Source organism: Triticum aestivum, chromosome 2D (assembly GCF_018294505.1).
Source record: "Triticum aestivum cultivar Chinese Spring chromosome 2D, IWGSC CS RefSeq v2.1, whole genome shotgun sequence".
NCBI classification, from domain to species: Eukaryota; Viridiplantae; Streptophyta; class Magnoliopsida; order Poales; family Poaceae; genus Triticum; species Triticum aestivum.
The window spans coordinates 479,036,553-479,108,641 of NC_057799.1; the positions used below are offsets into that span (position 1 = coordinate 479,036,553).

At 45.3% G+C, this 72,089-nt stretch overlaps 3 protein-coding genes across 3 annotated transcripts; 2 read left to right on the forward strand and 1 right to left on the reverse strand.

Annotated features, from left to right (window-relative positions):
* Positions 1–35,484: 35,484 nt before the first annotated feature.
* Positions 35,485–37,237, forward strand: LOC123049635 (large ribosomal RNA subunit accumulation protein YCED homolog 2, chloroplastic). The gene is made up of 7 exons (XM_044472535.1): positions 35,485–35,837; positions 35,936–36,124; positions 36,219–36,308; positions 36,421–36,507; positions 36,584–36,664; positions 36,732–36,777; positions 36,864–37,237. The coding sequence occupies exons 1-7, from the start codon at positions 35,523–35,525 to the stop codon at positions 36,947–36,949; spliced, it is 894 nt and encodes a 297-aa protein (XP_044328470.1). The 5' UTR covers positions 35,485–35,522; the 3' UTR covers positions 36,950–37,237.
* Positions 37,238–44,339: 7,102 nt separating this feature from the next.
* Positions 44,340–48,028, reverse strand: LOC123053951 (probable metal-nicotianamine transporter YSL11). The gene is made up of 6 exons (XM_044477579.1): positions 47,500–48,028; positions 46,500–46,663; positions 46,307–46,404; positions 45,993–46,127; positions 45,709–45,898; positions 44,340–45,621 (listed from the first exon to the last, which is right to left on the reverse strand). Exons 1-6 carry the CDS (start codon positions 47,924–47,926, stop codon positions 44,515–44,517), a joined length of 2,121 nt encoding a protein of 706 aa, XP_044333514.1. The 5' UTR covers positions 47,927–48,028; the 3' UTR covers positions 44,340–44,514.
* Positions 48,029–56,341: 8,313 nt separating this feature from the next.
* Positions 56,342–57,047, forward strand: LOC123049636 (putative serpin-Z8). The gene has a single exon (XM_044472536.1). The coding sequence runs from the start codon at positions 56,421–56,423 to the stop codon at positions 57,045–57,047; it is 627 nt and encodes a 208-aa protein (XP_044328471.1). The 5' UTR covers positions 56,342–56,420.
* Positions 57,048–72,089: the final 15,042 nt, after the last annotated feature.

Below are 72,089 nucleotides of genomic sequence, written 5' to 3' on the forward strand. Positions count from 1 at the left end.
CATGTAACCGGATGAAGCCATGCCAAATTTATCATGAACTATGTAGTACTAAGGCAAGAAGCCATGTGTCGTGAACTTGTCGTGAATGAATTTGCCATTTGTTCTGCCCCTTCTATCGAATGTTAGAATGATATACCACTTCTATCCACTTCTATCAAATATTAGAATGATCATCTCGCAAGCACATACATAACTCAACTCAACATAGTTCATTACATCCACAAATAACACATGTTCAAACTAATTAAAACATGACCCGGTTCGGATGACATCGGTTGAAACTAATAGCTCAAGCTCAACGACACATTTTCTAAACAGGTAACATATTTCTCATACTTATCAGACGTTCAATTTGATCGTTACGCGCTTGATTACGCTTCAGTTGAAAGGCGGTGGATCCTGCCCAATGACCCAACACACCATTCGTTTCACGGAACCAGGCCCATGCAGCACGGCAGGCTGGATTCTCTGACACGCCTTGTTTGATTGCCCATCCTATGACCTGGCCGGGTTTCCTCAAAACCATCTCACGGAATTCTTCTTTGCTTGCAGTGAACGGAATCTCAATTGCCAAAGCGTGTCTGCAAGCATATTCCCGGTCTTGCAGCTCATCAAGCATCCTCTCTTTCTCGTTCACAAGCTTTCAGAAAGCTTTTTTCTCCTTAGCATTAGAAGGTTCCTCGATAATGTGATACTTGCTGAAATCCTTCATGGCCGCATTTGCCTCATCACAACTCTTCAACCATGCTTCACATTCCCTCTTCAAGCAATGGTGTCGCTCTGACATGACCTTCTCACACGCTATGTTCATAGTCATGGATCGAATTTCCATCCTACATGAATATACGGGTTTAAGATGACATAGACCAAAACACAAAATAAATTCAGTAGAGTATAACACTTGGTTACTTGATATGAAATACAACACCAAGTTCTTAATGAGTTCAAATGTTAAGGGTACACGTCATAGTAGTTCAAATGACGACCAAGCAAAGGGTACATGTCATTACAGTCCAAATGACAAAGATTACATAGCCTCATGCAATTCTATGTGGCGTACGGTCCCGGGTTGCAACAAATAACATCATTTCTTTCTTTGACCCATGCCCAACGAGAAGCCCGCTTCTCGTCCGACGAGAATGGTTGGCGAACTAACCAATCAATGACCTGGCCATGATTTCCCATGTCTATCTCAGCATATTCTCCCCTTGTCGCACACAATGCAATTTGCATTGCAAGATCACGCCTACAATTTTTTTCCGCCGTCTTGAGCTTTGTCATCTGCCTCTGCTTTTTTTGATAAAATTTTCGGAACGGTCATTATTGAAATAATAATGTGAAAAGGCCCTACACTCCGCATTCAATGCATCAATGGCTTCCATCCACAAGTTCATATTTTCCTCAATCAATTCGCGTTCATGGTTTGCCGCTGCCTCAGCAGAAGCTTCAAAGAAAACGAACGTGCCACCCTGCATTTCCAGAAGTTGCTATTAAAGTAAACTTAGGTTTAATTGCTTTCTTAAGCCTAACCCAACCCCAATTATCTACACTAATACTAGCACTAGATCTATGTACACAAACTATTCTATAAGCAATTCTAAGCACATCATACATAAGGAAATCACAAACATAACCCTAAATGGATCATATGAATTGATTTGACCACATGAGCTAGGGTTTGCAACCAAATGAGCAAATGCAAACTAAACAAAGATATCAACCAATCAAAATGAGGGGAAATGAGAGAGCTACCTTGGGTGATGAAAATGGTAAGAATCCACCGGAGAAATCTCAAACAAATCAGAGAGATTTGGGAGGCTCTTGTGCTTCAAAGAGAGAGGGGGGAGACTTGAGCTTGGTGGAGATGTGAGTAGTGTGTGGCCTGAATGAGTGGTTGAGGAGGGGGGGAGGAAATATCCAGCCCCTCCCCACCTTATCCACCACCCAGGACCCTACCGCCAGAGGAGCTGGCGATAGGCTTCAGTACCCTACCGCCAGAGCCCATGCCGATAGGCCCTTTTCCACGTCAGCATGTGCTGATGGCCGTCAGTCGCCGTCAAGGGGCCTACCGCCAGAACCAATGGCGGTAGGACATGCATACCTACCGCCACCCCCCTGCCTGTAGGCAAAAGGGTCAGATCCCGAAATATTTTCAAGCGGGGGTCAGATCCTGAATTTGTTAGCAAAAAGGATCAAAGCATGAAATTTTGCCGTAAAGGCATGAAGAAAAAAAAACATGACGGAAGGTGGTACGGTATTTTGTTCAGTTTCATTCACCACTCTGCAACAATGTTAAGTAGCGACTTGAACACTGGCCGAACTTCCTGTTTGCTTCATTCAGTTATATTTTGATTAAAATGTATTTGACCGGAACTTTCCATTCACCCATGGCGGTGCGCCTTTGACTCGCTCCAGTGCTTGTAGTCGTCGCTAGGTGATCTACGAACCTGGATGTAATTTTTATTTCTGTCGTTCTTTGTGCTATCTTGACTGTTGATGAATAGATTGAAAGTTTTTCCCCCAAAAAACTTATTGTGACTTTTATTGATATTGTGTTTAATTGTGCATATAGCTTCTCGCCAAAGTAAAGTGTGCATATAGATATAGGTGGACTTTGAATATGTCAAGAGTTAGAGCAACTCTAGCAGACCCCGCATCCCACCGGCCCGCAAAACGCGTTTGCAGTTCGTGCAAAACCGCTTTTGCGGGCCGGCACAGACGGCCATAGATGCAGACCCCTCAAACGGACCCGCTTAAAAGTATATTCGTGGAATATGCTTTTTTACGGGTCGGCTTCTGCGGGTTCTGCTCGGGCACCACCGCGACGACCCGCAAACAGAAAAACCGCAATTCTTGAATTTGACATAGGGTTTCACAAACAAGTTCAAATTCAAACAACATAACACAGTTTTACGCGCAAATAAAAGCCAAGTTCAGTACGGCAAACACAAAAGAGGCCGTGCAAAATTTTGCGCCCATGTGCGGCACCATCTTGGTCGATCTTTACTCCGCGCCATCGAGTCCATCTTGAAGTTCATCGCCACCACCGAATCCACCTCCGGCGCTTGTTCCAACTCCCGCACCGAAATCATCAACATTGCCACCATATGGAGCAGAGAAAACATCTCCTAAACTGTAGCACGCACCGGCCGACGCAACCATTCTCCTCTTCAAGATTTCTCTCCTTGCCATATCATGCCATGTTTTGGTGAGATCGTCCATGTCATTGCGGTTCATTGACATGATCTTGTTCTCTTCGGCGAGCAGCTTGGACATGGCTTTGTTTTCTGCAGCGCGTGCTCTTCTCTCCTCAATGGCAGCTTTGCGCAGCCCCTCTTCCTTGAGCAATTGCCACTTTTCTTGCTTCTCCTTTGCCTTCTTCTCGGCCAACTCTTTCTTGATCTCCAACAACTTCAACAACATCGACTCATTTGATTGCACCATGGCATCAATCTTCTCCCTCAAGCTTGATGCTTCTTGCTCTCTCTTCATGTTCTCCTTAGTCTTCTTGTCGCCATCGGGCTTGTGCAAATTTCTTGGGCCATCATCATCCTCATCTTCATCCATGTTTGTAAGTGAGACTCTCTTTGGTGGGGATTCTTTGTCGATCAACTTCCACTTCTCGCACTTTTGGAGCAACTCCCAACAATGCTCTAGTTTGAAGAATTTGCCTTCCGAAGCTTCCATGTCCTTATATCTATGTTGAGCAATCTTGTCCTACAAAATGTGAACAAAGTGACGCAATCATTTCCCATGATCATTTCCCATGATGCAAATATGATGATGCACAACTTGAACAAAGGCAAAACAAACTCACATAGTTGGACTCCACGGTGCCACTTGGAGGTGCATTGCGTACTTGCTCCAAGCAAGCTGCCCAACGACTGCACATTGGCTTGATATTCTCCCAACGCCCTTGAAGCGACCGAAATGTGCGTGGAGTCTATTGGGATGCTTTGCCATAATGCGGAAGTATTGATCTTCGATCCTTTGCCAATATCTCTTGGCGGTTTGAGAAGTACCCATGCATACATCAAGAGAGACCGCACTCCATGCTTTGATCAAAGCTTGATCTTCCAAGATCGTGTAATTCTTCGATCTTATGCTTTTCCCAGTTTTTGTTTGCGATTGCTCATACGCTTCCGCTTCGATCTCCTCCAATTCATCCTCACAACCATGATCATCCACGCCGCCCTCCGTTTCATTGTAGTCGAATGAGGCGAACGGGGCTTGATCAATGTCAACCGCGTTCGTGTCCAACAAGTTCACGAACTCGGTAGTTGCATTGTTTGAACCACCGCTATAGTGAACGATAACAAGTCGCGAGCTATCGAGAATAATGGCGAAAATGAGAGGAAATTGCCATGCCCGAAGACGCATACCTTCCGGCCATTTCGTCGAGCACCTCGCTTGCGGGGGGGGGGGCACCGTTGAACGGCATCGCCGGAGCACCTCTTTCTGGGATGGAGTGAGCGGATGAAGGAGGCGGATTCTTTGTAGCCGGAATCCTCTTCCTCTTGCCGCCGCCGGCCTTGGTGACCTTCTCCGCCGCCGTCCGAGATCGCGCAGCAGCCTTGGCGCCCGGAGCGCGGGCCCTAGCGGCGGGGGCAGCCGGATTCCCGCCCTGCACGACCATGTTGCCCTGCCACTTGCGGGCAGGCACAACATTTTCTTGGGCGACGGCGGCGGGGCCAGCATGGCCGGCGACGAGCTCCGCCTGAGGGGAAGGAGCGTGCGCGACCTCGAGGTGATGGGGGGCAGCAGGGGGTCGTCCATGGCGGCGAGGGATGGCCGGGGAGGAAGCACCGGAGCGTGCGGAGGTGGGGCAATGGTGGCGGAGGGTGGGGGAGCGGGAAAGGGCGCGCGGAAATGTCCCGCCCGCCAAATCTTGCTGCGGATAGGGGTTAAGCTCGGGTCGGCCTCCCAACCCATGAAACTAGAGGTTGGGGGAGAAGATTTGCCGCGCCCCGCAAAAATCTTTGCGGGCCGGGGCGGGATGCGGGGTCTGATCGGGCAGGTTTTCCCGCCCCGACCCTCACTTTGGCGGTTATTTTGCGGGCCGAGGCGGGATGCGGGGTTTGCTAGAGTTGCTCTTAGGCAATTGAAGTTGGAAGCATGTAGCCCAGTTATCTTCTACTATACTCCCTCTATATCAAAATATAAGACATTTTCGAGGACATGGGCGTTTGGTTCCTAGGTGTATCTACCCGCAATACGAAAAAATAGTAATTAAATAAAAATCAAAAAATTCAGAAAATATTTTTGAAATAAACTTGACATTCCATTGTACTTGTGAAACAGATTCCACAAAAAGAAATAAAACTCTTTGACTTCTTTAAAAAACAAATTTTCGACCAAAATAATGTGAATGGTGACCTAAAATAGCAAATATATTTTGTTCTTTTTGCCCTAAAGTGAACGTTGGTTTTTTATTCGTGAAAAATTATATACTAGTGCAAAAGAAATTCAAGTTTATTCTAAAAAACTTCTACATTTTTGTAATTATTAACTTTTTCCCATATGGGGTGTAGATACAACCAGGAATCAAAGTGTATTTCCCACTTTTTTTAGCTTAGAGTGAGCCTAAAAACGTTTTATATTTGATACAGAGTGAGTATATCTAAATAGTTAGACCCCACTACTGGATTTCTTTGTACGTGCATGCTTCGAACATCACCTCAATTATTAAAAATCATTCGAACGAAATTGTGTGACAGCAATAACTCGTGCATGTTCTCATAAGCCACTCTTTTGCATTAATTCATCCATGCAAACCATGTCATCCATCAAGTCATGCATACACTCATAATTTACTATTTTGGATTAACCTATCCATGCAAACCATGGCAATTCATCAAGCATGTATATCTTTTTTCCCCGTAGAGTCAACTCATGCATGTGAGTCCTAAGTTAAAAAACAATTGCCCTTTTTTGTGCGGTCACGGTGGTATATGTGTTGGTCGCTTAGAGAGAAAACCAATATCGTTCATGCTTCACATTTTTGTTGAAAGATGGCATTGCATAAAGTTTAATTATAAATTATTCTCTTTTTATAATAAAAAATTTCGCGTGCTTCCCAGATTTTAGTGTTTTCAAATATAAAGTGGGAACACTCATACATTTGTTATTTCATTAGTTTTAGTGGTTTTCAAGCATCTATTTATGCATCTTTTAACATGGTTTTTGTGGCAACGCCCGCGAGCCAATCTTGAAGGGGATTATATCTATACTTTAGCTATATGGGTAAGTCAATTTTCTAACTGTTCATTCTTTTATCAAGATCTGTGTTGGTCTTTTTCTTGTGTTGTTTCATGTCTTCTTAGGCTTATCTTTAAATTGCGCCTGTTTGTGATAAGTCCATTTTTTCTTAGGATCAATTTTTGACATGCCCCTGTTTGGGGTAAGTTGATTTTCCTTCTGGTCTTGAAGCCCGTTACACATTGCCTAATTTTTTGTTTGTATGTCTTTCTGTTTTTTCTTTTTTCTTTTTAGTTGCTTTCTCTTTTATATACATGGTTATTTTTGGCATGTTGGATGAGTAAAAATGTACACACACGACGTGAGTACTGTACAATATTTGTGTAAATTATATTAGAGTGTGAAAATTACACTATTATATGCTTATTCTTTGCATATTTCAAAGTGTAATTTTAATGCAAAGTTGTGTGCAAGTTTTTTAAGTATTTATTTTAATTTCACTTCTTCTTAAAGGGTACCAATGCCACTAGTTCATCCATTCTTAGAAAACATCACTATTTTATTTTATTTTAGATTTTATTTCATTTTCCTTCTTCTTCAAGGTAATACCAATGTCACTAATTCATTCATTCTTAATAAACTTTCTTTTGTGAAATTTCAGTATTATATTATATGTTTATTCTTGCATACTATAAAAACACAATTTCTATGTAAATTATATGCAAATTTTCTCATTATTCTATTTTTTATTTTCTTTTTTCTTAAAGGGTAATACCAATGCCATTAATTCATTCTACCTTAAAAACTTCATCATTTTGATTTTTTTTAATTTTTATGTGTTTTTATTTATTTATTACTTAAAGAGTAATGACAATGCCACTAATTCATTCCTTCTTATGAAAGTTCTTTGTGTGAAAATTACACTATAATATGCTTGCACGTTCCTATGATAAAAAGGGTGCAGTTTCTATGTAAATTATGTGTTAATTTTGTCATTATTTGTTTTATTTTTATTATCATTTTACTTAAAGAGAAATACCAATGCCACTAATTCATTCTTCATTAAAAACTTTATCTATTCTGATTTTATTTTATATTTCATTTCCTTTCTTCCTTTAGGGGCAATGCCACTGTCACTAATTCATTTATTCTTAGGAAACTTCGTTCTGCGAAAATTTACTATTATATGTGTATTTGAATATTACAAAAAAAATATGTATAAATTATGCAAATTTCAACATTATTTATTTTATTTTTCTTCTTAAATGGTAATACCAATCCTATTAATACATTCTTCCTTAGGTAATATCATTATTTTGATTTTGTTTTAGTTGTTGTTTTATTTTCTTTCTTCTTTAAGGATAATGCCAATGCCACTAGTTATTTACTTCTTCGAAACTTATTTTTTGAATTTTTTTCCCTATTAGATGTTGATTCTTGCATTTTTTAAAAAGCACAATTTTTGTGTATTGTGTGCAAATTTTTAAATTTCCATTTTAGATTTTTTTTCCAAGATCTTTTTTCTTCTAGGGAAATACCAATGCCACTAATTCATTCTTCCTTCAAAAATCTTTAGGTTTTAAAAATTTCCTTCCTTCTTAAAGGGTAATAATAAAACCACTAATTCTTTCTTTCTTCGAAAATTTCATTATTTTGATTGTTTTCGTTTTTATTTCAGTTCCTTTCTTCTTTAATGGTAATTGCAATGTCACTAGTCCATTACTTCTTTGAAAACTCCTTATTTGTGAAATTTTCACTATTATATGCTTGTTCTTGCATATGATAAGAAGGCAAGTTCTGTGTAAATTGTGTGCATATTTGTCATTATTAGTTTTATTATTTTCCAGTTTTTTTTCTTTAATGGTAATACTAATGATATTAATTCATTCTTTTTCATAAACTTCATTTTTAGTTTTTTTCTTTCTTCTTAAATGGTAATACAAAAACCACTAATTCATTTTTTTCTAGAAAACTTCATTATTTTAATTTTTTAAATGGTGGTACCAATGCCACTAATTCATTCCTTTTTACAAAACTTTATTTTGCAAAAACTCCACTATTATATGTTTATTTGTGCATACCATGAGAAAACGCAATTTAGGTGCAAACAGTGTGCAATTGTTTCACTATTATACGCTTATTTTTGTATATATTATAAAAAGGCACAATTTCTGTATAGAATATGTGCTAATTTTTTATTAGGAAAAAGTCCATTTTAAACCTTGAATTCGTAGACGTCCGACGAATCAAACCCCGAAGTCGAAATCACCGTCGTTCGGGCCCCAAACTAATTAATCCCGGTCCAAATCAAACCTAAGTGTTGTTTTAGCCCCAAAAACGCTGCGTGGCTAGGATTGCTAGGTAGGTGGGCCATGTTATAACTGGAACGCGCGAGGGGTGAATAGCAAATTGATTGGGGAATTGGGGGAGAAACTAGGGTTAGGTAGCGTCGGCGGCGATTCCTGAGCGGGGCGGCAGCGGAGGAGATTTCGCAGGGGCAGCGGCTGCGTCGAGGGCAATGTTGTGGTCTTCGGGTGGTTCGAGTGCTCCCAGCTTCCGTCAAGCCGCCGGAAGGAGAGGGGAGGAATCAAGGTTCCCGGTGCCGTACCAGGAGAACCCGATGGCGTATGAGCCAGAGAAGCTCTGCTGGTGCAGCCCGCATCGGAAGGCGCCAAGGTGGAACTCGTGGAGCCTTCAGAACCCAGGCAGGAGGTACTACGCCTGCGTGGATGCCATGGTGAGCTTCATGTTGGGGTTTATTTTATGTTCATTTGTTCTTCTCCCCTCTCATTGATTTCTGTTGTTACAATTGACCAGCATGGTGGTTGTGAATTTGTGCAATGGCATGATGATCCTTTGCCAAAGTTTTGGAGTGATTTGATTGGAGATTTGTGAGATGAAGTGCATAGGCTGAGAGGTCAAGGAAGTGCTGCTGTGTTTGAAGATCCCACTGCAGTTGTGGCTCTGCCTAAAGCTGAAACAGGAGGAATGGGCATGTCTATGTCTCTGCAACATCAGTTGAAGCAGAAAAATGCAGAGATAGATGCACTGAAGGGGAAATATCAGAATGTTGTCATGCTTTTTGTTCTCTTTGTGGTAGGTTTAGTTGCAGGGAAGATGCTACTGCATTAAGATTTGCAAGTGTTAGTTGTATGCAATGTAGTACTGGTTTAGGATTTAGAATGGAGTGATCTTTTGGGCACTGAAGATGCAAGTTGTATGCTTTGTTTAAAGTGGAAGTTGTATGCATGCACTATTTGGAATCAATAAAAGTGGAAGTGCAAGTTGTGTTCTGCCATCATTTTGTACCTCTGAAATGGAAGATGATGAAGATTGTAAGATAATGCATATATGTTTGCAATCTTTACTGGCAATTTAATACAACAAAACTGTAGCACTAAAATCTTTGCTTGCTGGCAATTTAATACCACTAAAGTGGAAGATGATGCAAGTTATAAGATAATTCCAATGCAGATTGTAAGACAAAGCACTAGATAGCATTGTCAATATTCAGGATGGCATTTAGTAACACTGCTAGCAATTAAATAACAAGGAAATGCAACTGATAATAGCAAGGTCATCCAGACCAAGTTAAATTCACATAAACTGGGTTTGAAACAAGTCATAATCCCACACATACATGACCACTAGTTTGAGCCATGAATAAAAGATAAGTTCGCAACATTACATCAGAAATGTTTTGGAACATTGCAACTTGAACAAAAGAACTAGATGCAGCCCTTCTTCCCCTCTTAGCTCCAGATCCTAGTAGTTTCCACTACAAGTGAAATATTTGAAGCTTGGCATTAATGATGCAGGCCTTCTTCCCCTCTTAGCTCCAGATCCCGTCCTTGTGGAAGTAGATGCTCCAGGGGCAGCAGATGATCCAACTTCAGTAGTTGCAGTTCTTTTTCTTGGAGGCTTAAACCTGTTGGAACTTGTACCAGTTGATGGACCTGGTGGTACTAAACTTGCTGCTGTTGGTGGAGCAGATGCAGAGGCAGATGCACTTCCTTTGGCTTGCTGCAAATTCAGGACAAATATGCAATAAGTTCCAACAAAAGACTAATAAGCAGGATAAATATGCAACATGCAATAAGTACATGACAACAACAAATACCTCAGTTGGGTTCTTTTTCTTGCTAGTTCTAGCAAGATGTGCATTCTTTTTCTTGCCTCTCTCTGGGTTCTGTTTACATCCTGATTTGTTGTGTCCAGGGTTACCACATAATGAGCATTTGATAATTGTGCCATGCTTGCTCATTTTCTTCCCCTTAGGTTGCTCAGTTTCTTCTCTTCTCCTATCATTGTTTTTAGGCCTTCCTTTTTTATTTTATTTTCCTGGCAACCTAACATATTCAGGAGGCACTGGCCTAGGATCGGGTGACACTGTCCACATCTCTTCACCCTCCACTGGCTGCAAGCAATGCTCATAGATTTTATTGAACACTTCAACAAAGTAGCAAGGAGCAATAAAATCTTCAATATTTTTGTTGCACTTGTAGATGGCACTAATTGCATGGTGACAAGGAAGCCCTACCAGCTGGAAGTACCCACAAGACCATGTCCATTTATCCAGGTCCACAGTGTACTGCCTTCCTCCTCCATTCACTTGCTTCACTTCAAATCCATTTTCTCCATTCCAGAGCACCTCAAGATATTGTGTTCTAGCAATACTTTTCTTGAGCTTCTTAAAAATAGCAGGGCATATTTTTCCTCTAATGTTGGCACCTTTCTCTCTTTGTTCCTGAATTCTCACTAGTATTTTCTTCCTAATTTTTTCATTCATAGAAATAATAGGATAAAACCTAGCATCAACTATAGCATGGTTGAATGACTCACAAAGGTTGTTGTCAACTGACTCACAATTTGAACCAACTGGGAAAAAGCCCTTGCCCAGTGCACTGGCTCAGTTCTCATGATGTCTTTAGCCCCTTCAGGAGTGACCTATGCAAGCTTGGCCTTGTAATAGTTGAAATCTTGTCTATTGGAAGCCTTAGCAACTGCCCATAATTTCTTTTGCCACTCATGATCTCTATGTTTCTTCCTCCAATTAGCATAAATGTGCCTAGCACACATCCTATACTCTACAGCAGACAGGTAATCATTCACTGCATTTGTCAAGCCCTTCTGCTGATCAGAAATAATAACCCAACCAGCTCCATTATTGTTTATTTCGAAGTCCTTAATGATCAGCCCAACAAACCACTTCCATGTTATATTAGTTTCATTCTCAACTACAGCCCAGGCTAGTGGATACATCTGATTATTTGCATCTCTACCCATGGCACACAATAGCACACCCTTCACTGCACCTTTAAAGAAACAACCATGAAGGCCTATTAATTTTTTGCAACCAGCCTTGAATCCTTGCTTCACTGCATTAAAGCACACATAGAAGCTCTGGAATGCACTTTCCTCCATGTTGGTTGGATCCATGCAAACAACAACTGTGCTTCCAGGGTTGCTCCTTAGTAGCTCAAGTTGGTAGTCAAACACTCTAGTGTATTCATTGTTCATTCCACGCAATAATTTATCCATGACAATTCTTTTTGCATGATTGCACTTTGAAGTGGAGACATCAGCAAACATATCTTGCAAAACAGTTGCTTTCATGCTCTCAATTTTCCACATAGGGTTTGCCAATATGAAGTGCTCATACCTCTGTGCAATCACCTTTGCAGTAACCAACTTGTTGCATCTGTTCTGTGCACATTGGTGATCATCATTATATGTTATGACTTGGAATCTTGAAGTTCTTGATCTCTTGCCTGCATATATAAGCCATGGGCAGCCAGGCCATCCACACTTTGCCCTTACTCTATCACTCTCAGATTTCATGAACTTGATGCTCCTCTTTGTTACTAGTCCATATCTTCTCAAAGCTTTGCACAACTAATTCTTGCTTCTAAAAACCATGGTTAAAGCAAAATGTGGTACTTCACTTTCAGTGTTGTATCTTGGGAATGTACTCTTCCTCTTCCTTATATGAGCATCTGAATCTTCATCATAGTTGTAGTCCTCATCAGATGAATCATAATTCCAATCCATTTCTTCTCTTTCAATTTGCTCCTCCATGTTGGCAATCGAATCAATTGGCACTGGCCCTGTAGCATCCCTTCGTATCCAGCTCTTGGAGTCCCTCATCCTTTTCTTAAACTTCCTAGCATGTCTCCTGAGCTCCACAACTTCTGGATCCTCCCCACATTCATCAGGATGTCCAATGTATTCAGTGTCATTGTCTGAGTCTGAAATTTGATTGCCACTGTCAACATTTGCAGCTATCACCATTTGGTTATTGACATGCCCTGAAGCCTAAGGTTCAGAAGCACAGGCTGCTGCAGGTTGACTTGGATCCAAAACCTGAGAAAAAACTCCTTCCATGCCTGCCATTTCATCCACATCATTATCAACATCTACTTCTCTTGTATTGCTTCTTCTCTGCTTCAAGGGGCTGCAAATTCTTTGTGTGATCACGCCAGTTTCATTAGGAATGAGCACATCAGTGTCAGACTCTGCAGCTTCAACAGCAGTTATAACTGCATCTTCAGCATCAATAGTTATAACTGCATCAGGTTCATCAGCAGTTATAACTGCATCTAGTTCATCATCACTCTGTTCCATGATTTCATCCTCAAAGTCACTCCCACTGCTGTTGTCATTACTATCTTCCTCTCCATGATACTCCACATACACATCAGCAACTCCTCCAACACAAATGTAGTCAGCCAACTTCACACACCAACTGTCATCATTAAGGAACACCAAGCCATTGATAAGCTCTTTTCTAGGAAGCAGAAAATACAACTTCATCAATTCCATCAATTGACTATGATCTTTTCGATAACCTCTGAATTCCTGCAGAGACAATTTATCCCTCTCAATCTCTGACATTGCTTGTTCTCCCCCAACATAGTCCAAATTTGGACCAATGCGGATGAACTTCCCTCCAATATGAAATCGAACGTTCAAAATCTCACTTGGGTCCATGATTTCATTGAAAAAACATACACCGTGATCAAAATAAAGCATAGCAACCTATTCCCTTCACAAAAAATCAAGCTTTTTGCGTCACCCAAATCGTCCCAAAATTTGCCGCTTAAACCCTAACCCTAATGCTGCAACTACTCTAAACTATGAATAACAAGGGAGGAGGTCATCCAGGACATCACCTTCTTCTTCGACGCGTCGTCGCGTTGTCACGATCGTCATAGAGGTGGCGATCAACCGTCGGTCTCCACTGCTGTCGCTAGACAAGGAGGAATGCAGGGGGACACGGAGAGAACGGAGCGAAATGACGGGCCAAACTGGGCCGGCCCACTAATATCGACTTAGGCGCGCACCGAACGACCCATCCCGGCCATCCCATTGCCACGTCGGCAATCCCCGTTTGGGAAACGACACTAAGGTTTTATTTGGACCGGGATTAGTTAGTTTGAGGTCCGAACGACAGGGATTTCGACTTTAGGGTTTGATTCACTGGACACCTACGAAATCAAGGTTTAAAATGGACTTTTTCCCTTTTTACTGTATGATTTTTTTTCTAAAACGAGTTTCTATCGCAATTTCTATGTGCTTGACTGAAACGATATTGGGGTCAATCAACTGACCCAAAATTCATTTTTAGCCGATCGACCTGTAGCCCATCCCTTATAGATTGCTCTCATGTGGAAATGGCTGCCCTTCAGATTAGTGGATTTCCATGATACGGGTAGTCCGCCACACACGCTAGAAAAGTGGTGATCTAGCAGTATGTCTGAAGGCCGAAAAGTAGAAAGGAAGAAATGGAATCCGATCGAGAGTAAGCGAGCGTCAACGATTCGAAGATACCAAAAGCCGAGTTGGCTGGTAGTGCGGAGCTTTGGAATGGTGATGTGAGCAGACGATGCCCACTGAACTGATACCACGACGACGACGGCGATGAAGCTGCGTGTGTTTCCCATGTGTTTGTAGGCATGGAAGCTGGGGTAAGTCGCATTTCCTATTGGTCTTGAAGCCCGTTACACATTGCCTAAAATTTTTTGTATGTCTTTTTGTTTTTTGCTTTTCATTTTTTAGTTGCTTTCTCTTTTATATGCATGGCCATTTTTGGCATGTTGGATGAGTAAAAATGTACACACGTGGCTTGAGTACTATATAATATGTGTGTAACTTACACTAGAGTGTGAAAATTACACTATTATACGCTTATCCTTTGCATATTTAAAAAGTGTACTTGTAACGCAAAGTTGTGTGCAAGTTTATTAAGTATTTATTTTAATTGCATTTGTTCTTAAAGGGTAATACCAGTGACACTAGTTCATCCATTCTTAGAAAACTTCACCATTTATTTTATTTTAGATTTCATTTAATTTTCCTTTTTTTTGAAGGTAATACCAATGCCACTAATTCATTCATTCTTAGTAAACTTCCTTTTGCGAAATTTCAGTATTATATTATATGTTTATTCTTCAAAAACACAATTTCTATGTAAATTATATCTATATTTTCTCCTTATTTTATTTTTCTTAAAGGGTAATACCAATACCATTAATTCATTTTTCCTTAAAAACTTCATCATTTTGATTTTAGTTTTAATTTATTATTTCTTTTTCTTTTTTACTTAAAGAGTAATGCCAATGCCACTAATTCATTCCTTCTTATGAAACTTCTTTCTGTGAAAATTGCACTATTATATGCTTGCACTTTCTTGATAAAAAGGGTGCAATTTCTATGTAAATTTTGTCATTATTTGGTTTATTTTTATTATCATTTTTCTTCAAGGGTAATACCAATATCACTAATTCATTCTTCATTAAAACTTTATTATTTTGATTTTGTTTCAGTTTATATTTCATTTTCTTCTTCCTTTAGGGGCACTATCAATGCTACTAATTCATTTCTTCTTAGGAAACTTCTTTCTACAAAAATTTACTATTATATGTGTATTTGAATATTACAAAAAAGAATATTTTCTATATAAATTATGTAAATTTTGTCATTATTTGTGTTTTTTTCTTAAACAGTATGATCAATGCTATTAATTCATGCTTTCTTAGTAAAGATCATTATTTCGATTTTGTTTTAGTTATTGTTTTATTTTCTTTCTTCTTTAATGGTAATACCAATGCCACTAGTTATTTACTTCTTTGAAACTTAATTTTTGTGGAAATTTCACTATTGTATGCTTATTCTTGCATATTTTTAAAAGCAAAATTTTTCTGTATTGTGTGCAAATTTTGTCATTTTTCATTTTAGATCTTTTTTCAGCTGCTGTTTTCTTCTAGGGCAATACCAATGCCACTAATTCATTCTTCTTTAGAATTTTTTTAGGTTTCTTAATTTTCCTTTCTTCTTAAAGGGTAATACCAAAGCCACTAATTCTTTCTTTCTTAGAAAATTTCATTATTTTGATTTTGTTTTAGTTTTTATTTCATTTCCTTTCTTTTTAAATGGTAATTGCAATGTCACTAGTCCATTCCTTGTTCGAAAACTTCTTATTTGTGAAAATTCCACTATTATCTGCTTGTTCTTGCATATGATAAGAAGGCAAGTTCTGTGTAAATTGTGTGCATATTTTGTCATTATATGTTTTATTATTTTTCATTTTATTTTTTAATGGTAATACTAATGATATTAAATCATTCTTTTTTGAAACTTCATTTTTATTTTTTTATTTCTTCTTAAATGGTAATACAAAACTACCAATTCATTCTTTTTTAGAAAACTTCATTTTTTTTTATTTTTGAAATGGTAGTACCAATGCCACTAATTCATTCCTTTTTAGAAAACTTCATTTTGTGAAAACTGCACTATTATATCTTTATTTGTGCATACTATGAAAAAGCACAATTTAGGTGCAAACTGTGTGCAATTTTTCACTATTATATGCTTATTTTTGTGTATACTATAAAAAAGCACAATTTCTGTGTAAAATATGTGTTAATTTTTTTAGAGGAAAAGGGCTCAAAGCCCTGGCTCCATTTGCATTGATCAAACGAAGCGAGCATACATAGTATTCAATCCTGTTACAAGCACGCGCGGGGGGGGGGGGGGGGGGCAACAGCCAACACGCTGCCCCAGCAAAAAGCAAAAAACAGCACCAACGAACGATGCTACAACAACTATGAGGAACAGTCTAAGCCTGAAAAGTTCTCCAAATACAAGAACAAACGGACATATCAGATCCGAAACAGAGCCCAAAGACTCAAGGAATCAATTGATCTCGCTCTGTAGCACGGTTGTTCGGCGCCTTAGAGCACTTCAGGAGTCCTAGCCAGGGTCCGGCCAGAGCAACGAGGGGGGGGGAGCCCGCGTTACCTGTTCCAGCTTCATCACCATCTGCAACATTCTTTCTTTGACAGGGCCAGAGCATCACACCACCCAGCTGGCCACCGTGGCAGCAGTCTTCCTCCATAGAATCTGCATACCGCGCCAGGGAACATGATTGAAACAAATGTCGTTACGATATCTCCACAGAGTCCATAAAACAGTAGAATGAAGTATACAATCTGCTGGGTTGTTTTTGTTTTTGAACCACCAATCTAGCATGTCATCGAGGGAAAACCCAGCACGCTTATTGGATATGTCAAAAACCACTCTCCAGAGCTCTATCGAAACGACACAACCAAAAAATAAATGATCTACAGATTCAAATTCACTACAGAAAAGACAGGTGGGATCTTCCACATGCTGTCTTTTTTGTAAGTTATCTCTAGTCAATAATTTGTTCTTAACCAATAGCCAGAGAAAAATCTGCTCAGGGGGACATTAAAATTCCAGACAACTGGAAGGTTGCCTGGCAGCACACTCCTGAAATTGATGAAATTATAAAAGGATTTCACAGTGTAGATACCCTTGGGATCATAATTCCAGAGAACAGTATCTTCCCTGTCATCCAACACCACCTTTTTGATAATACTAAATAACTCATTCCAATAAGCTAGCATATCTTGAGTAAAGCATCTCCTAAAGTTAATTTTGAGATTAGTACCATCCCACACTTCACTAATGGAAATGTTGTGGTCATTGGCAATAGTATATAAGTCCCAATACTGGGTAGCAAGAGTGGAAGAACCAATCCACTGGTCTTCCCAGAATCTAACACTCTTTCCATTACCAATATTCTAGGAATATCCAATCCTGGCAGCTTTAGCAGCCCACAGTACCCCCTTCCAAAAAGGGGAAGCACCATTATCAGGGCATGCAAAAATATTGGGACAACAAGTTCTATATTTGGCATCAATAATTTGCTTCCAAATCTTACCCTCATCCAAGAAATATCTCTTAATCCAGGAAGCTAACAGGCAAAGATTCATGTCAGCTATATTAGGTATGCTAAGGCCACCATGCTGTTTTTAGGGTCACACTACCCCATGCAACAAGGTGATATTTATGATGCCCCTCATAGTCATCCCAGAAACAGTGGGCTAGCTGAGAATTAATCAACTTTATAGCCCATTTGGGGAATTTAATAATTCCCATAAGGTAACCAGGAATACTAGCTAAACAAGTTTTAACAAGAGTGAGCCTCTTGCCAGAAGAGAGCAATCTACCTCTCCATCCAGCCCCTTTTTTGATGATTTATCAACAGTAGGCTGCAACTCACTCTTCTTGAGTTTTCTATGATGGAGAGGAGCCCCTAAGTATTTAATGGGGAAGTCCCCTAATTTGCAACCAATAATTTGAGCAAATATATTAGCATCATCGCTATTGATATTAATGGGAACCAGGTCACATTTCTGAAAATTAATCCTCATCCCAGATAACTGCTCAAAACAGGAAAGTATCCATTTAAGATTTCTAGCATGTGATAAGTTGTTGCTCAGGAAAAGAAGCGTGTCATCAGCATACTGCATACTAATGATGACAACTGGATTAGCACTAGGAAACAGACCTTCCAGTATATTATTTCTGGAGGCTTTAACAAGAATTCTAGTAAAGACATCTGCTACTAGGTTGAAGAGCAGAGGGGAATAAGGGTCCCCTTGTCTGACCCCCTTGCCAGCAATAAAGAAATCACTTCTGTTGTTGTTAATTCTAACTCCAACAGAGCCTTTAAGCAAGAGAGATTGTACTTTCTTCATCCATTTACTACTGAAACCCCTCTTATGCATCATGTCCAACAGGAATTCTCTGTTGATCATGTCATTAGCTTTTTCATAGTCCAATTTAAACACAAAACCAGACTATTTGCTGGAGTGCACCGAGTGTATAATCTCATGTGCTGTGATAATAGTCTCAGCAATATATCTGCATTTTATGAAGGTTGTCTGATTCAAGGAAATTAAAACATTGCAAATTGGGCCAAACTTATTAGTGGCACATTTAGCAAATATTTTAAAACTGTAATTAATCATTGCAAGAGGTCTAAATTCTCCATTCTAATGGCATCAGCCTCTTTAGGGACTAAAGTTAATAAGGAGTTCAATCTAAATAAGTCCATATCACCCTTCTCCCAATCATTAAATAAGGCAAACATGTCACCTTTAATAAGGTCCCAAAATTGCTGGTAAAATAAAAAAGGAAAGCCATCTGGCCCAGGAGCTCCTTCAGCATAAGAGCCAAAGACAGCCTCCTTGATTTCCTGCTCAGTAAAGGGGGCATCTAAGATACTATTATGAGCATCAGTGACCCTATCGCCATCTTCCCAAAAGTCATCTTTCAGGTTGATATTTATTTTATCTTGGAAGCCAAAAAGATTTTTGTAATAGCTAACAGCAATTCTCATAATACCTTAAGGATCAGAGACAGTACCTTCATCTCCTTCCAGCACCATGATCTGTTTTTCCTCCTCTTCTGGTTAGCTATAGCTTTGAAGTAGCCAACATTTAGGTCTCCTTCCAATATGTCTCTCTCTCTGGATCTCTGCCTGGCCTTGATTTCTTCCTTTTTCCAGATATCCTCCAGTTCACCTGCAATTTTTTTGATTCTTCTGTTAGTGTTAGGAGATGGATGGTTAGATTCAGAAATAATATCCATGCAGTTATACTCAGCCACCAGAGCTTGTTTATGTCTGTTCTGCTCTGCCTCATAGTTGGCCATCCACCCTTTAATGGCTTTTCTGGAATTCCTAATCTTAAAATGCCAAATGTCTATAACCTTTTTGAAAGGGCATTTGGCAGTCCAAGCTTTGTGAACAACCTCTCTAAACCCTTCAACCTCAAGGCACCATTTTTCAAATCTGAATTTTTTTCCTTGGGGATGGAGAAAGCACAGGTGTTAACCACCAAAGGAGTGTGATCACTCCCTAGCCTAGGGAGAGCTCTAAGGTGGACACCTAGGAAAAGAGAGGCCCAATAAGTGGACATGAAGACTCTATCTATAGTAGCCATCACTATATTGTCCTGATTGTTGCCCCAATTGTATTTCCTCCCATTAATATTAAGCTCTAACAAGCCAAATTTATTAATCCAATCATTAAAGAGATCAGCCCAGTGTTCATTAATAGCACCAGTGCTCTTATCACTAGCCTCTATAATAAGATTGAAATCACCACCAACTAGGGTGGGGCCATTCCAACCTGTCAACAGGTTGTGAAGTTCAGTAATGAAATCCAATTTAAACTGCTCATAGCCAGAACCATAAACAAAAACTAATCTCCACATGGAGTGGTCCTGTTTATTCTTGAGCAAGCAAGAAATACTATAAGTGTGGAGATCACATTGAACAAAGTCAAAGAGATCCACATTAACCCCAACCAAAATGCCTCCTGCAGTGTTATTTGCACGGAGCCATTTCCATTGGAAATGAGAGCTGGGATCAAAGACTTCAAGTTGTAAAATAGTAAAGTCTTCTTTCTTGGTCTTAGAAATACAAATAAAATCAGGACTATCGGCTCTAATGAGCTCTTTCAATTTGTCATTTTAATAGGGCCATTCAGACCTCTAATATTCCAAAAAAATACCTATCATTTAATAGCAAAATAAATTTTCCTTCTACCTCTACATGATTTAGAATTTCTAACCTCAATCCATGGTGAGTCTGGTTCAGGATCCACATTCATATGTGTCACCTCCTCAGACTCTGTATTAGCCCAAGGCTTGGGAACCGAACTATTAAATTCCTCACCAGTAATATCTATACTAGGAGACAAGAAGACAACAGGATTTTCAGAATTAAATTTATCAAGTCTATCTAGCTCAATTTGCTTAATAATGGATATATTATCTCTGATACTATCACTACTAAGACCCATGTTAATACCTGAGCAATCTACAGTTTTAATAAGGAGAGAATCATCCAGGCAAGCAAAAGAGTTTTGAGTACCTTTTCTTATAATAGGCACTTCCAGACTTTTAACATGTTTCAGTTCCTAAGCTTTTTGAAGTGCAGGTTTTCCATCTCTCTTGTTCCTGGTGCTAACCCTGGAGGCCACCAAAGGCCCCCATTTCTGTTAGTGCTAAGGCTCTTCTGAGAAATAGGTTTGCTCATATCAGCAGCAGCATCAAATTGTTCCAGGAGGGGGCCACCTATGTTTTCATTGGGCTTCTTCTTCACTATCTCAAGGTAACTTTTGGTCATAGGGGCACCCAGAATCTTGGAGAAAACAGAAACTTCCATATTGAATCTAGGAACAGGAGTGGAGCACTTCTGGATAGACTTGGCTCCAGTTGACCTAGCAACTGGAGGCTTGTCCTTGATATTGGTGTTACTATTTCCAGTGTCCATATCCTCTCCCAGCAGGTCATCTTCACTTGTATCAAACTCATCTTCAGTATGCTTTTTCTGAGAGTGGTTGTTGTCATCAGGGCCTGGAGGAATATCAGAATCATGTTCACTTGCTAACTCAGTCTCCACAGAAAACTTCAGCAAGTAAAGTTCATGGTGGATATCCACCACCCTATCTTTGGGGATTTTAGTTGAGTCTCTCACAGCCACCTGGATCCTCACCTTCTCATAGAAGCTTCTAAAGATGGTGTGCCAGTCAACATTAACCAGGACACCAAACATAGTTGCCACTTGTGTGATAATGTACCAAAATATATATCCACTTGGGAGGCAGTCCCTCAATCACAATCCAGGTTTCTTCTAGGGAGTCATAGGCTGGCATTTCTCCATTCCAATCACTAAAGGAGATAGTCACTCCTTCTTTTTTCAGATTGATGGAGGGGTACTCTACCAAATCCTTGATCTTCTTGTTTGGGGGGAACCTGACAATGAATTTTTCTCATCATATCTCCTGATCTGCCAGGGCCAATTGGTTTTCCACATATTAGAGAAGCATTGCCCCAGCTCTTTCTCAGAAATCCCTCCCTTTTCAACTAAAACTAAACCAACATTCCCAAAGTTCAGCCACTCACAGTCTTCCTTGCCACCAATTTCAATGTGAAAAAAAATCCAAGGCCATTACTGGCACTTCCCCAATACATGGTAGCAGGATAGGACTTGTACCAGGTAGGGCAAGTATCCATGTGGTGACCAGGAGTCTTGCAGATGAAACAGACTTTTGGGGTGGGGCACATACCCACAAAATGTCCAGGAAGCCCACAATTATAGCAACTCGCACCAATGAACTTGGGATCAACATTGAAGGAGGAGGAGTCATCGCTTGGAGAAGTAGTCTGGGCAACAACATGTTTGTTTCTTTGATTTCTTTTTTTCTTGTTCTTGCTGTAGTCCGGCTGACTGCTCTGGATACTCCCCCAGTAGATGATCCACTCCCTCCATATTGTGCTTGTTGCATCTGAGGATTAAAAGACTGAGGGAAAACCTGAGCAGGAGGCAAATACTGGAAAGGGAATTGTGTCTGGTTCGTCCATTGATGCATCCGCGGATTCCACCCCCCTGACAGCCAGCATACATCTGTCCACCTGTATGCAACATAGCTGGGGCAGAACCAAGAGGGAACAGCGGCGGCTTTGCAAAAATCGACATGTGTGGGTGTGGGGCTTGAGCAGGTTGTGGAACCAGTGGCTGCGGCACACGAGCCTCCCGCCCCGTCGGAGTGGGAGTAGGTGGATGGCCATTGCGCCCCCTTCCAGAGCCGTACCTCCCCCACGGCTGCTGGCATATCTCCCTCCACCAGCCATTTTGACGATGGAAGCAAAGGGGATCTTACCCGATTTCCTTGCCCAGTAGTCGCGGGAGAAGCTGAAGAATTTTGGAGTAGGCAGGCGATCAGATTTTCCAACTGGGTAGCAATCAGCTTCAGCAAAGTCTCCGGAGGCAAATTTTTCTTTCCTTGTCTACACCAAATTGGATCTGTTGATTTTGGTAGGGTTTGGACGAACCCTAGGTTTGCCACGGCCAGTCCCCCCAAGCTGTGGATCCAAATTGCAAACAGGAGGCGCCTTTTGAAGAGGCGCAACCACTTTCCCCACGGGTGGCTTGATGACGGGGCAAGCGGGACCTGTCGTCAGCCTCGCACGCACAGGGGAGTTGCTGACCAGGAGGGCCCTCCTGGCAGTCACACTTCTGCGAACCACCGCTCTTCTCGCTGGAGAACCGGAAGGCATCGGCGGCGGCGAGGCCGATCTCCTCCATCTCTGATCTCCGCCAACTCTCGGAACCGAAATGGGATTGGATAGTATCAGCAGCAGTAATCTGCACCTCCTCCGCCAGAGTCCTCGTCTCCACAGGGGGAGACGTGCTCAATCTCGTCTGAAGTTGGTCGCTGGCGTCGAGGACGAGAGTTGCAATGGTGCTCCCGACGGCATCACCCCCAGGATGCACTTGTTGGAAATATGCCCTAGAGGCAATAATAAATGGTTATTATTATATTTCTTTGTTCATGGTAATTGTCTATTGTTCATGCTATAATTGTATTATCCGGAAATCGTAATACATGTGTGAATACATAGACCACAACGTGTCCCTAGTAATGTTGGGAATCGTAGCATAATTTAAAAAAAATTCCTACGCTCACCAAGATGCATCTATGGAGTGTACTAGCAACGAGGGGAAGGGAGTGCATCTACATACCCTTGTAGATCGCGAGCGGAAGCGTTCCAATGAACGTGGATGACGGAGTCGTACTCACCGTGATCCAAATCACTGATGACCGAGTGCCGAACGGACGGCACCTCCGCGTTCAACACACGTACGGTGCAGCGACATCTCCTCCTTCTTGATCCAGCAAGGGGAAGGAGAGGTTGATGGAGATCCAGCAGCACGATGGCGTGGTGGTGGATGTAGCGGGTCTCCGGCAGGGCTTCGCCGAGCTTCTGCGAGAGAGAGAGAGATGTTGCAGGGGAGGAGGGAGGCGCCCAAGGCTGTAGGTCGCTGCCCTCCCTCCCCCCCATTATATAGGCCCCCTAGGAGGGGGGGGCGGCCAAAGCCCATCTAGGGCAAGGGGCGGTGGCCAGGGGGGTTCCTTGCCCCCCAAGGCAAGTGGGAAACCCCCACCCTAGGGTTTGCAACCCTAGGCGCAGGGGGAAAGGCCCATGGGAGGGCGCCCAGCCCACTAGGGGCTGGCTCCCTTCCCACTTCAGCCCACAGGGCCCTCCGGGATAGGTGGCCCCACCCGGTGGACCCCCGGGACCCTTCCGGTGGTCCCGGTACAATACCGGTAACCCCCGAAACTTTCCCGGTGGCCGAAACTGGACTTCCTATATATAATTCTTCACCTCCGGACCATTCCGGAACCTCTCGTGACATCCGGGATCTCATCCGGGACTCCGAACAACTTTCGGGTTTCCGCATACACATATCTCTACAACCCTAGCGTCACCGAACCTTAAGTGTGTAGACCCTACGGGTTCGGGAGACATGCAGACATGACCGAGACACCTCTCCGGTCAATAACCAACAGCGGGATCTAGATACCCATGTTGGCTCCCACATGTTCCACGATGATCTCATCGGATGAACCACGGTGTCGAGGATTCAATCACATCATTCTCCTAATGATGTGATCCCGTTATCAATGACATCCAATGTCCATAGTCAGGAAACCATGACTATCTGTTGATCAACGAGCTAGTCAAATAGAGGCTTACTAGGGACACGTTGTGGTCTATGTATTCACACATGTATTACGATTTCCGGACAATACAATTATAGCATGAATAATAGACAATTACCATGAACAAAGAAATATAATAATAACCATTTATTATTGCCTCTAGGGCATATTTCCAACAGTCTCCCACTTGCACTAGAGTCAATAATCTAGTTACATTGTGATGAATCGAACACCCATTGCGTCCTGGTGTTGATCATGTTTTGCTCTAGGGAGAGGTTTAGTCAACGGATCTGCTACATTCAGGTCCGTATGTACTTTACAAATATCTATGTCTCCAATTTGAACACTTTCACGAATGGAGTTGAAGCGGCGCTTGATATGCCTGGTCTTCCTGTGAAACCTGGGCTCCTTCGCAAGGGCACTAGCTCCAGTGTTGTCACAGAAGAGAGTCATCGGGCCCGACGCATTGGGAATCACCCCTAGGTCGGTAATGAACTCCTTCATCCAGACTGCTTCCTGTGCTGCCTCCGAGGCTGCCATGTACTCCGCTTCACATGTAGATCCCGCCACGACGCTTTGCTTGCAACTGCACCAGCTTACTGCTCCTCCATTCAAAAGATACACGTATCCGGTCTGTGACTTCGAGTCATCCAGATCTGTGTCGAAGCTTGCGTCGACGTAACCCTTTACGACGAGCTCTTCGTCACCTCCATAAACGAGAAACATATCCTTAGTCCTCTTCAGGTACTTCAGGATATTCTTGACCGCTGTCCAGTGTTCCATGCCGGGATTACTTTGGTACCTTCCTACCAAACTTACGGCAAGGTTTACATCTGGTCTGGTACACAGCATGGCATACATAATAGACCCTATGGCCGAGGCATAGGGGATGACACTCATCTTTTCTATATCTTCTGCCGTGGTCGGGCATTGAGCCGTGCTCAATTGCACACCTTGCAATATAGGCAAGAACCCCTTCTTGGACTGATCCATACTGAACTTCTTCAATATCTTGTCAAGGTATGTACTCTGTGAAAGACCAATGAGGCGTCTTGATCTATCTCTATAGATCTTGATGCCTAATATATAAGCAGCTTCTCCAAGGTCCTTCATTGAAAAACACTTATTCAAATAGGCCTTTATACTTTCCAAGAATTCTATATCATTTCCCATCAATAGTATGTCATCCACATATAATATGAGAAATGCTACAGAGCTCCCACTCACTTTCTTGTAAACACAGGCTTCTCCATAAGTCTGTGTAAACCCAAACGCTTTGATCATCTCATCAAAGCGAATGTTCCAACTCCGAGATGCTTGCACCAGCCCATAGATTGAGCGCTGGAGCTTGCATACTTTGTTAGCATTCTTAGGATCGACAAAACCTTCCGGCTGCATCATATACAATTCTTCCTTAAGGAAGCCATTAAGGAATGCCGTTTTGACGTCCATCTGCCATATCTCATAATCATAGTATGCGGCAATTGCTAACATGATTCGGACGGACTTCAGCTTTGCTACGGGTGAGAAAGTCTCATCGTAGTCAACCCCTTGAACTTGTCGATAACCCTTAGCGACAAGTCGAGCTTTGTAGATGGTCACATTACCATCTGCGTCCGTCTTCTTCTTAAAGATCCATTTGTTTTCCATGGCTCGCCGCTCATCGGGCAAGTCAGTCAAAGTCCATACTTTGTTTTCATACATGGATTCTATCTCGGATTTCATGGCTTCTAGCCATTTGTCGGAATCCAGGCCCGCCATCGCTTCTTCATAGTTCGAAGGTTCACCGTTGTCTAACAACATGATTTCCAGGACAGGGTTGCCGTACCACTCTGGTGCGGAACGTGTCCTTGTGGACCTACGAAGTTCAGTAACTTGATCTGAAGCTTCATGATCATCATCATTAACTTCCTCCCCAGTCGGTGTAGGCACCAGAGGAATATTTTCCCGTGCTGCGCTACTTTCCGGTTCGGAAGGGGTGACTATCACCTCATCAAGTTCCACTTTCCTCCCACTCAATTCTTTCAAGAGAAACTCCTTCTCCAGAAAGGACCCGTTCTTGGCAATGAAGATCTTGCCTTCGGATCTGAGGTAGAAGGTATACCCAATAGTTTCCTTAGGGTATCCTATGAAGACGCATTTCTCCGACTTAGGTTCGAGCTTTTCAGGTTGAAGTTTCTTGACATAAGCATCGCATCCCCAAACTTTTAGAAACGACAGCTTAGGTTTCTTCCCAAACCATAATTCATACGGTGTCGTCTCAATGGATTTCGACGGAGCCCTATTTAAAGTGAATGCGGCAGTCTCTAAAGCATAGCCCCAAAATGAGAGTGGTAAATCGGTAAGAGACATCATAGATCGCACCATATCCAATAGAGTGCGATTACGACGTTCGGACACACCATTTCTCTGAGGTGTTCCAGGCGGCGTGAGTTGTGAAACTATTCCACATTTCCTTAAGTGTGTACCAAATTCGTGACTTAAATATTCTCCACCACGATCTGATCGTAAGAATTTTATTTTCCTGTCACATTGATTCTCAACTTCACTCTGAAATTCCTTGAACTTTTCAAAGGTTTCAGACTTGTGTTTCATTAGGTAGACATACCCATATCTACTTAAATCATCAGTGAGAGTGAGAACATAACGATATCCTCCGCGAGCCTCAACACTCATTGTACCACACACATCGGTATGTATGATTTCCAATAAGTTGGTTGCTCGCTCCATTGTTCCGGAGAACGGAGTCTTGGTCATCATACCCATGAGGCATGGTTCGCACGTGTCAAATGATTCGTAATCAAGAGACTCCAAAAGTCCATCTGCATGGAGCTTCTTCATGCGCTTGACACCAATGTGACCAAGGCGGCAGTGCCACAAGTATGTGGGACTATCGTTATCAACTTTACATCTTTTGGTATTCACACTATGAACATGTGTAACATCACGTTCGAGATTCATCAAAAATAAACCATTGAACAGCGGGGCATGACCATAAAACATATCTCTCAAATAAATAGAACAACCATTATTCTCGGATTTAAATGAGTAGCCATCTCGAATTAAACGAGATCCTGATACAATGTTCATGCTCAAAGCTGGCACTAAATAACAATTATTGAGGTTTAAAACTAATCCCGTGGGTAGATGCAGAGGTAGCGTGCCGACGGCGATCACATCGACCTTGGAACCATTCCCGACGCGCATCGTCACCTCGTCCTTCGCCAGTCTCCGTTTATTCCGTAGTTCCTGTTTTGAGTTACAAATATGAGCAACCGCACCGGTATCAAATACCCAGGAGCTACTACGAGTACTGGTATGGTACACATCAATTACATGTATATCACATATACCTTTGGTGTTGCCGGCCTTCTTCTTGTCCGCTAAGTATTTGGGGCAGTTCCGCTTCCAGTGACCACTTCCCTTGCAATAAAAGCACTCAGTTTCAGGCTTGGGTCCATTCTTTGACTTCTTCCCAGTAACTGGTTTACCGGGCGCGGCAACTCCCTTGCCGTCCTTCTTGAAGTTCTTCTTACCCTTGCCCTTCTTGAACTTAGTGGTTTTATTCACCATCAACACTTGATGTTCTTTTCTGATCTCTACCTCAGCTGATTTCGGCATTGAATATACCTCAGGAATGGTCTTTTCCATCCCCTGCATATTGTAGTTCATCACAAAGCTCTTGAAGCTTGGTGGAAGCGACTGAAGGATTCTGTCAATGACCGCGTCATCCGGGAGATTAACTCCCAGCTGAGTCAAGCGGTTGTGCAACCCAGACATTCTGAGTATGTGCTCACTAACATAACTGTTCTCCTCCATTTTACAGCTGAAGAACTTGTCGGAGACATCATATCTCTCGACCCGGGCATGAGCTTGGAAAACCAATTTCAGCTCCTCGAACATCTCATATGCTCCATGTTTCTCAAAACGCTTTTGGAGACCCGGTTCTAGGCTGTAAAGCATGCCGCACTGAACGAGAGAGTAATCATCAGCACGCTGCTGCCAAGCGTTCATAACGTCTTGGTTCTCAGGGATTGGTGCATCACCTAGCGGTGCTTCTAAGACATAATCTTTCTTGGCTACTATGAGGATGATCCTCAGGTTCCGGACCCAGTCCGTATAGTTGCTGCCATCATCTTTCAGCTTGGTTTTCTCTAGGAACGCGTTGAAATTGAGGACAACGTTGGCCATTTGATCTACAATACATAGTGTAAAGATTTTAGACTAAGTTCATGATAATTAAGTTCATCCAATCAAATTATTTAATGAACTCCCACTCAGATAGACATCCCTCTAGTCATCTAAGTGAAACATGATCCGAGTTTAACTAGGCCGTGTCCGATCATCACGTGAGACGGACTAGTCAAGATCGGTGAACATCTCCATGTTGATCGTATCTTCTATACGACTCATGTTCGACCTTTCGGTCCTCCGTGTTCCGAGGCCATGTCTGTACATGCTAGGCTCGTCAAGTCAACCTAAGTGTATTGCGTGTGTTCCGAGGCCATGTCTGTACATGCTAGGCTCGTCAACACCCGTTGTATTCAAACGTTAGAATCTATCACACCCGATCATCACGTGGTGCTTTGAAACAACGAACCTTCGCAACGGTGCACAGTTAGGGGGAACACTTTCTTGAAATTATTATAAGGGATCATCTTACTTACTACCGTCGTTCTAAGCAAATAAGATGCAAAAACATGATAAACATTACATGCAATCAAATAGTGACATGATATGGCCAATATCATCATGCTCCTTTGATCTCCATCTTCGGGGCACCATGATCATCTTCGTCACCGGCATGACACCATGATCTCCATCATCATGATCTCCATCATTGTGTCTTCATGAAGTCGTCACGCCAATGATTACTTCTACTTCTATGGCTAACGCGTTTAGCAACAAAGTAAAGTAATTTACATGGCGTTATTCAATGACACGCAGGTCATGCAAAATAATAAAGACAACTCCTATGGCTCCTGCCGGTTGTCATACTCATCGACATGCAAGTCGTGATTCCTATTACAAGAATATGATCAATCTCATACATCACATATATCATTCATCACATCTTCTGGCCATATCACATCACATAGCACTTGCTGCAAAAACAAGTTAGACGTCCTCTAATTGTTGTTGCAAGTTTTTACGTGGTTTGTAGGTTTCTAGCAAGAACGTTTTCTTACCTACGTATGACCACAACGTGATTTGCCAATTTCTATTTACCCTTCATAAGGACCCTTTTCATCGAATCCGTTCCGACTAAAGTAGGAGAGACAGACACCCGCTAGCCACCTTATGCAACTAGTGCATGTCAATCGGTGGAACCTGTCTCACGTAAGCGTACGTGTAAGGTCGGTCCGGGCCGCTTCATCCTACAATGCCGCCGAAACAAGAAACGACTAGTAGCGGCAAGAAGAATTGGCAACATCAACGCCCACAACTTCTTTGTGTTCTACTCGTGCATAGTAACTACGCATAGGCCTGGCTCATGATGCCACTGTTGGGAATCGTAGCATAATTTAAAAAAATTCCTACGCTCACCAAGATGCATCTATGGAGTGTACTAGCAATGAGGGGAAGGGAGTGCATCTACATACCCTTGTAGATCGCGAGCGGAAGCGTTCCAATGAACGTGGATGACGGAGTCGTACTCACCGTGATCCAAATCACCAATGACCGAGTGCCGAACGGCCGGCACCTCCGCGTTCAACACACGTACGGTGCAGCGACGTCTCCTCCTTCTTGATCTAGCAAGGGGGAAGGAGAGGTTGATGGAGATCCAGCAGCACGACGGCGTGGTGGTGGATGTAGCGGGTCTCCGGCAGGGCTTCGCCGAGCTTCTGCGAGAGAGAGAGATGTTGCAGGGGAGGAGGGAGGCGCCCAAGGCTGTAGGTCGCTGCCCTCCCTCCCCCCCCCCTTTGCCCCCCAAGGCAAGGGGGAAGCTCCCCCCCTAGGGTTCCCAACCCTAGGCGCATGGGGGGAGGCCCAAGGGGGGCGCCCCAGCCCACTAGGGGCTGGTTCCCTTCCACTTTCAGCCCATGGGGCCCTCCGGGACAGGTGGCCCCACCCGGTGGACCCCCGGGACCCTTCCGGTGGTCCCGGTACAATACCGGTAACCCCCGAAACTTTCCCGGTAGCCGAAACTTGACTTCTTATATATAATTCTTCACCTCCGGACCATTCCGGAACCTCTCGTGACGTCCGGGATCTCATCCGGGACTCCGAACAACTTTCGGGTTTCCGCATACATATATCTCTACAACCCTAGCGTCACCGGACCTTAAGTGTGTAGACCCTACGGGTTCGGGAGACATGCAGACATGACCGAGACGCCTCTCTGGTCAATAACCAACAGCGGGATCTGGATACCCATGTTGGCTCCCACATGCTCCACGATGATCACATCGGATGAACCACGGTGTCGAGGATTCAATCAATCCGTATGCAATTCCCTTTGTCAAACGGTATGTTACTTGCCCGAGATTCGATCGTCGGTATCCCAATACCTTGTTCAATCTCGTTACCGGCAAGTCTCTTTACTCGTACCGCAATGCATGATCCCGTGACTAACGCCTTAGTCACATTGAGCTCATTATGATGATGCATTACCGAGTGGGCCCAGAGATACCTCTGCGTCACACGGAGTGACAAATCCCAGTCTCGATCCGTGCCAACCCAACAGACACTTTCGGAGATACCCGTAATGCACCTTTATAGTCACCCAGTTACGTTGTGACGTTTGGCACACCCAAAGCACTCCTACGGTATCCGGGAGTTGCACGATCTCATGGTCTAAGGAAAAGATACTTGACATTGGAAAAGCTCTAGTAAACGAAACTACACGATCTTTTATGCTATGCTTAGGATTGGGTCCTGTCCATCACATCATTCTCCTAATGATGTGATCCCGTTATCAATGACATCCAATGTCCATAGTCAGGAAACCATGACTATCTGTTGATCAACGAGCTAGTCAACTAGAGGCTTACTAGGGACACGTTGTGGTCTATGTATTCACACATGTATTACGATTTCCGGACAATACAATTATAGCATGAATAATAGACAATTACCATGAACAAAGAAATATAATAATAACCATTTATTATTGCCTCTAGGGCATATTTCCAACAAGTAAGCCTCTAGTTGACTAGCTCGTTGATCAACAGATAGTCATGGTTTCCTGACTATGGACATTGGATGTCATTGATAACGGGATCACATCATTAGGAGAATGATGTGATGGACAAGACCCAATCCTAAGCATAGCATAAAAGATCGTGTAGTTTCGTTTGCTAGAGCTTTTCCAATGTCAGGTATCTATTCCTTAGACCATGAGATCGTGCAACTCCCGGATACCGTAGGAGTGCTTTGGGTGTGCCAAACGTCACAACGTAACTGGGTGACTATAAAGGTGCACTACGGGTATCTCCGAAAGTGTCTGTTGGGTTGGCACGGATCGAGACTGGGATTTGTCACTCCGTGTGACGGAGAGGTATCTCTGGGCCCACTCGGTAATGCATCATCATAATGAGCTCTATGGGACTAAGGCGTTAGTCACGGGATCATGCATTGCGGTACGAGTAAAGGGGCTTGCCGGTAACGAGATTGAACAAGGTATTGGGATACCGACGATCGAATCTCGGGCAAGTAACATACCGATTGACAAAGGGAATTGCATACGGGATTGATTGAATCCTCGACATCATGGTTCATCCGATGAGATCGTCGTGGAACATGTGGGAGCCAACATGGGTATCCAGATCCCGCTGTTGGTTATTGACCGGAGAGGCGTCTCGGTCATGTCTGCATGTCTTCCGAACCCGTAGGGTCTACACACTTAAGGTTCGGTGACGCTAGGGTTGTAGAGATATGTGTATGCGGAAACCCGAAAGTTGTTCGGAGTCCCGGATGAGATCCCGGACGTCACGAGGAGTTTCGGAATGGTCCGGAGGTGAAGAATTATATATAGGAAGTCAAGTTTCGGCCATCGGGAAAGTTTCGGGGGTTACCGGTATTGTACCGGGACCACTGGAAGGGTCCCGGGGGGTCCACCGGGTTGGGCCACCTGTCCCGGAGGGCTCCGTGGGCTGAAGTGGGAAGGGAACCAGCCCCTAGTGGGCTGGGCGCCCTCCCATGGGCCTCCCCCCTGCGCCTAGGGTTGGAAACCCTAGGGTGGGGGGCGCCCCACTTGCCTTGGGGGGCAGCCACCCCCTTTGGCCGCCGCCCCCCCTCAAGATGGATCTTGGCCGGCGGCCCCCCCTCCCAGGGGGCCTATATAAAGGGGGGGAGGGAGGGCAGCAACATTACAGCCTTGGGCGCCTCCCTCCTCCCCTGCTACACCTCTCTTTCTCGCAGAAGCTCGGCGAAGCCCTGCCGACATCCCGCTACATGCACCACCAGGCCGTCGTGCTGCTGGATCTCCATCAACCTCTCCTTCCCCCTTGCTGGATCAAGAAGGAGGAGACGTCGCTACACCGTACGTGTGTTGAACGCGGAGGTGTCGTCCGTTCGGCACTCGGTCATCGGTGATTTGGATCACGGCGAGTACGACTCCGTCATCCATGTTCATTGGAACGCTTCCGCTCGCGATCTACAAGGGTATGTAGATGCACTCCTTTCCCCTCGTTGCTAGTATACTCCATAGATGCATCTTGGTGAGCGTAGGAAAATTTTAAAATTATGCTCCGATTCCCATCAGCACTCCCACCACAACGCCCTCTGGGGATCCTCTGATTTCGCCTCCTCCCTCGCCCACAGCACGAACGTGGCCCGCGGGGAGTGGGGGATGGCAGGCATCCTTGCCCTTTCCTCCGTCGTGGCCTCGTCGTAGATCTCCCTCGCCAAAATCCTCTGCTCCAAATCCGCCCTCCTCTGACATGTCTCTGCATACTTCACCGCCACGGATCTCGCGCTCCGGTCTGTCGCCGCCGCCACCGCCTGATCCGCCGCCTTCCACTCCCGCACGCGCCCGATCCACGCCATGGTGGCGTCGCGGATCCTGGTCGCCCGCTCCACCCAACCTCGAGCCCCGGTCGCCATGAGCACCCCATGCGGAACTGGTGAGATGAGTCTCACCATCTCGGGGAAGGTTTCGTAGACGTGAGGGGGCAACCGAGGGGGGAAGGGGGTGCGGCCGCGGTCGACGCCCGCGGTCCTCGCCGTCGAGGAGGCATGGTATGAGGCTGGAGCGGTGAGATCTGCGAATGCGCTGGCAATGGCGAGCGAGAGGCGTGGTTTCGCGAGAGCTGCGCTCATGAAACCAGTTTGAGGTGTGAGTTTCTATAGTTTGAATTAGTTTGAATTAACCCTCATCGTGGTGGTGCGTGCGAGGCTGACGGCAGGTCCCGCTTTCCCCACTTTCCAGTCAAATTTTTTATTATATGATTTTTTTTCTGAAACGAGTTTCTATCTCAATTTATATGTGCTTGACTGAAACGATTTTGGGGTCAATCAACTGACCCAAAATTCATTTTAGCCGATCGACCTGTAGCCCATCCCTTATAGATCGCTCTCACGTGGAAATGCCTGTCCTTCAGATTAGTGGATTTCCACGATACGGGCAGTCTGCCGCACAGACCAGAAAAGTTATGATCTAGCAGCATGTCTGAAGGCCGAAAAGTAGAAAGGAAGAAATGGAATCCGATCGAGAGTGAGAGGGCGTCAACGATTCGAAGATACCAAAAGCAGAGTCGGCTGGTAGTGCGGAGCTTTGGAATGGTGATGCGAGCAAACGATGCCCACTCAACTGACACCACGACGACGGCGATGAAGCTGCGTGTGTTTCCCATGTGTTTGCAGGCATGGAAGCTGGGATCCGGATCGTATATCCCGCTAGGGACCTCCCTCCTGTCTCGACGGCATTTGTTCGTGAATGGCCAGGAGCCGTGGCGGATGCCCCGAAGTGGGCATTGGACAGAGTGGATAAGGGATGCCGTGCCTTCTTCTGGGTAGGCTCGGAGGAAATTCAGGGAGGCCAATGTGCAGTGGCGTGGCGCCGGGTCTGCCGGCCTAAACAGATGGGAGGTCTAGGGGTGGTGGATCTATATAAACATGGAATCGCCCTAAGATTTAGGTGGGAGTGGTTGAAACGCACTGACAGCTCGCGACCTTGGCAGGGGCTCAACTACTGTTCCGACAAACATGTCAGGTTGGCATTCGACAGCCTGGTCAAGTGGGAAGTAGGGGAAGGTTCGACGGCTTTGTTCTGGAGAGATCGCTGGATCAGTGGATCCTGTGTGAAGGAGATCGCTCCGCTACTTGTTGGCAAAGTGCGGCAGCAGGTGGTGAATAGGAGGAAAGTGAAGGACGCCTTGTATCTCCATGCGTGGACGCAAGATATCGTGGGAGAGATGAATACCGAGAAGCTTTCGCAGTTCGTCAGGTTATGGGAGGTGCTGGTAGACATTGAGCTCACGCCTGGTTCGGAGGACACCCCGATCTGGCAATGGGATGTAACTGGCAAGTACTCGGCAAAATCGGCGTACAAGATGATGTGTGAGGGAGGGGTCAGATTTCAATGCGCCTCGGCTGTCTGGCGCAGTTGGGCCATGATGACCTGTAAGCTCTTCATTTGGCTCGCACTCCAGTACAGAGTGTGGACTTCGGACCGCAGACAGAGGCATGGTCTGCAAGATCATAGCTCGGCATGCTTCCTATATGACCAAGAAGAGGACAAAGTGGATCACATACTACTACAGTGTGTATATGCGAGACAAGTGTGGTTTCTGTGCTTCCGAGAGCTGGGCGTGGATGAAGCTTTGATTCCAACCACAGAGTATACACTAGGTGATTGGTGGGTATCCGCTAGAAAGCGCATTGACAAGAGACACCGGAGAGGATTCGACACAATCTGCATTTCAGTCTGCTGGAACATATGGAAGCAGAGAAACGGCAGAGTTTTTCGCAACAGCAACATCGCCAACGAGTGGGGAACGGCCGATATCATCCACCAGGAACTTAGGCCATGGGCATCGGCGAGAGGGAGAGGAGTTCAACATGGTATAGAGTAGTAGCCTAGCGTGTGGAGTGGAGGGGTGGACGTGCATGCCGTGCCGTGTGTGGTAGTGCATTCCGTCGTCTGTATTTCTTGTACATAACTCTTTTTCGTCTATAAAATTTTCTTGTACATAACTTTTTTTCGTCTATAAAGTTAAGGTACGCACTTTGCGTACCCATGAAAAAAAGTGAATGGTCAGGAGCCGGAGCAGAGACGGGCCCCAAAAAAAAAGAGATGTCCTGGTGGATGCAGAGAGAGAGAGAGCGCGCGCGCGAGCCAGATTGACCATATCATCATGCAATCATGGGGGCTTTGAACCTCTTCCCAAACCTGTCGTCGAGCTGGGTCAAGCTCATCCACGGCCAGGCGTGGCGCTTATTGGTCCGGAGAGCGGGGCGTGGCTCAGTCAGCACCGGTCACGTACGTAAACCCACCATGCACCAGCACCACACATCACGGACGCCAGGGAGTTGCAAGAGGATAAGGCAATCGTGTCCCCGTGACTCCATTTCCTACGGTACGCATGCAGCTAGCACAGCCGGCCGAAGCTCTGCTCTCAGCTCGACAGCAATGGCGAGAGCCTGCAAGTGCAGCCCCGCCTTGAGGCTGCTGCCGAACCCGATCACGGCACAGCTCCCGAGCGGCAGGAGCCACGGAAGATGCAGATGCCTTGCCGTTCACGCGCAGCTCCCAGCCGAGGATGCCGATGATTACCCCGCTGAGTCACCCAAAAGGGTCCAGGTTACACAGGTGAATTACTGATCTAGCCAGTGGTAGGATAACTCGCGGGCAGCGGTTTGAATTTGAATGGCGATGAGCTGCTCACCGCATCATCTGCTTCGATCCAGAGCCTCAGGAGGAGCCGCCGGAGGGGAGCCGCCGGGCGGCAGAGCCTGATCTCCGTCGGGACGTCGCGCGGCGGAGGAGATCAGTGGGGCAGCGACTTCGAGCTGACGCTCCGGCAGCTGAGGCTGGACGACCTGATCGAGGACGGGCACAGCGACGCCGACGTCCTGGTGCACCTTCTGGTCCAGCAGGTAACTGAAAGAGGAACTGGCGTCCATCTGAAAAATATTGCACCGAGCAAGTGAGCAGCTGACTGATAGGTGCGAGATCTTCGTCTGCTTTCAGCACACCCAGTTCGGAATGTCGATCAAAGGGCGAGTGGTCACATCGCTCACCAAAATATGTGATTCCTGCTCCGCCCCATACTGCACAAAGGTATATCACACCGCGGATCACCTGGAAAAAATTTCATGTTCTAAGAAAAGATGGCACATTTGGAAACTGTTCAAGTTAACTGAAAACATTGGATCCTGGGACCCCGTTGCAGATTGATGAGCAGTTCGACATTACGGTGCTGTCTTCCTCCAGGAAAGATCAGAGCGGTTTGCCTGAAATCGGAGACAGCGATCCGTCAGTACGTGATATCATTTACCTAGCTTTGATGCTATATATAATTACCCTAACCATTACGACTATTTCTTTTAGAACAGGTCATCTATGTGAAGCCAGGAACAGAAATCGATATCGACTCGTCAATCCAAGAGACGATACGACTAACAGCGTCAGCCAAGGTATGCACTTGCAGCATGTCATGTCGAACTGTCGACACACGACCTCTTACTGATTATTGTCATTCAGAGTTCATGTTCGGAGGCGTGTGAGAAGTCTCCTGTCGTGTGGAAACGTAAGTGCTCAGACGAGCTGCAACAACTAGTACATTGGATTTGTTGCTTTTACTGTAGATCGCTGTTTTATCTTGTGAATTTGCAGGTGCTGGTAACCAGAAGAAGCGTTACAGCCAAACGTGGTCAAAACTTCTTGATCTCAAGAGAACTCTGGATAAGGCGCCCAGCTAAATTACTGTTGCCGATGCAGTTTCAACTCGACGGCACTCTGATTATCTGATATGAAAATGCTACAGTGTGATATATCGAACAAAAAGCTCATGTGACCGGATGGTTAATCAATGGACATGGTTATCCAGTGATTGTTCCTCTCCATAATAATTAACTGTATACTCATAGAGACTACTACGCTATAACAAAGCATTTCCTCAAATATATTACCTATGGGAAAATATGTATGGATTCAGAACTTTTTGTTTTGTTTTTGAAAAGAGCCAAAAGACTTGCCACATTCATTAATTAAGAAGAGACTTTTATAGACCACTTGCCGAAGGAGAGAACAAAACAATACAAAAGCCTACTCTCCTCGCATACAAATACCCAAATGCTTAGCCCCCGCGGTGACCCAATGCCCGGCCTCATTTCGAATTCTTGATAGGATAATGTTATGTGATGATGCTTTGTCATTCAAAACACGCTAATTTCTCTCATCCCAGATCTCCCACAAAACTAACATGATATGAGAGACCATGGCTTTGTGGCTGTCACGGGCATGAATGACAGGATGTTCCCACCAAGGTTTGTCGTCACTGAAGTCACTCCATGTGAAAGGTTCAAGAAGGTGCAGCCCAAGCCAAACTTTTACCATGCGCCGAAGTCGAATGGGGTAGCGACATCGGGAAAGACGATGGGCAGCTGTCTCAGGAGCACGGTTGCATAAGGGGCAATGCCCGCAATTTGGCCATTCACGGTCAGCGAGGTGATCAGCTGTCCAGACCCGATTTTAGATGATGAGCCAAGCAAAGATCTTGCACTTGGGTGTTACCCGTATTTTTCAAATTATTTTGTTCATGTTGGTGGAGACCAAGCCAAGGAATTATGCCTTGTAAGCCAAAGACATCGAGTAGCAACCGGAAGCGAAAACTTTCCAAATGATGGTGTTTGGGTAATCCTTGTGGAGATGGACTTGAGAGGCATAGGACCACAGGGTGAGGAACTCCTGGATATGTTGTAAGAGCCCCCTGGAGGTGTTGATTTGTTCCACCCAAGCTTGTGATGAGTGGCCGCTTGAACACACCAAATCTTCTTATTTGAGAGCTGAAAAATTGTTCGTGCGATGTCTTTAGGCCTATTGGAGGCAATGCAACTCTCGATGTATTGATCGGGTGCACGGTGCACGTATATATGGGTACAAGCGCAACCCTCAGCCTCATATATACAAGGAAACTAGAGGCGGGGCCGGTAGGAGATTATCCTAACAGATACATGCACAAATATGTTCAACACCACCCCCCCCCCCCCCGCGCGCGCAGTCGATACGTCACCAGTGACGCATAGACTGGACCGGAACTCCTCAAATGTAGGCGTCGGTAACCCCTTCGTCATGATATCGGCAAACTGCTGAGCGGTGGGAACATGAAGAACGCGGACGCGCCCAAGAGCCACCTGCTCGCGCACGAAGTGAATGTCGAGCTCAATGTGCTTCATGCGACGATGATGAACGGGGTTGGCGGAGAGGTAGACCGCAGAGACATTGTCACAGTAGACAATGGTGGCCTTCGGAACATCAAGAAGCAACTCCTGGAGAAGCTGGCGAAGCCACGAGCACTCGGCAACGGCATTGGCCACAGCACGATACTCGGCCTCGGCACTGGAGCGGGATACCGTGGGTTGTCGTTTAGACGACCACGATGTGAGCGAAGGCCCCAAGTAGACGTAGTAGCCTGAAGTAGAGCGTCGTGTGTCCGGGCAGCCGGCCCAATCGGCATCACTGTAGGCCACCAGGTCAATCGAGGACGAGGCCGTCAACGTAAGACCCAAAGCCGTGGTGCCGCGGATGTACCGAAGAATCTGCTTCACCAGGTTCCAGTGAGTGTCGCGGGGGACGTGCATGTGGAGACACACTTGCTGGACGGCGTACTGTAGGTCCGGCCAAGTGAGTGTCAAGTACTGGAGGGCGCCGACGATGGAGCGGTAGAACGCCGCATCTGGCGCGGGCGAGCCGTCGAGCGCAGAGACCTTAGCCTTCGTGTCGATAGGCGTGGGGACAGGCTTGCAGTTAAGCATGCCTGCCCGCTCAAGAAGGTCCTGGGCATACTGCTGCTGATGAAGAAAGAACCCGTCGGCGCGTCGTACCACCTCAATGCCGAGGAAGTAGTGCAACGGGCCGAGGTCCTTAATAGCGAACTCAGCGCTGAGGCGAGCAGTATGCTGGCGAAGGAGCTCGGCGAGGAAGGCGTCAGGATGATGTCGTCCATGTAGATCAGGAGGTAAGCGGTCGCCGGAGCCTGGTGGTAGACGAACAGCGAGGCGTCGGAGCGAGTAGCCCGGAACCCGAGCTGCTACAGAAAACCGGCGATCCGCTGGTACCAGGCGCAAGGGGCCTGCTTCAACCCGTACAAAGAGCGGGAGAGCAGGCACACATGGTCAGGCCGAGCCGCGTCGACGAAGCCGGTGAGCTGCTGACAGAAAAAACCTGCTCCGAGAGATGGCCATGCAAAAACGCATTCGACACATCCATTTGATGCACCGGCCAGGCGCGAGAGACCACGAGCTGAAGGACCGCGCGAATCGTGCCCGGTTTGACAACCGGGGCGAACGTGTCGGTGAAGTCGACTCCATTGCGTTGCCGAAACCCGCGGACCACCCACCGAGCCTTATAGCGCTCGAGAGACCCGTCAGGACGAGTCTTATGCCAGAATACCCACTTGCCAGAGATGACGTTGGCATGAGGTGGCCGCGGGACAAGCTGCCAGGTGCGGTTACGCACCAACGCGTCAAACTCCTCCTGCATCGCCGCGAGCCAATGCGGATCGCGAAGTGCGGCTCGAGCGGACGGCGGGAGAGGTGACGGAGCAGACGTCGAGGCAGCGAGGAGGTACTCATCCGCAGAATAGCGCGTACTGGGCCAGTGAATGCCAGCGCGAGCACGAGTGACCATGCGGGTGTCCGGGGCGGCCGGCGGGCCGGCGACGAGGCAGACGAAGAGGCCGTCGAGGAGCCGGGGTCAGGAGCGGGGGACGCGCTCATTGCCCGGGCTGCGGACTCAACGGGAGTCGGGGGCGCCGTGGCCGCCGGCGAGGATGCAGCCGGGCCGGCGGAAGCCGTCGAGGAGGCCGGGTCAGGCGCATGGGATGCACTCGCTGACCGGGCTACGAACTCAACGGGAGTCGGAGGTGGCGTGGCCACCGGTGAGGAGACCGGCGAGAGGGCCGGCGAGCCGGCGGGGGCCGGGTCCGGGTCCGACGTCGCGGACCCAGAGTGAGGCCCAGGCGCGGGGGCGCCGAAGCCAGGGGGAGGCCCATGCGCGGCAGGGGGCCCAAAGCCAGGAGGGGGCCCGAGCGCAAGGGAGCGGCCTCCCCTAGGGGCACCGGGAGGCACGGATGACGATGGCGAGTCGGCCGGCGGCGGTACCTGGTGAAAAGGAAAAGACCTCTCGTCAAAGTAAACGTGCCGAGAAGTGAAAACTTGGTGGGAAACCGGATCATAACAACGATAGCCTTTGGTGTTTTGTGGGTATCCGAGAAAGACGCACGCCACGGAGCGAGGTGCGAGTTTATGAGGAGTAGTGGAGGCGATGCTAGGATAATAGAGACACCCAAAAACACGAAGATCATCATATGAGGGTGGCCTACCGAAGAGGAGATGATGTGGTGCAAAGTTCCCGCGAGCACGAGTCGGACGAACGTTGATGAGGAGAGAGGCGGTGGAGAGAGCATCCGGCCAAAACCGGGGTGGGACACTGGCATGGAAAAGAAGAATGCACACACAATCATTGAGGGTCCGAAGGATCCGTTCGGCGCGACCATTTTGTTGCGAGGTATACGGGCAGGTGAGACGAAAAATCGTGCCGTGTGTGGCAAGGAGGGTGCGAACTCCGAACTCCTTCCCATTGTCTGTCTGCAAAGCATGAATGGGACGCCCAAACTGCTTAGCGACATAGGAGTAAAAGGTAGTAAGAACGGAGAGTGCATCGGATTTTCTCCGCAACGGGAAGGTCCACACATAGTGCGAAAAATCATCAAGTATGACAAGATAGTATAAAAAACCCATATTACTGGCAACAGGAGATGTCCACAAATCACTATGAATCAACTCAAATGGATACGACGCCACCGATGAGGACGCACTAAATGGAAGACGGACATGCTTGCCGAGACGACAAGCATGACAAGTATGATCATCGTTTTTATTACACGTGAATGAAAAAGTCCTAAGAATATGACGAAGGGTGGCCGGGTTTGGATGCCCCAGCCAACCATGCCAAAGGTCCACCCTGGCGGAGAGAGCGACCGGTGCGGATGTGGAAGTGGCGGTGGAGTTCACCGGGTAGAGGCCGTTCGGGCTGTCACATCGGTGGAGCGCCATCCGGGTACGAGCGTCCTTGACAGAAAACCCCACTTCGTCAAATTCAACAGTTATAGGATTTTCACGTGTAAGAGAACAAACGGAAACAAGATTAGTGACTAACTCAAGTGAAACTAAGACATTAGACATGTGAATAGGCGTAGAGTTAGACGGAAAGGAACCATGACCGACATGAGTAATGGGAAGGGAAGACCCGTCCCCAACAGTGATACGACATGCGGTAGAAACTGGAAATACGGAGTTGAGGTTACCAGGGTTGGAAGTCATGTGGGTGGTAGCCCCGGAATCCATATACCAGTCGCCGTCTCCGGTGTACGTGTTGGGTGTAGGGGCGGAGTGAAGCGCCGCAAGGAGAACCGGATCCCAAGGGGCCGGCGGGAGTGCGGCGGTCGCGGTCGGAGGGGCGGCGGGGTAGCCACCAGGAGCGGCGTAGCCAGGCATGGCCGCGGCGTAGCCACCCGGGGCGGCGTACGAAGGTGCCGCGACGGGGTAGCCACCCGGAGCGGCGAAAAACGCCTAATGCGCGCTGGGGCGGGGGCCGAGGATCCCGGCCGGGACGGGGGCCCGAGGCACGGGCATCGTGTACGCATAGATTATCCTAACAGATACATGCACAAATATGTTCAACAAGGCCTAAGAACCTCCGCCCACGACCAGTTCCAAAAGCTAGCAGTTCGACTAGTCCCAATGGTAATTTTAGTGAGCCCGTGGGTGAGATCCATGCCATGTTATTTTCTTTTGGTGGGTAAAATACATGTCTTGCTTGTCACAAGGGCTTCCGGCGCCAACCCAAGGCCTCTCCGGTGTAGTCCATTTCCTTTCGAGGAATGTGAATTCAGAACTCATTTCACAAGTAATTTTTCTTCCAAGGATTTACACATCAGTTCTCACTCACACACTTTTTTGGAACAACTGCTTTATTTATTTAAGGACATATACAACGAAGACCCTGCGAGACAGAAAAACAAAACTCCCCATCACCCTAAGCAGCGGAAGTCTGACGAGGCCCACTCACACCGAAAGGAACATTGTCACCGAAAGGACCCTTCAGCACCGCCACGAGAACTCCACATAGGGAATCCTGGTTGAAGTATTTGAAGCCGCTTGAACCACCAGGCTTGTTCGGGAGCTGATTTACCTTGCCCATGAAGGTTTGGGGTCTTCCAATAAACTTGAACTCCCTTGGCGAGGAAGCAAGCCGCCGCCTACTGCCAGGAAAGGAGAAGAACAATCCCTACCTTTTTTTGACCGCATAAGAACAATCCCTACCTTGTGAAGGAACACAGACACCTCCCTTCAGATTGAGGGAAATTCCATCCAAGAGGAAAACCAACACATCGCACGGTCAAATAGAAGCCCAACCTCCATGTTAGTGAGGTCGGCGCCGCTGCCTCGACTCCTCAAATAGTTACTCGAACCTACCTATCTATCACCCAAGCTTAGATCAAAACTCCCTCGTAGCGACACGATGCCACGAAGGGCGTCGGAGCCTAGGTGGAACACTGATCTGGTAGGTGGGAGCGTAGGAACCAAAAACCTTTTCTTTTGGCAGCTAGTTTCGGTATACAAGCACAATGCAAACGTTTTTTTTGTTGAGGGAAATCACAATGCCATTTTTTGGGAGGAAAAGCACGATGCACAAATACACAACGGTAGAAGCCTAAACTTATTTTGTAGACCTTGAACCTTAGGAGAAGCCCAATCTTGCTTGTGCACTAGATTAGCCCGAGCAACAAAACAGATTCATCTATTGCCAAAAAGGAAAAAGAAAAACAGATTCATCTCAATAGCTCCGCTCCGGCCAAAAGAAAAAAAAAACTCCGCTCCGGCCAGCGGCTGCCGGCGCCCGACAGACCTGGATGCATCGGTGCCGTGGCAGATCCCCACCGGTTCGAGGTCGACTCCAGCTCTCCTCTGCCGCCCATCGCTTCCAGTTGTGGTGGATGTGGGGAATCAGGGGTTCGAAAGGGGGTGCGGGAAGCAAAGGCGTGGGGAGAAAGGGCTAGGAGGCGGGGGGCAGAGCTCTAGCTCGAGAGCAAGCAAGTAATGTTGCTCTAGCCTTTATCCTTTGCAAATACTCTACACCGTATTCTGTTTAAGTGTTGCTTCCGGTCGTTACCAAATTCTGAGAATGGTCTGGAACTGCAACTCTGAAAGTGCCATAATTTGCTCAAACCTATTTACATAACTGAAACTCTGAACCTAACTAACATGATCTGGAATTGGAGTATACATTATGAAAGAGGCATAGCCAATAGGACAATTTGGAGTATTAAAAAGCAGAAAAAGCGGAAAGGTGTAGTAGCACCGGGGGGTCCCGGCACCCCATTATCCTATCCCTTGAATCACATCGAGATTCCTGCAGGGCCTGACGAGTTGCAAACAACAGGGTGCTTAGTGAGTCCATTTGACTCATCTGACAGGCGACATGTACTGGGCCTTAGGTCTAATTAGCAGGTAGTAGGTCTGACGAGCCTGTTTCCGACAGGAGTGACAGGCTGGGTCACGTTCTACACAGTCAAAGCGGCGCCTGCCATAACGGCAACCATTTGTTTTGGAGACAGTAATTTGCAGAGACATTTGCAGCTCATCTCCACTACTCTAAATTGGAATCCTCTTGATAAAGGTGGGACTAAGCGCATTGAAAACAGCATCTCGTCTCCACTGCTCTGCTCGGCAGTCATATCAGAGACATGAACAGTATCCGCGCACTGTTCATCTGTGATTACATTGCCTCTCGCTCTATAAAAACCACTCTGGGCCAAGAGTGACCCCTGTGCATGTGCTGCAAGCTGGAGAGAGACAGAGATTGGAACAGTGAAGTGATGTGCTGCGTTGGTTACTTGTTGGTTTTTTAATTCACGGGCTGGACAACGACCAGGCTATGAGGATGGGAATCTGCACTGTTCATATAGGCCTGCTAATGCAAAACCATTGCATGACATGGCACAATCTCTCAGACTTGTGGTCCATGCGAGCAGCTCCTGCCGGGTGCGCCGGGTGTTGAAAAGCCGGTTACACCAGGAGATAGGAGTAGAAGCAAACTAAGAAGTTACTTTACATAGTACCCTGGACAAGCTATCTTTACACACTGATTATGCTTATAATAATCCATAAATTTCAAAAGAAAGTATTCTAACACTATTTAGACAGGCTAGCACTACTCGACTTCATAACAAAACAATCTAACACTATTTCAACAGCTATGACTAGTTCCCGAGGAATGCATCCACTTTGGCATTGGTGGCCCTTGACAAGAACTTCATGCAGATTGGAGGGTTCACGTTGGCAAGAGAAAGAAAGGCCTGTGGCAGGGCCCAGATCCCGTCGCCGCACATTAAGCCAGATGCAACTGCCGGTGCGAACGCCTGCGCCTCAGCCTTGTTCATCCATTCCCAGCAAAAGAGTATCGCACTGCCGATGCACATGTCCATGGCGAAGTATGGTCCAAGGTAGAACGGGATCGCGACCGCCATGGGGATCGGGATGAACTTCGCCACCTTCGCAGGCACACAGTCTTTCAGGAGATTGACGGCGAATGCAGCAGCAAAGAAAATGTAGCATAGCATGAGGCAGTTCTTCGGGAGAACCGACAGGCCATCGACCCCCAGGATCGCCATGTTGCGGTACATGATGGCATACGGTGCTGGGTAAGCGCTATCGCTGACACCAATGTCGAAGGACTTGTAGAAGAGCCAGAAGACGCAGGGGGCGATAACACAGCCCATGGCAGTGCCTGCCACCTGGCTGATGAACATGGACCTTGGTGAGGCTAAAGTCAAGTACCCGGTTTTGAAGTCTTGCATCAGGTCAGCAGCCGTTCCCACAATGTTCATCATGACACCGCAGGCGGCGAGCCCGACAAGCACGCCACCGTGCGAAGCGCCTGCCCAAGCACCGAACACAAAGATCCCAAGCTTACCATAGGTGCTGGCCAGGGACCAGTCGGTCAGGCCACATCCATAGGCATTGCAGAAGGCCAGGATAGGCGCAAAGACATATGCGACCAAAATGTGGTACCACTTGAGCTGTGGGATGATGAGCGGAAGGCAACCAGTCGTTATTGCCGCAATAATGACATAACCCCCAATTGCAACTCTCTTGGGAATTTGATCCTTCAGGAATAGTTCAGTGCGGCGTTTGTCATCAAAAGACTCAGCTTCCTCGGCGGCGACAGGAGCTCCGTTGTTAGAGACAGGAAGTGATTTCGATTTCTTCTCCTTGTACATCTCGTAGAAAGCCTTCAATGTTTTGCCAAATACCTTCAGGAAGTTATACAGGCCGTCCCCAAGGATTACTGCTATGGTTATGAACACCTGCGATGTCAAGATGTTATTAGTTCTCAACAGTTACATGTGATTGCAAAAGCAAAACGTGGCAGCCTGTGTCTAAATGTCAAGTACCCTGTAAGCCTGCAGTCCATGTAGACTGCTCTCTGGAAGAGAGTCAGGATACCAACTTCCTTTCTTGCTGCTTATGAGTGGCCACATTATGCCCCACGACAAGACACCTCCAATTAGAAGAGATACATTGACAATGTAGGGGCAGATCATTCCCACACCAACGTAAGTAGCCGAGAAATCAAAATAGAACCTGGTTGATGCAAATAGTTGAATTTGAGGACACACGTATGGCATAAGGATATATATGATTCATAACTATTGTAGCTGACCAAGATGATGCTAACCTGTTCTTGTAAGCTTCAAGGCCAAGTGATGGGAAGGAACTGAATCCACAGTCGTTCCCAGCAGTGTAGAACCATTGGAAGAAGGCCCAAACGAAGCTCATCGAGAAGTACTTACCCAATGTACGAACTTGCTTCCTGAAACAGGCCAGGCATTCTGTCAGTCAATACTTCTTGTGACTTGTACTCCCTCCGTAAACTAATATAAGAGTGTTTAGATCACTATTTTAGTTGTCTAAACGCTCTTATATTAGTTTACAGAGGGAGTACATATTATAGAAGCAACAGCAAGATGGATAGAAAGGCATGTTACTCACTTTGCAAGCTCGGCACCCTGGGGTGTGTGGAATCCATTGATAAGGTAAGCAGTTGCGGTGCCACTCGGATATGTCAGCTTGTAGTCCACAATCATAGTCTGCAACCAAGTATTCCAGTTGGCGACCGCTTTAGCAAAACTGTTTTGAATATACTGTATATATGAAGAAAGTATTGGGGAAGTGGAGTTTCTACCTTTCTCATGGGCACTAGCGCAAAAAGCCCGACAAAGCTGACGAGGAACAGAAATCCTATTATCCATCCGAGATGGGGATTCTTGATGTTCAGAGCATCGTTAGCCTCTGTTGCTTGCTTAGCTATGGTCTCGCTCAGAGCAAACAGGTAACTGCCAAACCCACCTGTTCAAAAAAGAATTAATATTGAATCAGAACATGGCCCACATGATTATATCGTGGGCCGGTATTTCAAACATATTGACAGTAGCAATTTCTATTTTGCATAAAAAATTCAATGCAACGACCAAACTAAATCAGCCGTGGCGTCGGGAAGAGCATAAAACAAAATTCAACCATGGTCTAGCATAATATAAACGCTGGGAAAACAAGTGCATTGAATTAGATAGCTACTAGTAGATGATTATTTTGTGGGTCAACATTCCAACATTATGACATTGTATTTATTTCTTATAGCAGATTTTTTTTTTTGCGCAATGGCAAAATTAAACATTTTCTTGGTGTCAGGAAGAGCAGTCAGAAAGTAAAATCTTCATATAAAATCTACTCTCCCTGACCTAAAATAAGTGTCGCTGATTTAGAAACTCTGCTAGTACTTGGCATAAGTGTGCATGTGTGTGCGCACGCTCATGGTTCTTTATAATCACAAAAAGAAAACTGGCCGGAGTGGATGTTATATTGTGGATCGTTATTCCAAAACCTTTGGAATTGCCAATTTCTTTTGCAGAAATCTTCATGCAACAGGCAAAAGGCGCAAACCTTAATCTATTATTGGCACCGGAAGAAGAGCCAAAATTCATCTACATGAATCTTAGATTATTATTATTATTTGTATGTAAAAAAGCAGATCAAGATGTGCTATTTTTCCGGTGTGGTTGAATTAGCTAAATCGAGCAAAAATAGCACGGCTTCCTACAGCAGACGCACCAATCTGCCTATCGAGGGCGCGGAAACGTATGGAAGGAACAAACGACGGGCGGGAAGCTAGTTTTGGGTTTTACCGCTGAAGGCGATGCCGTAGGCGGAGACGACGCAGGTCTGGATGACGGTGTTCTCCTGGCGCGTGAAGGGCTGCTTCAGGAACCCCATCTTCTCGATGGCCGACGTCCAGAGGCGGACGAGGAAGAAGCCGAGGAGGCTGGCGGAGACGTTGAGCGACGGGATGATGCCGGTGGTGAGGCCGAGCTTCATCACGATGATGCTGAACATGACGGCGACGAGGAACCCCACCACGAAGGCGCGCACCGTCAGCTGCTCCCGCCACGTCGGCACCGGCTTCTCCAAGAACGCCCGCTCCACGGACGCCTCCTCCTCCGCCTCCCCGTCGTCATTGCTCCCGACGTTGCGGCGCCGGAGGAGGTTGCCCGTCTCCACCGCGTCGGCGTCGTGGGCTGCGGCCGCCGCTGCGGCGTCGGCGTCCGTCGCCATGGCTTCTCGATCTTCTCGGGGTACGTACGACTGTTTGCGGTTCCACGGTGTGGCGGGGCGTCCGCGTATATATGGAAGGCCGTTGAGATCTCGATGCCAGCCGTGACCGTGTTCTGTTCTGTTGCGGGGGTTTACCGGCCTTCCTATTGGAACTGGAGTCCAACTGTGCCCTGCCTTTTTTACCGGAAGAGGACTCCGATGCTGGCACGATACGACGCCCCACGGCCTCCTTCAAAACTGGCAAAAGTCCAAAATAAACCTTTAATTTATAGACGAAAGCTAAATCGAACCCTAAACTTGCAATCCCAAAAATCAGCACACCGAAATTTTTGATCCTGGTTTATTTTAAACCTTGAGCATGTTTAACTGGTATACGCTGACGTGGCGAGGACCATTGACGGGCTGGTTGGACATTAGGACGAATTGCGCTGGCCCATTAACGCAGTTGCTCGCACGCTCGCTCATTTTTTTATTTTCCATTTCGTAATGATAAATCTTTTTTAAAATTTTCGTAATGAAAGTAAACATTGACATCGCACTCGCAGAGGCCTCACCTAGCCAATCGGAATGAAGGCTGGTAACGAGTATATTTAGCGTGTACATGTATATAAGAGCAGAAATGAGCGTTCATATAAGAAAACCTTTCGGGAATTTTTCCGAAACATTTCATAAAAAAACAGTAAACAATTTCTAAATACTGAATATATTTTTAAACACAAATAACTTACGAAGTTCTAAAACATTTTTTTGAAAAATGTGTCACGGTAACATTTTGACAAATGCACATTTTACATTTTCTTAATGACAATAAACAATTTATAAAATTATACAAAGATTTTCTTTAATCTTCAGTTTTTAAAATTTGTTCCCATTTTTTTTAAATGTTTATGTTTCAAAAAGTGTTCACCTCAAAATGGATTGTGTTTTCAAAAAATGTTCGTTTTTTAAAAAGTATTCAGTATTTTTAAAAGTGTTCGCATTTTAGAAAAATTGGAGATTTCAAAATTGCTCGGGCCTGACAGTTTTAATACTTGTTTGCCCTTAAACAATCTTTCAAATCTTGACGCTGTTGTGCGTGGATAAATAGGTCGGGCCTCACATTACAACATCAACAGTTAATGCATCTAGTGGCTAGTTGGAGGACTTTAGCAACGACAGATCTTAAGTCCGTTCTTCGTCTGTTCTTTCGGTATTTTCACTTTGTGTGTTACGAAAAAACAAAATGTTCTCGTCTGTTGGGCCGGCCCGGTCACGAGTGGAGTCAACAATCCCGGTATTCGACATGCTACATAGACAATCCTTGTTTGGAAACGTTGTCAAGGTTTAAAATAGACCGGGATTAAAAAATTCGGTGTGCTGATTTTCGGGATTGCAAGTTCAGGATTTGGTTTAGCTTTTGTCTAAAGGTTTATTTTGGACTTTTTTTTTCAAAATTCTATCCGCAAAGTTGTAGTGTAGGTCGAGCTATGTGGTACCCTCTATCCTATCCTTTGGTTTCCTTCGTGATCTGTGCAGCCAAGCATCCCAGATTTTTAATTAGTCAAACTTTTCCTCTGACTCTCTCGTCATGTCATGTCGTTTCACTCTGTCTCTCACAGTACCAGGAGGCAGAACATGGGACCAACTCTGTCAAAAGCTAGAGAGAGAAGCTGTGATAGAGAGCGTTGGTCTAGAGAGAGGAAAGAGACACCCTCCGCTGCTGTGATTCACTCTCTCTCACAATCTTTCCGTCATTTATGTGCATGTACACATCACACAGACGGTCAGCAAGAACACTCAGAATGCATCCCACAAACATAGTATTGGCTTCCTGGAATTTTCTCCGATCTTCGTCAGTCATTCCCTCTGGAGCACCAACACTAGCGTGGAAAACTTTCAGAGCAGTAAGCCAGAGCGTGGTCTTCACCTGCCACCTCTTAAAGTGCACACCGGTAAACTTATCCGGCCTCAGTGCATCAGCGAATCCAGCCATAGTTAACTCAGGAAATTGCCTATAATTAGGTTTTTGGATTGTTGGAATATTAGGCAAGTTCATGATTAATTCCAGTAAATAATTCATGACTAGAAGAGATACTAGCATGCAAAAATCTAGCAAACTAGAAGAACAACAAGACATGCATACAACAGCAAACACGTAACAATAGCTGTAGAGACAGACATGAACAGAGGATGTTGGACGTACTGATCGTTAGCTATTATGGGTGCGACGGTGTTGATGACGATGTTGGCGACGATCTGCTGCTGACGGCGATGAATACGACGATGAGTAGCACCGCCCGACTTGAACGGAAGACGACCCGTGATGACGAATTTGAGCAGTCGCGCACAGCGCTTCCCAAAAACCTAATTCGTCCTCTCCCAGTGCAGGATCGCAAAGACGAACGGTTCCGGAGACCTGCTCTCCCACGCGCTGATGCACGCCGGCGTTACGGATGGAGTAGACTACGACGGCGGCGCAAGTTGTGAGATGAGGCAAAACCCTAGGTGTTTTTCGGTGTGTCTCTGGCCGCAGCCGGTAGCTGTATATATATTAGGACCAGAGGCGGTATTGTGTCGCGATCACAATCCCAAACCGACTCGGTTTCTAATTCGTATACTTACCGGACAAGAAATCAAAAACTTGTCTGCCAAGACATAAAAATAAAACGGCAAAAGGAAGCTGCGCTCCTGCAAGGAGATGGACCGGATTTCGGCGGACCATTCACGCGCATGTCGCATGTACGCCTCGCCTCGCCTCGCCACGCCACGCCACGCCCCGGCCCGGCCCGGCCCGGCGAGGCGAGCGAGCGCGCGCGTGTGGTTTTTCCTTTTCTCTTCTCACACACCACTTAGAGTGATGCAGAGAACCCACTATATAAAGAGGTCCAACTCTTCTTCAACTTCCGGGGTGGGACTAAACTTAGCACCACCACTTGCCATTTTACACATGGGCTTTGAGATTTCAGAAATTGCTATGGGCCTAGCCCATTAATTCTAACAATCCCCCACCAGATCTCAAATACTCATTTAGAGATTTGCCTTCTCTCACCACTTGTTTAATATACCAGTGTTTCAGCAGAGACTGTTAAGTTGAACTTCTGCCTAGAACTTTAAGCTGCACCCATTCACAACTTGACAATGGACTATGCCTTGAATTGCTAGTTTTGTGTGAACAGGTTTCACTCAAAGTCTTAACCAGTACCTGACCGCCAGTAGGCTACCCCGCGGTTTGGAGCTTATACGTCATACTCCCTGGTCTCTTCGTGAGCTTACTAGAGATCACCCAAATCTCATAGACTGCGACGTTTACAGTCAGAACTCATATAGGTGTGTTCTTTCAAGACTGCTCTGTAGGACAGCATCTTTGCTAATTATAGCCAATAGAACCACGTTAAGGCATGTTGCCAACCTGCCTTACAGATCTGAGCCTTACAGCTCTGAGAGTTTTGCATCTTCACTTGGAGACGATCATTAGTTATTACTCTCCTCAGTTAACCAATAGCTTGTTCTTCCCAGATCCTAATTCACGGGATCTACGATCACAAAGGTTGGGTTACTACTATGGTGTAACATCTATGGGTCTCATACCCATCTCCCTCGATGCAATATCTATCACATTTCGTGATAGTCCCTTTGTAAAGGGATCTGCCAGGTTTTTGTCTGTTTGTATATACGTAACAGTTATTACTCCGGAGTTTCTCAACTTCCTGACAGACTTCAAACGTCTCTTCACGTGTCTTGATGACTTTGCATTATCTTTAGAATTGTTCACTTTAGCGATAACCGTTTGGTTATCACAATTCATAAGAATAGCCGGTACAGGTTTTCAACAACCGGCAAGTCCATCAAGAGCTTACGTAGCCATTCTGCCTCAACAGTAGCTGTGTCCAAAGCAGTTAATTCTGCTTCCATAGTTGACCTCGTCAATATGGTTTGCTTGCAAGACCTCCATGACACTGCGCCACCACCATGAGTAAATACATACCCACTTGTTGCGTAGAGTACATCAACATCGGAGATCCAATTTGAATCACTATATCCTTCTAGCACAGCAGGATGCCCTGAATAAGTAATTCCGTAACTCATAGTACCTCTCAGATAGCGCAAGACCCTTTCTAGTGCATGCCAATGATCATCACCCGGGTTGGACATGAACCTACTCAGTTTGCTCACAGCAAAAGAGATATCTGGTCTTGTAGCGCTAGCTAAGTACATGAGTGAACCGACAATTTGAGAGTATCTTAATTGATCTCTCGTTTCTTTCTTGTTCTTTCTGAGTGTCACGCTGGGATCATAAGGTGTTGGAGAAGGCTTGCTATCCATAAAACCGAATCGGTTCAAGACCTTCTCAACATAGTGAGATTGCGTTAATGTAATCCCACTCTCATCCTTAATAAGTTTGATGTTTAGAATTACATCGGCTTCTCCCAGATCTTTCATGTCAAAACTCTTTGATAGAAAAGACTTAACCTCATTAATTGCATTAATGTTTGTACCAAAGATCAGTATGTCGTCCACATACAACCATAATATGACACTATTGCCCCCACCATGGCGATAGTAAACACACCTATCAGCCTCGTTAATGACAAATCCTGCAGAAGTCAGAGTTCTTTCAAACTTCTCATGCCATTGCTTAGGTGCCTGTTTCAGACCACACACAGATTTTAACAACTTGCACACCTTTCTCTCTTCACCCTTTACCACAAACCAGTCAGGCTGATCCATATAGATCTCCTCTTCCAACTCTCCATTGAGAAAAGCTGTCTTTACATCCATTTGATGAATGATAAGACCATAAGAGGCAGCCAAGGAAAGTAACACTCGAATGGTGGTCATTCTAGCAATGGGTGAATAGGTGTCAAAGTAATCTTCGCCTTCTTTCTGAGTGTAGCCCTTGGCCACTAGCCGAGCCTTGTACTTATCAATAGTACCATCAGGCTTTAGCTTCTTTTTGAACACCCACTTACAGCCCACAGGTTTACAACCATATGGTCTATCAGTTAGTTCCCAAGTTCCATTAGAAAGAATTGAGTCCATCTCATTATGAACAGCTTCTTTCCAATCATCTACATCCGGAGATGCATATGCTTCTGCAATCGTCTTGGGTGTGTCGTCCACAAGGTATACAATGAAGTCATCACCAAAGGATTTTGCAATCCTTTGTCTCTTGTTCCTTATAGGAACTTCATTGTTATCCTTCTCAAGGACTTCCTCATGTGATTGTTCGAAATATTCATCAGTTGTACTAGATTCAGGAATTATCTCAGAAGAAAATCTAGCAATGCTATGCATATCTTTCATAGGAAATATGTTCTCAAAAAATGTTGCATCACGAGATTCCATTATAGTATCAACATGCATATCAGGTACTTCAGATTTTACCACTAAAAACCTATAAGCAATGCTCCGTTGAGCATACCCTAGAAAGACACAATCCACTGTCTTTGGTCCAAGTTTGCGTTTCTTAGGAATAGGAATATTGATCTTTGCCAAACATCCCTAAGTGCGCAAATAAGAAAGTGATGGTTTTCTCCCAACCCACTCCTCATAAGGGGTTTTCTCCTTATTATTGTTGGGAACTCTATTCAGGACATGACATGAAGTCAATAGAGCCTCCCCCCACCATGCCTTAGATAAACCAGCAGTGTCTAACATGGCATTCATCAAGTCAGTCAATGTGCGGTTTTTCCTCTCGGCCACTCCATTTGATTGAGGTGAATAGGGAGGCGTCCTCTCATGAATAATACCATGTTCCTCACAAAATTCATCAAAAACTTTGGGAAAATACTCTCCACCACGATCGGACCTAAGACGTTTGATCTTTCTTTCTAGTTGATTTTCAACTTCAGCTTTATAGATTTTAAAGTAGTCTAATGCTTCATCTTTAGTTTGCAACAAATAAACATAGCAAAATCTAGTCGCATCATAAATCAAAGTCATGAAATATCTCTTTCCACCTTTTGTCAACACACCATCCATCTCACAAAGATCAGAATGTATGAGTTCTAGAGGTGCCAAGTTTCTCTCCTCGGCAGCCTTATGAGGCTTTCGAGGTTGCTTCGATTGCACACAACTATGGCACTTAGAACCTTTGGCAACTGTGAAGTTCGGAATTAAACTCATGCTGGATAGCCGAGACATTAAACCAAAATTAATATGACATAAACGAGAGTGCCAAATACTTGCATCATCATTAACACTAGCACAAATTTGGTTATTGACTTATTGCAAAAATCTGAAAGGGAAAAGCGGAACAAGCCTCCGCACTCATAGCATTTTCCTATAAATTGTCCAAATCTTGACACGATTACTTTATTGGACTCTAAAACTACCTTAAATCCATCTCGACATAGAAGGGAGCCGCTAACTAGATTCTTGTTCATAGTAGGGACATGCTGCACGTTCCTTAGTTGCACGATCTTTCCCGAAGTAAACTTCAGATCCACCGTGCCAATGCCACGAACAGAAGCATGTGACCCATTCCCCATTAGGACGGAAGAATCCCTTGTGACCTGATAAGAAGTAAACAGGGAGATGTCAGCACACACATGAACGTTAGCACCCGAATCAATCCACCACAAAGATGATTGAAATACTGAAAGCACAATAGGTAAATTACCATACCCATCAGTATTGCTAGCGGTCACCATGTTGACAGTCTTGGAGCTTGTTTTCCCTCTGCGGTCTGCACGTTCAGGGCATTCCTTGGAAAAGTGTCCGGGCTTCCCACAGGCGTAGCACTCTAGCTCAGCCTTGTTGAACTCCTTCTTCTTGAAGGTAGTAGTCTTGGTAGGCTTGTTGAAAAGAGGTTTGTTCTTCCCTTTGTTCTTGTTCTGTGGGTACCTCTGCACCATGTTAGCAGTAGGCTGAAACTCACCTCCTTTTTCAGTAGTATCTTTAGCCCGAGCTTTTTCTTCAACATCAAGAGATGCAATCAGATTTTCAACTGATATCTCCTGTCTCTTATGCTTCAGAGTTGTGGAGAAATTCCTCCATGAAGGAGGCAACTTTGCAATCATGCACCCAGCCACGAATTTGTCGGGTAGAACACATTTAAGGAGTTCAAGTTCCTTCACAATGCACTGTATCTCATGAGCTTGTTCAACCACAGAACGGTTATTCACCATCTTGTAGTCATGAAAACTCTCCATGATGTACAGTTCACTGCCTGCATCTGTTGCACCGAATTTTGCATTCAGTGCATCCCACAGAATCTTTCCGTCATTTATGTGCATGTACACATCACACAGACGGTCAGCAAGAACACTCAGAATGCATCCCACAAACATAGTATTGGCTTCCTGGAATTTTCTCCGATCTTCGTCAGTCATTCCCTCTGGAGCACCAACACTAGCGTGGAAAACTTTCAGAGCAGTAAGCCAGAGCGTGGTCTTCACCTGCCACCTCTTAAAGTGCACACCGGTAAACTTATCCGGCCTCAGTGCATCAGCGAATCCAGCCATAGTTAACTCAGGAAATTGCCTATAATTAGGTTTTTGGATTGTTGGAATATTAGGCAAGTTCATGATTAATTTCAGTAAATAATTCATGACTAGAAGAGATACTAGCATGCAAAAATCTAGCAAACTAGAAGAACAACAAGACATGCATAACAGAAGCAAACACGTAACAATAGCTGTAGAGACAGACATGAACAGAGGATGTTGGACGTACTGATCGTTAGCTATTATGGGTGCGACGGTGTTGATGACGATGTTGGCGACGATCTGCTGCTGACGGCGATGAATACGACGATGAGTAGCACCGCCCGACTTGGACGGAAGATGACCCGTGATGACGAATTTGAGCAGTCGCGCACAGCGCTTCCCAAAAACCTAATTCGTCCTCTCCCAGTGCAGGATCGCAAAGACAAACGGTTCCGGAGACCTGCTCTCCCACGCGCCGATGCACGCCGGCGTTAGGGATGGAGTAGACTACGACGGCGGCGCAAGTTGTGAGATGAGGCAAAACCCTAGGTGTTTTTTGGTGTGTCTCTGGCCGCAGCCGGTAGCTGTATATATATATATATTAGGACCAGAGGCGGTATTGTGTCGCGATTACAATCCCAAACCGACTCGGTTTCTAATTCGTATACTTACTGGACAAGAAATCAAAAACTTGTCTGCCAAGACATAAAAATAAAACGGCAAAAAGAAGCTGCGCTCCTGCAAGGAGACGGACCGGATTTCGGCGGACCATTCACGCGCATGTCGCATGTACGCCCCGCCCCGCCCCGCCTCGCCTTGCCATGGCCCGGCCCGGCGAGGCGAGGCGAGCGAGCGCGCGCGAGAGAACCCACTATATAAAGAGGTCCAACTCTTCTTCAACTTCCGGGGTGGGACTAAACTTAGCACTACCACTTGCCATTTTACACATGGGCTTTGAGATTTCAGAAATTGCTATGGGCCTAGCCCATTAATTCTAACAGAAGTGGCAAGAGCCCTTCTGCAAGAGGGATACCGAGAGCAAGCTTTTCCACCGGCTGGACGGCCGCGCCGTTGACGTGCCCTTCATGCAGAGTTGGGAGCCCCAGTTCATCGCAGTGCACGAAGGGTTCAAGGTGCTCACACTCCGGTACCAGGCGCAAGATAATCTAACTCCGTCTGGGCGTCCCGCTCCCTCTGATGGTAACATGTGTGCATGGTTTTCTATGTGCATCTTCCTTCCGGATGCCCTCGACGGTTTGCCGGGCCTGGTTGACATGATAGCATCCCAGCCTGCTGACTTCTTGGAAAAGCACCTGCCGGAGGAGAAGATCGATGTTAGGGAGTTCCGGGTGCCCAAGTTCAAGCTCTCCTTCCATGGCAGCGTCGTCGCCATCCTCAAGAAGTTGGGGCTTCAGTCGGCGTTCAGTGATCAAGCCGATTTGTCTGACATGGTGGAGGACGATGAATCTGGTTTGCCATTGGTCTTGAACGACGTAATCCACAAGGCGGTCATGGAGGTAAACGAGGAAGGCACCGTAGCCGCGGCTGTGTCCATAGATGAGATGTTATTCGGTGGTTGTAATTTCATGCGGCCGCCACCTCCTCGAGTAGATTTTGTAGCCGACCATCCGTTTGCGTACTTAATAATGGAGGAGACAACCGGCGCAGTTGTCTTTGCGGGGCATGTCCTTGACCCCTCCATCGGGAGCTAGGTCACTCAGGGACGACGCCTGATGTTGTTTCAGCTTGGTCCCCGTAGAGGAGGAATAACATAGTCTCATAGTTTCATGCTATTTTACAAGCCATGGAAATTTCCTTTATTCATCTGTGTAATTTAATTTCAAGAGAAGTTGGGCGTGCAACAGTCATCCTTTTGGGTAAATTTTGAAGTGTTCATATCCTATGTATTGCTCAAAATTTTACTAAAGTGCAAATAGAAGAAACCATTTTACTATTTCTCTATCGACATGACCCTGATTACGATATTCATGCAACAATGCATCCAAAAACATGTCAACAATTAATAAAAGAGAAAAGTATACTTTTCGTCCCTCAATTCTTCGCTGAGTTTAGTTTTCGTCCCTCAACTCTAAAACCGGACAGAGTGCACCCCGAACTCGCGGAACCGGTCATTTTTCGTCCCTGCGAGTAGTCAACCCGGTTTTGACCATGTGTGAACAGTACATCTGATAAACAGTAAATTCGAAAAAAATAGCAAAAGGAATCAAAAAAATCTGAAATTTTATGACATCGAAGATACTTAGGTGCGCCACGTGCGTGCAAATTTTCATGTTTGAAAGTTCGAGGAGCTCGCAGCAAAAAAAACCAAAAGTAAATCTACACTGAAGTGAACAGCAAATTCAGAAAAATAGCAAAAGAAATAAAAAAATTCTGAATTTTTTTGCTACTGAAGATGCTCGGGTGTGGAAGGTGCGTACATTTTTTTGGTGGTCAAATGACATCCGTGAAGGTCGTGCCAATAAAAACAAAATAGCGTGTGCGTGCCGCTTCGGGTAGTTTCCAAACCCTCGGATCTTATTTTAGCACGAAAATTTGCACGCACCTTGCCCACCCGAGCATCTTCGATGCCAAAAAATTTCAAAACCTTTTGATTTTTTTTGAATTTATTGTTCACTTCAGAGTAGATTTACTTTTGCTTTTTTTGCTGCGAGCTCCTCGAACTTCCAAACATGACAAAAATTCGCACGCACGTGGCGTACCCGAGTATCTTCGATGTCATAAAATTTCAGATTTGTTTGATTTTTTGCTTTTTTTTTTCAAATTTACTGTTCACACGTGGTCAAAACCGGGTTGACTCAGTCGCAGAGACGAAAAATGACCGGTTTCGAGAGTTCGAGGTGCACTCTGTCCGGTTTTAGAGTTGAGGGACGAAAACTAAACTCAGCGAAGAGTTGAGGGACAAAAAGTATATTTTTCTCTTAATAAAACAAGGTAAACATTCCACATCGTATGACTGATCACGCCCTTTGATCAGTCACCACGTGGGGCGGACACGTGACTGGTGGGCGTCACACATTACCCCTTTACGCAGAGGCGTCTCGTCCACTTGTTTCCCATTTCACACAAGACACAGTTCCCCTTCCATGCCGCCGGCTGTGAGGCTGATGCTTACCTCAACGCCCGCGCGCCTGCATGGCTCTCATCTCGTGTTGCAGCGAGATGAGTTTGTTGCGGGGGAGTCGCAGGCGTGCCACAGGCGTCGCTGCGGATGGTGTGAGGTTGCTGACGGAACATGTGTTGTTCTACGAGGGACGGTCGTCACTCTTACAAGGGCAGAATGCGGCCGCTATGAGTGGGAAGACACACTGAACGACAAGCCAGGGCAGCTGGTACGACAACAAGCGGTGATATCCGCAAGTACGAACATGTCGTGTAGTGTCCGGCAATGCACCGTCCTACAAGGAGCGAGGCGTCGTACCGTGTTCGGCGTGTTGTGGTACAAACAGCCGCCAGCCGACGATGCTGCAACCGGTAGTCAGGGATGCTACAACTGACAACCAGGGATCCCGCAAGTGTGGAAAGATCATGATGCGTCGGGTGACCTGTCATGTAGCATCCAGTGATGCATCGTACTAGTCAGGATGCTGCAACTGACAATCGTGGATACTGCGAATGCGAACACATCATGATGCGTCTGGTGATGCGTCGTGTTAAGTCTGGTGATGTGACATGCTGGTCAGGATGCTACAACCAACAACCGGGGATACCGGCGAGTGTGGACACATCATGATGCGTCCGGTGACGCACGTGTTGCCTCCGATGATGTGATATGCTACGAGCTGCGAGGCGTTTGTCGGTTCTAAATCCGGCATATCTCGTAGTAGGGGTCTTAAGCTAGGCGTCTTGGAGCGATGATAACATGACCATAAGATTTTACCCAGGTTCGAGCTCTCTTAGAGAGATAATACCTTACGTCCTGCTTTTGATTGTATTCATATGGGGTATGGTACAGAGTACATGTATCTACCACGAGATTGTTCTAACGAATATGAGATGGTTCATTGACTAGTCTGGCCTCGGTTTATATAATGCACCAGAGGCGGATTTAGAGGAGTCCTCGTCTTGGGCGCCAATTCTTGTGGAGTCTTCCTTGTATGCGTCATGGGCCGCCCAAATTGGCCAATGAGTGAACCGCCATGGGGGTCCTCGTCCCGATCCACCTAGTAGGAAGACGACGTGGTGAGTACCCCCTAATCGAGCGTCATGCTACGTTCAGCAACATCTCGTGCTACGAGCAAGCACCACCCGCTGATGTTGTGACCTACAAATGGTGATGCTGAAACCACCCCTCGGCGATGCCGCAACCGACAACCGGGAATGCAATGACCAACAAAAAGGTCTTGGAGGGAGGAGTGTGTGGTACTGGAGGAGGGGGACGCCCAGCTACAAGAGGCACCGATGATGCTCAAAAAGCTTGTCGTCGATGACCGCAACAAGGTACGACGGTGTGGAGTTGTTGCGAGAGGAAGTTGGAGCCCGCAGGGAGCAAGGAGGACACGGGGCCGCTGCCGTATACCTGACCTAGCGGGATGATTCTTTTCCTTGGCGTTACGTCGAGATGGAGTGCGGAGGAGAACGACGCGGATCCAACGACTAGCATAGGTGAAATGCAATCATGCCCTTAATCCTATTTTGATATCAATAACCATATACTTATAGGGGACTAATTAGCATTTGATATGTGAATATACAATTTTTTGTTCCCGTGGATAATTTGTGTGTGAATCATAGACCACACAAAATGACTATGACTCAAGAGACGTGAAATAATTGCGAGAAACATCACTTTTTAAAAAAGGCTGAGTTATAGGGATCCGACAATATTAAAAGGGAAGCAAATGGGTTTGCAATGGATTTGCTCAACTCATTATTATGAGAATACATATTTCATACCGAAATTCCGAAGCCAAAGAAGACTAGACACATCCTCTTTCGCGTCAAATAAAAAATAAAAAATAAAACTCATCTTCTAGCCGAACAGCCTGGGGACTTTATCCGGCTAAATGTTTTGCGACAGTAGAACAAAACCCACCAAGCCAAACCAAACCAAACTGTCCACTATGTAAACACGTGCAAGAATCCATCGACTACCTCCTCTTCAAATGCTGGTACACTACTAGACTTTGGGGATTGATCAAAGATTGGCTCCAACTGGAAAACATCATCACATCCACTTGGCACTTGTTGCGTTCAACCGAAGAGTGAGGGATAGGGCTCTCCGACTCTAGCATACCGAATAGGAGGGCCATGGCTACACTCTCCATGCTCATCTCTTGAACAATTTGGAATGAAAGAAATGCTCACATCTTTCAAATGAAGAGTGACAGATGGTTCTATTTGCTAACATCAAGATTGAGGCCCAAACTTAGGTCACCGCGGGTGCAAAGAAATTGGAATCTTTTTTTGCGGGGAACTTCAGAGAGCTTTATTACATAAAAGCATTCGCTGGGCAGTCAGCCAAAAGGCTGCTAACCAGGAAGCTAGGGGTGGAGTCCAGCCAGCTTTCAGTCACACTCAGCGTACATGCACGCTTAGCACACAGGTGTGCTGGGCCGTTAATGGATCTTATTATATGAGAAATACTGAAGACCGGAAAACTAGCAGAGAGCTTTCTAATTTCAGCAAGGATCGGTGCTACGACCGAGCAATCGGTGTAGTTAGAGTTCTAGAGGTTAACTGCCCCTAGACAGTCAGATTCCAGTAGCACGTGCGAGTAGCCTTGTAGCTTGGCAAAGATGGCGCCCTCGCGCAACGAGAGGACCTCTGCAATAACCATGCACCCAGGAAAGTCGAGGAAGAGTAGGCGATGCCTCCTATGCCCGTGTTACCAGCATCTAGCTGAATTGCTGCGTTGGTGTTGATTTTGACATAATTTGCTTCAAGGGGCCGCCATCTGTGGCCGGGCAGAGGGATAGTAGTCTGTCGAGGAATATCCAGCAGCGCCAGGTCTTCACGGATTCGTCTGACCGAGCCGGCCGGGTCGATCATCTCCTGGTCGTGTGTCCTTCTGTTATGGGACATACAGATGGACCACATGACCGTGATAATCGTAGTGCAGTCCTTCTCAGTGAACCGCTGGTCGCACAATATGTCTCTTGCCCATGAGTTGGGGTGGAGCCGTGGCACTCTGATCTTGAAGAGCAGCGTAGCCTCCTCCCAGAATCGCCTTGCACGAGAACAGTGGATAAGAGCATGCATCAAGTCCTCTTCTGTCGCAAGACATAATTTACATAAGCTTGTTTCTTTGATATGTCGGTGTTTGAGGGTGCATTCGTCAGGGATGATTCCTCGAAGCACTCTCCACCAAAAATGGGACAACTTTGAGCTTCCATAAGGCACTCCATAACTGTTGTTCTTTCATTGATGGTCCCTCTATCTGTCCTTCTTCTAGAGCTAAATGCTCCTTCTGATTCACTGGAGCTCAATAGGTTGTTTTAACAGATTAGATGCCAGATCTCTCATGTGCCCATGCTAAGAAATCCCCCCCCCCCCACCGCTTTGCCGAAGAGGGATGTTCAAAATTGCCTCCATGCCCGGTGAGATGAAAGTGTGACGAACGAGATCACATCTCCAGGAGCAGTTCTCCGAGTCAATCAAGTCACTGACCATTAGGATCGGAGTTGTGGGTGGTCTGGATAACGGTTTCATGGAGATGGTCGATGGGATCCATCGGGCATCCATACCGAGGTGGATGCGCCATCACCAATGCGCTTAATAAGACCAACATTGAGATCTATCATGCCACAAGAGTAGACTTTTTCTGTATCAGAGTTGTAATACGATAGGTGTTGTAACACAAACTTTGTACACTTTTTCCTCTTAATTAATAAATGAGGCAAATCTTTTGCCTCCTTCCAAAAGAAAAAAAAAGACTATCCGAGGTTAGAGCATTTCTTTGCGTTCCAGCGCTGCGTTAATACAGCTTCAGCGGCCGGACTGTCTGAGCTAAAAATGGCTGGACTGTCCTGCCATAAGTTTTTTCTGTCCGGCCCCCTAATTTTCTTCCCCCACTATTTTTTATGTGGAGGAGTTATTAATTAAGAAAAAAAAAGAACCATGTATCTAAGAAAAGCCACCTCTCCTTCTCTCATATCGTAAGAGGCTGCACATGCACATAGTGGAGTAGTTTTTTTTTTTGGTTGCGGTTCACATAGTGGAGTAGTTCCTATGTGTCTGACCTTCCATTCCGTGTACATAAACTTTGTATTAGTATTTTCTTTGTTTCTTTTTACTGTGCATACAAGATCTGTATAAAGTCAAAGTTCGTACAGTTTAACCAAATATATATTAAAAAAATATCAACGTCTATCGTACTAAAGTTATACAATATGAAAATTACATCTATTGATATTAAATTAATATAGTGACTGTTGGTTTTTTCTGTAAACTTTGTCAAACTATTTTTCTTGACAATATAAACTTTGTCAAACTATACAAAGAGTGACTTGCAACAAATCTTATATGCGGAGTAAAAAGAAACATAGGGAGTGTTCTTTTTCTCTTTACCAATTAGTAGAGTGTGTGTCTTCTACTGCTAAAATATATATGTATTCTTGAATCTTAAGATTAGAAAACTAAATAAATTAGGACCCTGATAAGTGCCAAATGTGTGGCACGAACACATGGCAACTCCGAACATTTTTTATGCCAAGTTTACTGACGCCAGGAAGACAATTTTAGTTGTTAAGCATGTCAACTTATTTTCGGACGACAAGTTTCAGTTTTTTCTTGTTTGCTTTTTCTTTTTGGATGGCAATTTTTGTTGTAAACAACATCAGGTCCGGAGTGCTTCGTGCCACACGTGTGGCACTTATCATTTGCTTATCAGAAAGAAGTGTTTGACATACAACACTGAAATTAGATAAACTTTAGAGGGAGATTTAAGTGGATGTGATATACTTGGAATTCAAATATTACACATGAGAATTTCTAAGGATTTATTTAAGCCCTTTAAAATCTAAAAAGAAGTTTGCATCAAGGAATCTTAATTGGGAAAGCTAACAAAATTAATTAAAAAATGACATGCTTTTCCATTGGCAAAGGAAGCAAATTTTTTTGAGGGAAATATGCGGACACCATTTAGATTATACTCCCTCCGTTCCTTTATATAAGGTGTGTTTATTTTTTGATAAATTTTTAGAATGTGAGGTGCATTTCTTCTGATTCCTCAGAACTCCCTTGGTATGTTGGGGAACGTAGTAATTTCAAAAAAATTCCTACGCACACGCAAGATCATGGTGATGCATAGCAACAAGAGGGGAGAGTGTGTCCACGTACCCTCGTAGACCGAAAGCGGAAGCGTTAGCACAACGCGGTTGATGTAGTCGTACGTCTTCACGATCCGACCGATCCAAGTACCGAACGCACGACACCTCCGAGTTCAGCACACGTTCAGCTCGATGACGTCCCTCGAACTCCGATCCAGCCGAGCTTTGAGGGAGAGTTCCGTCAGCACGACGGCGTGGTGATGATGATGATGGTCTACCGACGCAGGGCTTCGCCTAAGCACCGCTACGATATTATCGAGGTGGATTATGGTGGAGGGGGGCACCGCACACGGCTAAGAGATCGAAGGGATCAATTGTTGTGTCTCTAGGGGGTGCCTCCCTCCCCGTATATAAAGGAGTGGAGGAGGGGGAGGGGGCCGGCCACCCTTGGCGCGCCCCATGAGGAGTCCTACTCCCACCGGGAGTAGGACTTCCATGTAGGAGTAGGAGAGGAAAGGGAAGGAGAGAGAGGGGGAAAGGAAAGGGGGGGCGCCGCCCCCCCTCCTTGTCCAATTCGTACTTGGGGGGGCGCGGCTGCCCCTTGGCCGCCTCTCCTCTTCCACCACTTGGGCCCATGAGGCCCAATAACCTCCGGGGAGTTCCGGTAACCCCCCGGTACTCCGGTATATATCCGATAACCCCCGGAACCATTCCGGTGTCCGAATATAGTCGTCCAATATATCAATCTTCATGTCTCAACCATTTCGAGACTCCTCGTCATGTCCGTGATCACATCCGGGACTCCGAACTACCTTCGGTACATCAAAAACACATAAACCCATAATATAACCGTCATCGAACTTTAAGCGTGCGGACCCTACGGGTTCGAGAACTATGTAGACATGATCGAGACACGTCTCCGGTCAATAACCAATAGCGGAACCTGGATGCTCATATTGGCTCCCACATATTCTACGAAGATCTTTATCGGTCAAACCGCATAACAACATACGTTGTTCCCTTTGTCATCGGTATGCTACTTGCCCGAGATTCGATCGTCGGTATCTCAATACCTAGTTCAATCTCGTTACCGGCAAGTCTCTTTACTCGTTCCGTAATACATCATCCCGCAACTAACTCATTAGTTACAATGCTTGCAAGGCTTATAGTGATGTGCATTACCGAGTGGGCCCAGAGATACCTCTCCGACAATCGGAGTGACAAATCCTAATCTCGAAATACGCCAACCCAACAAGTACCTTCAGAGACATCTGTAGAGCACCTTTATAATCACCCAGTTACGTTGTGACGTTTGGTAGCACACAAAGTGTTCCTCCGGTAAACGGGAGTTGCATAATCTCATAGTCATAGGAACATGTATAAGTCATGAAGAAAGCAATAGCAACATACTAAACAATCAAGTGCTAAGCTAACGAAATGGGTCAAGTCAATCACATCATTCTCCTAATGATGTGATCCCGTTAATCAAATGACAACTCATGTCCGTGGCTAGGAAACTCAACCATCTTTGATCAACGAGCTAGTCAAGTATAGGCATACTAGTGACACTATGTTTGTCTATGTATTCACACATGTATTATGTTTTCGGTTAATACAATTCTAGCATGAATAATAAACATTTATCATGATATAAGGAAATAAATAATAACTTTATTATTGCCTCTAGGGCATATCTCCTTCAGTCTCCCACTTGCACTAGAGTCAATAATCTAGATCACATCGCCATGTGATTTAACATCAATAGTTCACATCACCATGTGATTAACACCCATAGTTCACATCGTCATGTGACCAACACCCAAAGGGTTTACTAGAGTCAGCAATCTAATTCACATTGCCATGTGATTAACACCCAAAGAGTACAAAGGTGTGATGATGTTTTGCTTGTGAGAGAAGTTTAGTCAACGGGTCTGCCACATTCAGATCCGTATGTATTTCGCAAATTTCTATGTCTACAATGCTCTGCACGGAGCTACTTTAGCTAATTGCTCCCACTTTCAATATGTATCCAGATTAAGACTTAGAGTCATCTGGATCAGTGTCAAAGCTTGCATCGACGTAACCCTTTACGACGAACCTTTTGTCACCTCCATAATCGAGAAACATATCCTTAATCCACTAAGGATAATTTTGATCGTTGTCCAGTGATCTACTCCTAGATCACTATTGTACTTCCTTGCTAAACTCAGTGTAGGGTATACAATAGATCTGGCACACATCGTGGCATACTTTATAGAACCTATGGCTGAGGCATAGGGAATGACTTTCATTCTCTTTCTATATTCTGTCGTGGTCGGGTTTTGAGTCTTACTCAATCTCACACCTTGTAACACAGGCAAGAACTCTTTCTTTGACTGTTCCATTTTGAACTACTTCAAAAATCTTGTCAAGGTATGTACTCATTGAAAAAACTTATCAAGCGTCTTGATCTATCTTTTATAGATCTTTATGCTCAATATGTAAGCAGCTTCACTAAGGTCTTTCTTTGAAAAACTCCTTTCAAACACTCCTTTATGCTTTGCAGAATAATTCTACATTATTTCCGATCAACAATATGTTATTCACATATACTTATCAGAAATGCTGTAGTGCTCCCACTCACTTTCTTGTAAATACAGGCTTCACCGTAAGTCTGTATAAAACTATATGCTTTGATCAACTCATATTCCAACTCCGAGATGCTTGCACCAGTCCATAGATGGATCGGTGGAGCTTGCATATTTTGTTAGCACCTTTAGGATTGACAAAACCTTCTGGTTGCATCATATACAACTATTCTTTAATTCATCCATTAAGGAATGTAGTTTTGTTTATCCATTTGCCAGATTTCATAAATGCGGCAATTGCCAACATGATTCGGACAGACTTAAGCATAGATAAGAGTGAGAAACTCTCATCGTAGTCAACACCTTTGAACTTTGTCGAAAACCTTTTGCGACAATTCTAGCTTTGTAGATAGTAACACTACTATCAGCGTCCGTCTTCCTCTTGAAGATCCATTTAATCTCAATGGCTCACCAATCATCGGGCAAGTCAATCAAAGTCCATACTTTGTTCTCATACATGGATCCCATCTCAGATTTCATGGCCTTCAAGCCATTTTGCGGAATCTGGGCTCATCATCGCTTCCTCATAGTTCGTAGGTTCGTCATGGTCAAGTAACATGACCTCCAGAACAGGATTACCGTACCACTCTGGTGCGGATCTTACTCTGGTTTACCTACGAGGTTCAGTAGTAACTTGATCTGAAGTTACATGATCATCATCATTAGCTTCCTCACTAATTGGTGTAGGAGTCACAGGAACAGATTTCTGTGATAAACTACTTTCCAATAAGGGAGTAGGTACAGTTACCTCATCAAGTTCTACTTTCCTCCCACTCACTTCTTTCGAGAGAAAACTCCTTCTCTAGAAAGGATCCATTCTTAGCAACGAATGTCTTGCCTTCGGATCTGTGATAGAAGGTGTACCCAACTGTCTCCTTTGGGTATCCTATGAAGACACAATTCTCCGATTTGGGTTCGAGCTTATCAGGTTGAAACTTTTCACATAAGCATCGCAACCCCAAACTTTAAGAAATGACAACTTTGGTTTCTTGCCAAACCACAGTTCATAAGGCGTCGTCTCAACGGATTTCGACGGTGCCCTATTTAACGTGAATGTAGCTGTCTCTAATGCATAACCCCAAAACGATAGTGGTAGATTGGTAAGAGACATCATAGATCGCACCATATCTAGTAAAGTACGATTACGACGTTCGGACACACCATTACGCTGTGGTGTTCCGGGTGGCGTGAGTTGCGAAACTTTTTCGCATTGTTTTAAATGAATACCAAATTCGTAACTTAAATATTCTCCTTCACGATCAGATCGTAGAAACTTTATTTTCTTGTTACGATGATTTCCACTTCACTATGAAATTATATGAACTTTTCAAATGTTTCAGACTTATGTTTCATCAAGTAGATATACCAATATCTGCTCAAATCATCTGTGAAGGTCAGAAAATAACGATACCCCCGCGAGCCTCAACACTCATCGGATCGCATACATCAGTATGTATTATTTCCAATAAGTCAGTTGCTAGCTCCATTGTTCCGGAGAACGGAGTTTTAGTCATCTTGCCCATAAGGCATGGTTCGCAAGCATCAAGTGATTCATAATCAAATGATTCCAAAATCCCATCAACATGGAGTTTCTTCATGCGCTTTACACCAATATGACCTAAACGGCAGTGCCACAAATAAGTTGCACTATCATTATTAACTTTGTATCTTTTGGCTTCAATATTATGAATATGTGTATCACTACGATCGAGATCCAACAAACCATTTTCATTGGGTGTATGACCATAGAAGGTTTTATTCATGTAAACAGAACAACAATTGTTCTCTAACTTAAATGAATAACCGTATTGCAATAAACATGATCAAATCATATTCATGCTCAACGCAAACACCAAATAACACTTATTTAGGTTCAACATTAATCCCAAAAGTATAGGGAGTGTGCGATGATGATCATATCAATCTTGGAACTACTTCCAACACACATCGTCACTTCACCCTTAACTAGTCTCTGTTCATTCTGCAACTCCCGTTTCGAGTTACTAATCTTAGCAACTGAACTAGTATCAAATTCTGAGGGGTTGCTATAAACACTAGTAAAGTACACATCAATAACATGTATATCAAATATACCTTTGTTCACTTTGCCATCCTTCTTATCTGCCAAATAATTGGGGCAGTTCCGCTTCCAGTGAACAGTCCCTTTGTAGTAGAAGCACTCAGTCTCAGGCTTAGGTCCAAACTTGGGTTTCTTCACTTGAGCAGCAACTTGCTTGCCGTTCTTCTTGAATTCCCCCTTCTTCCCTTTGCCCTTTTTCTTGAAACTAGTGATCTTGTCAACCATCAACACTTGATTGTTTTCTTGATTCCTACCTTCGCCGATTTTAGCATCGCGAAGAGCTTGGGAATTGTTTTCGTCATCCCTTGCATATTATAGTTCATCACGTAGTTCTACTAACTTGGTGATGGTGACTAGAGAATTCTGTCAATCACTATCTTATCTGGAAGATTAACTCCCACTTGATTCAAGCGATTGTAGTACCCAGACAATCTGAGCACATGCTCACTGCTTGAGCTATTCTCCTCCATCTTTTAGCTATAGAACTTGTTGGAGACTTCATATCTCTCAACTCGGGTATTTTCTTGAAATATAAACTTCAACTCCTGAAACATCTCATATGGTCCATGACGTTCAAAACGTCTTTGAAGCCCCGATTCTAAGCCGTTAAGCATGGTGCACTAAACTATCAAGTAGTCATCATATTGAGCTAGCCAAACGTTCATAACGTCTGCATCTGCTCTTGGAATAGGTCTGTCACCTAGCGGTGCATCAAGGGCATAATTATTTTGTGCAGCAATGAGGATAAACCTCAGATCACGGATCCAATCCGCATCATTGCTACTAACATTTTTCAACTTATTTTTCTCTAGGAACATATCAAAAAATAAATGAGGAACAGCATCGCGAGCTATTGATCTACAACATAGATATGCAAATACTACCAGGACTAAGTTCATGATAAATTAAAGTTCAATTAATCATATTACTTAAGAACTCCAACTTAGATTGACATCCCTCTAATCATCTAAGTGATCACGTGATCCAAATCAACTAAACCATGTCCGATCATCACGTGAGATGGAGTAGTTTTCAATGGTGAACATCACTATGTTGATCATATCTACTATATGATTCACGCTCGACCTTTCGGTCTCAGTGTTCCGAGGCCATATCTGCATATGCTAGCCTCGTCAAGTTTAACCTGAGTATTCTGCGTGTGCAAAACTGGCTTGCACCCGTTGTAGATGGACGTAGAGCTTATCACACCCGATCATCACGTGGTGTCTGGGCACGACGAACTTTGGCAACGGTGCATACTCAGGGAGAACACTTTTATCTTGAAATTTAGTGAGAGATCATCTTATAATGCTACCGTCAATCAAAGCAAAATAAGATGCATAAAAGATAAACATCACATGCAATCAATATAAGTGATATGATATGGCCATCATCATCTTGTGCTTGTGATCTCCATCTCCGAAGCACCGTCATGATCACCATCGTCACCGGCGCGACACCTTGATCTCCATCGTAGCATCGTTGTCGTCTCGCCAACTATTGCTTCTACGACTATCGCTACCGCTTAGTGATAAAGTAAAGCAATTACAGGGCGATTGCATTGCATACAATAAAGCGACAACCATATGGCTCCTGCCAGTTGCCGATAACTCGGTTACAAAAACATGATCATCTCATACAATAAAATATAGCATCATGCCTTGACCATATCACATCACAACATAACCTGCAAAAACAAGTTAGACGTCCTCTACTTTGTTGTTGCAAGTTTTACGTGGCTGCTATGGGCTGAGCAAGAACCGTTCTTACCTACGCATCAAAACCACAACGATAGTTCGTCAAGTTAGTGATGTTTTAACCTTCTCAAGGACCGGGCGTAGCCACACTCGGTTCAACTAAAGTTGGAGAAACTGACACCAGCCAGCCACCTGTGTGCATAGCACGTTGGTAGAACCAGTCTCGCGTAAGCGTACGCGTAATGTCGGTCCAGGCCGCTTCATCCAACAATACCGCCGAACCAAAGTGTGACATGCTGGTAAGCAGTGTGACTTGTATCTCCCACAACTCACTTTTGTTCTACTCGTGCATATAACATCAACGCATAAAACCAGGCTCGGATGCCACTGTTGGGGAACGTAGTAATTTCAAAGAAATTCCTACGCACGCACAAGATCATGGTGATGCATAGCAATGAGCGGGGAGAGTGTGTCCACGTACCCTCGTAGACCGAAAGTGGAAGCGTTAGCACAACGCGGTTGATGTAGTCGTACGTCTTCACGATTCGACCAATCCAAGTACCGAACGCACGGCACCTCGGAGTTCAGCACACATTCAGCTCGATGACGTCCCTCGAACTCCGATCCAGCCGAGCTTTGAGGGAGAGTTCCGTCAGCACGACGGCGTGGTGATGATGATGATATTCTACCGACGCAGGGCTTTGCCTAAGCACTGCTACGATATTATCGAGGTGGATTATGGTGGAGGGGGCACTGCACACGTCTAAGAGATCCAAGGGATCAATTATTGTGTCTCTAGGGGGTGCCTCCCTCCCCGTATATAAAGGAGTGGAGGAGGGGGAGGGGGCTGGCCACCCTTGGCGCGCCCCATGAGGAGTCCTACTCCCACCGGGAGTAGGACTCCCCCCCTTCCATGTTGGAGTAGGAGAGGAGAGGGAAGGAGAGAGAGGGGGAAAGGAAAGGGGGGGGGGCGCCGCCCCCCTCCTTGTCCAATTCGGACTTGGGGGGGGGGGAGGGGCGCGCGGCTGCCCCTTGGCCGCCTCTCCTCTTCCACAACTTGGGCCCATGAGGCCCAATAACCTCCTGGGGGGTTCCAGTAATCCCCCGGTACTCCGGTATATATCCGATAACCCCCGGAACCATTCCAGTGTTCGAATATAGTCGTCCAATATATCAATCTTCATGTCTCGACCATTTCGAGACTCCTCGTCATGTCCGTGATCACATCCGGGACTCCGAACTACCTTCGGTACATCAAAAAAACATAAACTCATAATATAACCGTCATCGAACTTTAAGGGTGCGGACCCTACGGGTTCGAGAACTATGTAGACATGACCGAGAAACGTCTTCGGTCAATAACCAATAGCGGAACCTGGATGCTCATATTGGCTCCCACATATTCTACGAAGATCTTTATCGGTCAGACCGCATAACAACATACGTTGTTCCCTTTGTCATCGGTATGTTACTTGCCCGAGATTCGATCGTCGGTATCTCAATACCTAGTTCAATCCTGTTTCCGGCAAGTCTCTTTACTCGTTTCGTAATACATCATCCCGCAACTAACTCATTAGTTACAATGCTTGCAAGGCTTGTAGTGATGCGCATTACCGAGTGGGCCCAGAGATACCTCTCCGACAATCGGAGTGACAAATCCTAATCTCGAAATACGCCAACCCAACAAGTACCTTCAGAGACACCTGTAGAGCACATTTATAATCACCCAGTTACGTTGTGACGTTTGGTAGCACACAAAGTGTTCCTCCGGTAAACGGGAGTTGCATAATCTCATAGTCATAGGAACATGTATAAGTCATGAAGAAAGCAATAGCAACATACTAAACGATCAAGTGCTAATCTAACGGAATGGGTCAAGTCAATCACATCATTCTCCTAATGATGTGATCCCGTTAATCAAATGACAACTCATGTCCATGGCTAGGAAACTCAACCATCTTTGATCAACGAGCTAGTCAAGTAGAGGCATACTAGTGACACTATGTTTGTCTATGTATTCACAAATGTATTATGTTTCCGGTTAATACAATTCTAGCATGAATAATAAACATTTATCATGATATAAGGAAATAAATAATAACTTTATTATTGCCTCTAGGGC

Excerpts from the sequence above, each read along its gene's own strand:
- LOC123053951 (XM_044477579.1), bottom strand. The coding sequence starts at position 47,926 with ATGGCGACGGACGCCGACGCCGCAGCGGCGGCCGCAGCCCACGACGCC. Across the intron at positions 46,664-47,499 it reads CTACGGCATCGCCTTCAGCG|GTGGGTTTGGCAGTTACCTG; the intron begins GTAAAACCCAAA and ends TTTTTTGAACAG. Across the intron at positions 46,128-46,306 it reads CAGGGTGCCGAGCTTGCAAA|GAAGCAAGTTCGTACATTGG; the intron begins GTGAGTAACATG and ends GGCCTGTTTCAG.
- LOC123049636 (XM_044472536.1), top strand. The coding sequence starts at position 56,421 with ATGCAGAGTTGGGAGCCCCAGTTCATCGCAGTGCACGAAGGGTTCAAG.
- LOC123049635 (XM_044472535.1), top strand. The coding sequence starts at position 35,523 with ATGCACCAGCACCACACATCACGGACGCCAGGGAGTTGCAAGAGGATA. Across the intron at positions 35,838-35,935 it reads AAAGGGTCCAGGTTACACAG|AGCCTCAGGAGGAGCCGCCG; the intron begins GTGAATTACTGA and ends GCTTCGATCCAG. Across the intron at positions 36,508-36,583 it reads TCGGAGACAGCGATCCGTCA|GTCATCTATGTGAAGCCAGG; the intron begins GTACGTGATATC and ends CTTTTAGAACAG.